Source organism: Battus philenor, unplaced genomic scaffold (genome assembly GCF_028537555.1).
Source record: "Battus philenor isolate CCGP_79_NKW_IND1 unplaced genomic scaffold, ilBatPhil1.0.hap1 SCAF_28, whole genome shotgun sequence".
NCBI lineage: Eukaryota > Metazoa > Arthropoda > Insecta > Lepidoptera > Papilionidae > Battus > Battus philenor.
Window position 1 is genome coordinate 7576998 of NW_027181691.1, and position 72089 is coordinate 7649086.

Here is a 72089-nt window from a genome sequence, read left to right on the forward strand (position 1 = left end):
GTCGTAAGCCCCTTGCCATGTTTTTCCGTGTTTTGTCCCACATTCATATTTATAGAATGACGAATTGAACAAGTCAGTGCAAGGTAGCGAAGCTCTGAGACTGCGACTCTCAGGTTTTTACAAGTTCAAAATGTATTGCGACCACAAAGCGAATACCAACATTCTACAACTTACACAATTTTATAAACATATATAATTTTTTTTTACTTCATAGGTACTTTTTAATAATGTAAATGTTTTGATATTATAAGATAGTATGATATAAGTAAATAGGTACTATCAGTGTATGTGTTGATTATCATTTCATGGACCCTCAAATTTTTTTTCGCTGACTTAGACCCCTTGCAGGTTGTCATAGACCCCTAGGGGTCGATATAGACCACTTTGGGAATTTCTGACCTAAGTTATTGTAACTAATAATATAAAAAGTTTTCATGATTGATGGAAGGATTGACACTCAAGTTCACGTCTTTGAATAATAAAATAAACATATCGATTCAAATTCTTTTATTCTGATAAGTGCAAAATAAATAACCTTAGTACATTAATGCTTAGGTATAAAATAAATTAATATTACTATCGTTAAATAAAGTCGACGGGTTCGCGCTACAATTTCAGAATTTAGACTAAGTAGAACTATTAATATTAAATTAACTATATTTAAATAAGCAGTCTTATGCGATGCTTTAAATGATTCGACCTTTTAGTATGAGTAGAAAACCAAGGAACTTTAAATTCAAGAAACTGGTCTAGCTATTTAAAACACCGCGACTACATAACGTCAATAGCTAAATGTCAGATTACCACGTCATACTCATAAGTCATAAAGCAGACAGGACCAAGCTGACGTGGTAATCTGACATTTAGCTGTCTCTAACTAAAGCCACTTGGTCCAATGTTTCGTCCAGATTACATCCAAATGTCCAATTTTGTTACTGATTAGTCGGCGCGGCCATTGTGGGGGCGTACATTTGTGGCATACTGTATACAGGCATCGACATCGACCCGGAATTGGCTAGCGGCGGGATTTCTGGTAGGCCAAATAGGAATCTGAAGTAGCGCGCGAGGTTCCATAAAACATTGGACGTCCCCGGTACCCTGTGCAACATAATAACAGTTATACAACGAAGACTAGTTCACAGATCATAACCAGAGATCGGATTTTAAATTTAGCTCATTATTGAAATTATTTTATTGACTTTTTACAGATCATTGTGATTATTTGTATAGGCCAAGAAAAAATATCAGAGAAACTAAATTTGATACCAAATTGAGTTAGCCTATGATCACATCTATCTACTTAAAAGAAAACTAAATGGGTTTAAAACGCATTTTCAGTTGAAAGCAATGTTCAACAAGTTAGAGCTTGATTTGTGTCTGTTGTACGCATATGAAAACAAACAAACAGCCTCACTTTAGCAGGTAGAGATTCCAAAAACAATTTATTTTATTAATTTCAACATCATATAATAACTCATTGAAGTTAATAAATAAAAAAAATATTTGAAATAAATGCAATTGAATGATCACTATTATCCGATCTCTGACCAATCTTATACACCATACAAATTATTAAATTAAACAATGAAAGTCCTTTTGACAATTATCTTCATTCACTTGATAATATGTATTGTAATTTTAATATTATGACACTGGTAGAACAAGTGACTTTTCAGTGCTAATGTACTAAATAATTGAAATAAGACAATTGTCAATTATTACAATAGTTAATTATATAGAATATTTACAAAGCACCCACTTAATTGAAGTAACATATTGTATTTACGATTTCGAATTAAAAACCGTCACCGTTTCTGTGATTTTGTGATGACTAAACTAAATGCTTATATAAATGCATACACCTTTATTCTTGGAACATAATTTACTAGTCTTGAAACTAAAATTTACTAGTTACTTTTATTTTAGGTTTCTTTCTTTTATCTTTTGATTTAGATTTAGTTTTTTTCTTTTTTCCTGTGAGATTTCCAATATATTGTTTATGTAATACCTCCGCTAGGTCTAACATACCTCCTATTGCATCGATACTGTACATTACCATATTATGCGCTAAACTGTAATATGTTGGAGGTTTTTCCTTTTTCTTTGAATTTTGAATGTAATCTTTGGCGAATTCCTCAGCGTGTTTAAAAATGACGGATACTGGATCAAACAGAAGTTCTAGAAATGATAGAAATTCTCTTCCAGAGACAATAAGATTTTGGTCACCGTGCGATTTTAATTTTTCTGATTCACTTATGGTTTCCGATTTCATACTTATATTTCTTTTAGTTCGCTTATATTTTCTTTTAATTTTTCTCTTATTCGGTTGTGTATTGCTTTTAGCATTTGTGTTATTCTTTATAATTGGTGTAACGATTGGTTTCCAATCACTGGATCCACTCAATATATCATTTTCGTTTTCTATTTCTGTTTCATTCTTTTTAATAGTTTCCTTTTTATATTGTGTCAGACGACTATTGTTAGGCTTTGTTGTAAAAATGTTAGGATTAACAAAATATTTAACTCTAGGATAATAATATGTGAATGGATAATTAAATGAATACTTTTTAGTTTTAATATAGTCGTGTAAATCTTTGTTATGCCGTAGCCTATCTAAGTTGATTTTAAGTTCAGTGTACTTCTTAGTTCGTGGCGTCATCCGATAGTTCATTTTTCGTTGGGCTATGAATCTCGGTTGAGGTATTAGAAACTCTTTTCTATTGTTTTCATCAGTGTTCGTTTCGCTGCTACTTGTCGTCGTGACATCGGTATCGAGGCCGCGGAACGTCGCCGGCATCGCGTAGAATACATTCGCTATGGGCTCCACGATATTTCTTAGCGGGCGAAAAATCGGTTCGAGAAATTTTAGGAATTTTGACTTACCATCCCATCTTTCGGAAGCGGATCTTGTGGAGTTTAGTAGTAAAGTTGGCGATTGCTGGGACTGCTGAGCAGTGACTTCATTCTGTTGGATAACCCCTTGCGAGTGGGTTTGCGAGCCCAGAGCTGTTGGGTTATACATCTCTGGGGATGCAAATTGCGTATTTACTCCTTGAACGGAGTAAGCTTGCGATGATCCGCTCGGAAAGTCAATCGGATATTGCGAGTACACATACGGGTTATTTGACAAACCGACGCTGTAATTTAAAGAAATTTTATAGTCAGTTACTTCATAGCTTCAACTCTCTTCGTTGCGATATCTGTCGAGTCAAGTTCTGTTCATTTTAAAGTCGATCTAGTCTCTTTCTCTTCTGTCAGCACATTCATCTCTATATGCCTTATTCTTTTCTTAAACGTTTCTGTTAATTTAGCCGAGTTAAGTCTTTTAGAAGTCAGTGCCACTCGTGAAATTTACAAATGTCAAGTTATCTACATAAATTCTGAAGGGTGAGGCGTCTAATCAAGAGTCGTGAGTCAGATGTCAGTCACAGTAGAGTATATTGTCCTATTACATACGGTCAGAAAGGTTAATCAATGTAAGAAGTACTGTGTCAAACTAGATCTAAGTTTAAATTAATTTTTCCCAAATTAAAGATAGTTTGAACTAATACACTTGGCAGTACAATACTGTAATAACTATTAATGTGTGTAAGAATAAAAACATTATGATAATATTTACTGTGTATGTTTTAAAACTAATTTGCCGATGTTAAGAAATTGTCTGATTTGGTGAGAAATAAAATATTAAAATAGTTGATGGTCTCAGGTTTAAAAAAATTGAAAATTTATTAACAGACACATTTACAATAAAAACTGTAAGCTAGTGTAGCAATTGCTATAATATGTTTATAGTCTACAGTATATACACATTTAAATAGTGAAGCCTTTTTTTTAAAATCGTGTTAAACACTCACCCATTACTATAGCTCTCGTAGAACTTCTTCATGGCCATGCCTATTGTGACAATGAGCGCCAGTTTGCTCGTGAAAAATGCCTTCAAAGTAATCGCCGTGACCATAGCCATAGCAAACATCACGGCGCCCGTTGACTTCATGCCAAATAAAAGGGGAACAACTGCTTGAAGCATCTTACGTTTATGTACCTTCTTCCTTTCTGAAAATATAGAAAGTATGTTTAATTAATAAAATGTTCGTGTTAATTAATTTAATCATCATCATCGTCATGAGTCTGTCCACAGCTGGACAAGTCCACCTCATAGATTTCTAGTAGGACCGATCGGAGATGGCATGTATCCAGCAACTTTCGATAAGACGTCGTTGGTCTGTCCATTTTGTGAGTAACTCATTAAAGCATGGTTGCACGGACTTATTAAGATTAGAGGCCACTCGGGCAAATCATGAACTGATGGTGAGCCGGCCGCCAGAAGTATAGGTAATTAAAGACAATAAAGAATTGATAATAATTAGAGTTCAATATTTTTCCATTGTACGAGAGTATTATTTTTGCTGTCGGCGGGCCACCAGTATTCGACCGGCGGGCTGCGGTCTGTGCATTCATGCATTAAAGATTAATACGCAATTTGATAAAACCGGCAAATAATATCTTTAAAATAAGTAAGAATCTGGTTGAATCAAAATTGATATAAACACAAATAAATATTATAATACGTCTTAAATCTGCATAGAAAAAAAAATTTGTAGCTATTAAAAGAAAATCACTTAAAATTTACTGATACAATAAAAAAACATCAGAAGAATATCAAGAGCATATTTAATATACACAATCTCGAAAGAAATTGAGAGTGTAATGTGATTTGGAATTCGAAACGCGTACCCTCGTTACAACGTAGTATGAACTTAAGGGTGAGCCTTTAAAGATCGTATGTGGGCGTACAAACGTAGAATGATAACGTATGGAATTATCATAACAGACGTGAATATGACAAGTAAAATCTTAAACCATTTATGTCACTTATGTTGATTTTTTATTTTAAATACATTTTTTTTTTGGTATTGGAAGGTAACTGCAGCTCGCTGAACATCATCAGCCTTTGATCAACAGGACCCATCGGAAGTGGCCTATTTCTATCATCATCGGACGACCTAGTTCAGGTTATCCGTCTGCCTGGAGGGTGTACATCCCACACCACGCTTGCCGATCCGAGGCAGCTGCGCGGCTTGGGCCTCTCCAATCCACTGTTATGGCGTACTTAACATTATTTCTTACTTAACATAATATAAGCTGTTATAAAAATACTGATAGATTATATAATATTATATCGTTGTCTCCGATATCCAGCATGTATTTAATATAAGAAAGTTCCTATCTGTGACATGGTGTATCGTATATATCCAATACATACATATATATCACACTGACTGTATTCTCCGCCAAGTAATCTATCATTATATCCCTTTTAAATATTTAGATTTAATCACATTCTTCATCATTTTTATCGATCTTTCTTAATACTCTGTAAAATTAAAAACTCAAGGCAATTCCGTGTAATGTTTTTGAATTTCAAATGCCTTCTAAATTCAAAAATGAGTAATAGTATTCAATTTTTCCTAAAAAAATTCTTCTTTTTATTTAGTTTAGATATCTGTTTTTTTTTTTTAATTCGTTGAGTTGTTGTTGCTTGTCACTAACGTTGCAATTATCTAATAATATCTAATTTAATAAATATTATTATAAATAAACCAAAATATAGGAAATCCAAAAATACGAGGAATTTAAAAAATTAGCATTTCATAAATTTAAAGAGATTAAAAACATAAACTTGTAAATAAATCCCATTAAAGTGTCATGGATTTTAGATAATAATTACAATGTGGAATTATTTTCTCTACTACACAATTGAAGTCATTGTAAAAGTAACAACAAAAGAAACAGTCCGAGTTGTGAGAGTTTTTCTCGGATCAGGAAGCATTGAAAGCTTAGTAGCTTTGAGTTGAAGGATGCAATTATATCTGATTCTTGTTTCTATTGAATTGGGCTTTTCTGGCATTCTGACTGACACTGATAAATTATTCCTGTAAACATTCTTAAGTAGATAATAATATAAATATTATTGAAACGTAGCCGCTTGTGTATTAGTTACTATAATTGGCCCAGTGTAATAAAACAGAGCTTACTTTAATAATATTCAAAATATTAATACTATGTTTAATAAACTATTCAAGTAGAATACACTCTATGTAAGATGAAAAGTTATATCTTATTCTTTAATCAAATACGTAGTGCTCGAGTCCAAAATTAATTTACTCCTCATTTCATTCTACTTGTAATATGTGTATATTACAAGTAGAACCACTAACTTAATTATTCTATAACTTATTCTAAGATTGTGGTGAGTTCATTGACACTACTAGATTTTCAGACGAACTTGCAATTACTGGTTAAGTGTTAACTTTTATTTATTTATCATCACCCACCAAATAGCGATGGAGAGGGTGATAAAAGATTCGCTGTTTGACTTAATCGTAAACGAGGAGATCCGCAGAACTAAAGTCATGGATGTAGTATGAAAAATTGCTCTATCTAAATAAAATATAATCTAAAATTTTGTCTCTTAACCATCTTAAGTACTTGGTAAGTATGCATTTAATGTACACACAGTAGAGAAGATTTCGTCTTTATGAGGATAAAATGAATGAAAGGCTAATGTTTCCATCACAACGAAATAGACGCATCTCTAGAGTAGTTGTAGTCTAATGGTAGAGGACTTTGACTTGCAATCGCAGGTCGCAGGCTCGATTCCTGGGATTTAATCTCATAATATATAATTCACACTGTGCTATCATTATATAGAATTGTAATTGCTCACAAACAAGTTTACAGAGAATGACCAGCAGTGTCTTCTGCGTTTCATAATATCACACTGCGATTGCCAACTCGCCGGCCAAATGTGGAGATTATGGTATATCCCCCCAATAGATATTTTTGGAAGAGGCCTTTATCTTGCAGTGGGCGTCTATGGGCTGAAACAACTACGTCGATCCTTGGACATTTTAGAAATGATAATTGTCTGATTAAAGAAATCAATAAAGGAGTTATTTACGTTAATAATACGCATTGAATTCTTTAATACATTACCAATTCTATTAGTCAATAGGTGTTGTCTTTAAGAACTAATAAAGTTTAAGTCGAATGTTCTATGTAAACTGGCTCGTAAAACAATTTTGTGATGACTTCTTGCGATAAATATTATCAAGTTGCCACTACAAATTCGGATGTAACATTTCGAATAGATTTATACATCGAATAGATTCAGTTTTTTATGCCTTTACAACACAAATCATAAAACAATAAAACCTTGAGCACTTTATTTACAATAAAGGCAATAATTTATGACAAGGCGAACCTATTTTGTCTTAATGGCGATGTTTTTAAGAGCAAATAACTTTTGGAGTTTCTTAGATTGTAATTTATTAGTTTAATAAATTATTTGTTTTTGATAGGAAATATAATATGCTGTAAGAAATTTGGTGTAAAAATGTTTTGGTTTTTTTTTTCAAGTTTCAAATAGAATTTCTATTAGTGAAGTTCTGATAATATTTTATTTTTACTCTCTGTTTTATTTTTAATCGTCATCATCATCATCTCTTCATCTACAGAAGTACTTTTTGTTGACCTGACTTACACTACTGCCTGATTAGGATTTGTAGTGTTCAGTAGTAGGATTCCTACAACCTATTCATCATGTGTCTTCTCCATAAATTACCAAAACGATCAGTTTGAAGCGGTCTACTTTCAGCTTTTTTCGATGACTTTAACAAGTTTGTCTGTCCAACATGCGACTAGATGCCGTACGTTACATTTGCCGACCTGTGGTTACTTTTGCTGCGGAACATCTAGTTCCTTATTCGATCTCACTGTGAAATCCCGAACATAGCCTTCACAGCTCGATAAGCAACTGAGAACTTTCAGGATTTAATTGTTAATAATTTATTATTTTCTTACTTATTGGACATAAAAATCTTCTTAAAGATAGGACATAGATAACAGCTGCCTTTGTACGATTAAATTCGTTATAGGGCAGTCACCGCATACAACGGCGTGAATAAGGTAGTCTGTCCTTCATCTTAAGGGTGAACAACACAGTAATTCCCGATCCATAGTATTCAATCCAGAACCAAAGTACCATAGCAGCCATTTAACCCGCGAGCTATATTACAATTAGGGTAAATTTTTTTTAACTAAAAATCAATTCGTTTGTGAAAACACTCACTGAACAAATGAACGTAACTTACTAAAGTGATTTAATCATCCCATATTCTCGAAAATACGTGACACAATACTCGTTCAGAAAATTAAATAGCAAAACCTAAATAGCATCGATGCTAAAAGCAGATGTGGCGGACTACAGTAGCATTGTTGGAAAAGTTAACAAAACTATCTTACGACTCGAAATAACTGATCATTTTTACGACTCCTCGGGTTATTTGCATTGAAGATGCCTCTGTGGTAATTCTATTAATATAATCGACATAATATGCTAGCATTTAAAGGATTCATACTGCGAGCTTTTAGCGTTCTAGGTAAAGGGGCTCGGTATGGTTCTAGGTACTGACTGCTTAGAGGCGACCCCTTGTATTACATTAGAATTCAGCTTTTCCGATCAGATTCTTCTCTATATCTAACTAAATTTTAAATGATCCTACCGATGCCGCTTTAGCCGCCCGTTCCAATAATAAGCTGATGTTTGCAGATGCCAGGTCAAAATCCTTCAGAACGTTTCGCTGTTATACCACTCACTTCTTCCTTCACTGTAAATTTCATGCTAGTTGTATCGTTGACTAGATTGTTTATTCGGTCATCGGTCAAGAAGACTTTACTGCTATATCCTCAGGAATTCTACTATCTGGAGCTGCTTCCAAAATAGAGTCGAGATTTTAATTTTTTTTTCTGCGCCCTTGCCAATGGCAAACACCAATACCTAACATAGAAAGTTATCTACTAAAATCTCACAAAGCCCACAAATTAATTTATTTAAAAAAAATGTCTATGAAATTAAAAGTGAATTCTTGTTACTTAAAACACAGTGTAGTTAAAGTATACTCTTCTGTAAACTTAAGCTTTTGAGATTAAATGTTTCTAAATGTATTCAAATAAGAATTCAAAATGTATTTTAAATATTTATATCGTTACTTAGAAAAACGAGTCACGCGACAATTCGTGAAAAAATGTAAATAGATTAAGATATTTACACGAAAGTGAACACAATACGTGTAAATACTCGTACAACACGCACGCGAATTTAGAGATCGTTTCTTAGAAAACCGCAAGAGAAAATTCATAAATTATTCGAACCGAGTCCAATGGAATCCAGTGGTAATTCGCTTTGAATGAAAAAAATGATTTATCAATACTTATGGGTTAATAAATGTTTACGAAAATTTTATAATGGCTGCATTTTAAATGAAAGTATTTTTTTTGCGGGGATTCCCAATTGGCCTGAAAAAAAAATTAAAAAGTTTTGTGTGCTGTGTGCATATGTTGATAAATGTTATTACAGAATAAAGCAAATTTCATTAAGATTGTATCCAGGAGGTGCAAACAGTTGTGTAAATATTACATTTTTACTTGAAGAACTACTTGCAGTGATGTATGTCCATTGGCATATACGGCTTCCCTTTCTGTAATAGCAAAAGGCTAAACGAGCTTAACCAAAACCTATTCTCGAAGGAGGACACGGAACATTAGGCAACTTTACATTGATTATCACATTGAGATGATGATTCGAACAGTGTGACTTCTGCTCACAAACTGTAAAAATATCTCGAAGAAACAGACCTGTTCTGAGAACGAAGACGAAAAATCTGAAGGAAATGACATTCGCTACTTAAACTACAACTTCTTCAAGCATATGAAATTTACCAAACTGACATGCCACAAATTTTTTAAAAATAATACTACTACGTTTCGGTTTTGTTTGATTCAGAATGATTTGTAATTAAAAAATAACTACATTATATTACACAAAAAATCCAAGTTTAAAAGCCACTTTAGCAAATATGGCTTGAAGTTTTTAAAATTCTTAATTTATTTTAGTGATTATTATTTTAAAAAAATTAACGTCATACTTTTGGTATTTATACTTGTATTTAAAATCTTTAAGGAGTTACACAAGATTATTTTTCGTTTTGTTAAGTCGATTTCAGGAGTAAGGTAGCTTATATGTATAATATAAGCTATAAAGTAAATAAAAAGGAAACATTGAGGAGACTAGTTCCATTTATAAATTATCTCGTAGACAACGACTGATATTTAGTGTAATAAAATCTGAGTCACTTCTTGGTAGATTTGTTCTTAATAGACCGTACAAGTGACTGATAGTAAATGCTTTAAACAGTACTTTAGGCTTTTACATGTTCTGTCTTAAGAACGATATTACTGGAGATAGGCAAATTTGATCCTTGTACTGCAAGGCATAAATCCCCTAAAGATATCCGTATAGTCGTACACCGCCCGCATTCAGCGATTTCCCGCGACCTTAACAATGTCGACAAACCACGTAGTTATGGGCCTATATCCGCCGCATCTATGCGCTTGTGAATGCCATTCGAGAATCTTACAGTCCCATTGGCCATTTTCACTACTACCAAATATCTGAAGTACACTATTACCAAATGACCATATCTTTTTAACCCAAAATCGCTGTTTATTATATTAAAGTTTATTTAAACTCCGCAGATCTTTTTTTATCATCATCATCATGCCAGTTGTAGACGCCCACTGCAAGGTATAATTGAAAGATCGCCTCAACGACCGGTCGTACGCTGCATCCAGGGACTTCCAGCGACGTTAACTATTATTTTTTACTAATACATAAATACCACCTTCATTATCAAGGACTATTTATTATAGCCTTACAAAAAATCGACAAAGAATTGTTATTACTGATGTTATATCATATTTTCTTACGGCATTCAATTCATTTAAACATACAAATTTGCACTTATCTCACGTCACGTACTAACTAAAATTCTTATATATACACGATCATAATTTTTTATTAGGTTATAAAAATATGAAACGAAATCACAGTATCGTATTCTAAGGCATTTCTATGACTATTGAACTTTCGGTAATGTTGTTATTTTTTTAATTACATTTTCGTTTTTTCTTTTAGATGGAAGGAATAGTTTTTATATAGCAACAATTATACATTTCACATATAAATTTGATAACTTAGATATTGTTTTGCAGTATAAATTTACTACTAAATTCTGAAAATAATTCTATGGGAAATTTCGTAATACTGTGTATTTAAACAGACAAAAAGGAATTCTTTTAATATTCTACTTCTATATATCCATCGTATATATTCTATATATCCATCATCCAAACAAAGATAATACAAACATCGATTAAGTCAAAAAATAAGCGGTGTAGGGAAACGAACAAATTCGATGTAAAAATGAGGTTGCCTATATTACTTAAAAAAAATTGCGAGCTGTAGTGAGCCTGCCATATCTGTCGTATTTACATCAGCAGATGGTGGCGAAGGATTTGAAATAAAAGGCGTGTAATGGACGATCGACATATATCTAATATGGAAACTTCATTTAAAGACTGACGACTTAAAACAGCTGCAGTAATTGGGTGGTGATAAAAGTAGGTGAAGACTTTATAGAAGGACTTTATGGAAGGAGCAAATAGTCTAGCATTTTCTTCTGGTAATATTCTTGTCGATTCAGTTGTCGGCTACTACAAAGCCTAGGATACATTTGGCTGGCCAATTGGCATCGCATTGTGCTGTAATGGTACAAAGAGTATTTTGCTACCCGCGCCTGTAAATTTGTTTGTGAGGAGTGGCAATTCTATGTAATTTAAGTATAAAGTGTAAATTATATAGACCTCTACTGCCAGATTACCACTACTTGATAAAGTACACTCAGATACAGTAAGTAAACTTCCAGTATATAGTATTGTATGTATTGAGTATAAATGTATTATGTTATGTATTCCTAACTTATGTCCAACACTGATTTCCTACTTAACCCCATATTGGCAATTTCTTGACTCACACCATGAAAAAAATCTACGGTAATTAACTAATCTTTTACTAATTTAACCTTCTCATCAATCTCACTTCAAATGTGTGAATTAGATAAGATTTTATCGTAGGGATCGAACCTGCGACCTACGATCGCACGTCTCAGTCCTCTACTGCAGGGCTACCACAGCTCAGCAGTTGGTGGTATTTTACTGAAGGCATATTATAACACATATAAACAGATAAATAACGGTAAACTATTATTTATAGAAAGAAGGAAAACGAGAATTGGACATAAAAGCTTATTGCAATAAGTCTTCATTAATGAAAACCAAATCATATAATATAATATATTTTGAATTAGTATTCATGTAGGTATAGATGAAGCGTGGTTAGGTATGGGAATGTTACTTAACAAAAACTGTATTGTCATCAGTATAAAGTCGAGATTTTTTTGGAATTTTTGCTACATTATATAGAAAAATTAACCCACATATAGCCCAGTGGATTGACAAGTTGATGTAGCAGTGAGCAAGCCATATAATACTCTAGAAATAAACTTGAAGGTTTGATTTACTTGTTGAAAATCTATAGGGCAAGCTTATGTCCAGCGGTGGACGTTCTACGATTAAAAATGTGGCAATGACAGTAAAATTAAAAAGTCAATTATTTCATAATCAAAATTATACAAGGAATACCTAACGTTATTATACAAAAATAAAACTTGTACGTAAATTTGTCGTAACATCTTTAAAAATATATGTATAAATATTTTGTACCCCAAACTTGTAATATATCAGGGATTGATTTATTAATGTATTTTTTGTTATTTGTACAAGATTATTGAAAATAATGTGTAAAGATATTCAGGTCCTCCGTTGACAATGTAAATATCAAAGAGAAGGCTTGCACACATTATCCATATAGATAATAGAATTAATAAATTATTTAGGATAAATATAATATAAGAATTGATTATTATATAATAAAGCAGCGAATACACAAAAAATTAATGGATTAAAATTTTTCAATCAGCAATCTAGGTAAATAATAAGGAAGTAAGAATCAGGTACCGTAACGAAAAAAAAATTAAGTAATGAATTAGCCGCAAGATAAAATGTAAAAAGTAGAAATAATATATATATCAAATATAAAAGATCAGACAGGCAGAGATTGCAAATGGCTTTCTGTCTGTCAGATTAAAGCAACACTCTATCGCACGCAAATATTAACCCGTGGGTCTCGACGGCAAGATTTGAGCGAAGCCCTTTTAACAATCATCTTGTTTCTTCTTGTCATACGACTTGCTTTTAAAAACGCCTTCGAAACGAAAACTACGCCTTGACAAACGTCACCACAGCTAACAGCCTATTTGCTATGCCGCGCGACTGTCGTAACCTTTTATAATATCATTATCCTGGGTATGTAAATATACATAAAATTTTGTATGAAAGTTGTATGGAAAATATGCGGTTTTCTTGTCAAAAACAGTGTTTCATTTCAGTTATATATGAATCTACGACCACGTATATATACATCGATGTTTCTATTGATGAATTTTTTATTCGAAGTTGACAAAACTTCTCCGAATTAACATAATTTGGTAATAAGTCCAATAAATAATAAATTAGTAATTAAAAAATTAAAATTAATATTTGTAATATGAGAACTTATTGCATTTAAAATTCATTGCTTATTATTATTAAATATTTATCTACTTACTAATACGCATCTTTGGTAGTTTGTCATCCGATAAGTCTTCCATTTTACTAGGCGATTTCTTGACGACCGGCTCTGGTTCATCTGAAATAATAAATGAACGTATTAATTTGTTACCAATATTATATATATAGTTGCTGACACTGTTATTAAACAGCGGTAAAGGGTAGAGGAGTGAGACTTGCGATCGCAGGTCTCGGGTTCAATTCTCGTCATATAATCTTATATAAATCACACTTTGTACATTAATTATATATGACTGACAGTGCTCACAAATTAATTCAGTTCAAACTCAAGAGGAAACGCAGTATCATCTTCTGCATACTATATACCACACTGCGATCAGTCCACCTGGCAAGCATGTCGATTTTGGTATATCATCACAAGATTATTTTTAGAGGACGTCTGCCTTATGCCTTTTAGCGATATCTATAGCCAGAAATATCTCCACATGAGTCGTCGAGAGAACTTCATTATAAAATAGTAATAAATGTTTTGTGTGTAATTATAACAACCATTTTATATATTTGTAACAACATTTTTTTTTTGGTTTAGATCTACACCTATCTGCGTTACTGGTACGTATGGATTCCGCTAGCTTCAAGGAGATCTAGGAGATGTACCACTGGATTTATAATTATTTCCGGAAATCAAATAAATTCAAATAATATTCTTACATTGTTATAGAAAGTAACGAAAAATAATTTAACAGAAATATATACCAGAGTATTATTAACTTTCTGAACTATAACGTTTACAACAAATTACTCGTAGTATTAAATTTATTATAACATTTACATATAAGACATTTTAAAAGTATATTATAAATTTTAACAGGTTAAGTGATTCTCTTGTATTTCCAGTAAAATTGTGAATATACAGCAAACCCGTAAACTGTTACAATTTTTAACGATTAAAAAGCCAAAATAAAGAATAGTTTTAAAAAGTAAGCGAATAACTCTAAGTATATACAAGATATGGGAATAATAGTACAAAATAAATTGTACGCGTTTTAAGTGATACGTGTTTAGAATCAAAATGTACATTGACTGAACTAATAATTTCACTTGAAATGAAAAACAAAAAGACGTTATGGAAATTTTCGTTATTTTATACATTTATATTTTGTAAAGAATATTTACAGTAAAGTCGCAGACATGAATATATCGTCAAAGTAAATATATTTATAAATGTTTTCATAAAGAACTTTAATAACTTATTTTATTTGAAATTTTACTGTTCTAGGACCCAGTTTAATAAATAGTTATTATAATAAATAGAAACGAAATTGAAAGGCTAAAATAACAAAAATTAAATAAATATCACGCGAATATATTCCCTTTGATATTTACCATATTCTTTGTATATGGGATAGGATTATGTCCAGTAGCAGAGGTCTTGCGGCCAATATGATAATGATTTAGTTCTTGTTAAATCTATTGAATCTTCGATATGGAAAGCATAGTACTAATATCTATGAATCTTAGAAGCAATATAATTCTGAAATATCTGGCCCCGTGACATTAATATAGCTACATATGTGGAAATTTAAAATAGACTGTAAAAGCCCTATTTAACTATAATTTCTTCTAATTTAATTAACTCTCTGTATAGTAATAATTTAACATATTGTACATTTATTTCAAATATAAATTGTTAGTTTATTATATGTTTATTTAAATAAAACATTTGATCATCATTCTTATTATTATACTTATAACAGTTTATCTAATATATAAAATTCTCGTGTCACGGTGTTCGAACTTGAACTCCTCCGAAACGGCTTGACTGATTGTTACCAAATTTTACATGCGTATTCAGTATGTCTGAGAATCGGCTACTATCTATTTTCCATACCCCTAAGTGATAAGGGTGGTCCACCCCTAAATTTTATTTTTAATTTTTTAGACAAATTTTTTGGTTTTTATTTTATTATGATACAGCATACAAAAATACATACAAACCTAAATTTTCACTCCTCTACGATCAACCCTTATCTTACATTTGTTAATTAAAAACTTTAATTTTTTTTGCAAAACAACGTTTGCGGGATCAGCTAGTAACTTATAAGGATTTTTATAATTAATTATCATTATCATATCAGATAACCGTGCCCTGCAAGGATAAGCCTCCCCAAAGATACCTAAGATGACCGGTTTTGCGCTGCTCGCATCCAGCAACTTCCTGAGACCTTGACAATGTCGTCGGTTCACCTGGTGAGGAATCTACCACTCCGCGTCTACCAGCTCATGGAACATTTAATTTTAGTTCCAACTCTGAAGTTGTGACAGCCCGTTAAGGCTAAAATAGACAATAATAAGCAGAAAACGGCTACTGACTAGTGTTCCTCACGAAAATTTTGTGCTCCTGTTACCACCTAACATAAACACTTTGTCACTTGGCTGAGGTTGACTATTAGAAAATAATTCTAGAAGCCTTAACAAATAAGCGACTTAAATAAAAAATAAGCAACTTTTTGTTTAAACACAAAAAATTGGCTTTCAGCTGCCATTATAATTACGAGTATTAAATATGAATTTTCTTTGTTTTCAGTCATGTCACAGAAAGAGAAAAACTTAAAACATGTCTCTTTATGTCTATTTGAGTTAGTAAAATTTTAAATTTACTACGTCGTATACTATAAATGAAAAAAAAATATCTTAGACCTTGTAATATACTTTAGCGAACTATCTACATACCTGTCAGAGAAAGTCGTTCATAGCCGTAAATTTTATGACATCATAAATTTTTACAGTCGATGTTTTACATTACACGTGGGTGGCCGTATGCCGGTATCGTGCTTTTATCAGAGGCGGAAGGGTTGGAGGGAAACGTAATCCTTTTATCGCGAAACTTTACGAGACAAGGGGTGTGAAATGAGGTCGCATAAAAACTTTGGCAGAGACAACAGTGTGAAGACTTATTAGAATTATAAAGTTCTCATTGCTCCAGAGAATTCTAAAATGTGTTTCATCTTTATAACCAAACCAAAATTGTAGATGGCTTGTTATAGCAGTGTCTACATTTACCACCACCGCCATCCTTTCAGGCGTACGGTGTCCACTAAGATAAAGTTCTGTTCCAAAGATTTCCAATAGCACCACCAGTATAAACCAGTATTAACAATATCGTTTGGAGACGACCATAAAAGTGTGTTTACTAATTTAATTGATTAATGAATGATAAATAAATAATGAACATTAAATCTTGTTTATGTTTGTAGAATAACAAGTGAAGTAAGGTTTCTGATTATATTTGTTAGTCGTTTTAATAAATGTTATGTAATGTGACTTTTTAAATATTTTACTTTACATCTTGAGCTATATCAACCAGGTTGACACAAACCCATACAAAAAATATTTATTCTTAATATATGCGCATTTTTATTTCAATCAAGTAAAACAAAAAATGTTATTCCTATTTGAATGAAAATGTAATATTTTGTATGTATAGAGAGCAATGATACCCAGCGGTAGAGGACTAAGATCGTAGTGATCTGCAGGTACGGTTCCCGGGCTAGTATAATTCACATTTTGTGCATTAATTATATAGGATTGACACTGCTCAAAAACAAACATAAGTATAGTATATTCTCTTAAATTTCTAATACGAATTTTTGTTTTACCGAAACAAGAAAAGTGACATCTCCACTACGTATTCATTTTTTTTATATCCATGTTGTGTTTATATTAAAGTTATTTTTTTATTAATATTAATAATTATTTGTATAGGTATTTATTAAGTATTATTATTATACTTAAGTGTATTTAGGTTTGTCTTTATTTTTCATTTTTAACTTATTACTAAAGTAATTATTTTATCTTTACACTGCCCTAATTGTCATATGACAGAAAGAGCCTTCGGCACTAAGTTTGCCGTTGTGCTTCATATATTATAAGAAGTGTGTAAATAAATACGTAAAATAAAAAGGCGTCTACGCAATATGTTTTGATTTTATTATAAATTTTAAAGTTTTATTAAGAATCCCTAAATATCTGAACCAAGTAATGAAACATTCTTCTATTCTTTCTTTGATGGTTTCTAATTAAATAATTAAATAAATAAATTGGTAGGTATTTAATTTCACTAACAAAACTTTTGCCCAATACCTATGCTATTCCAACTATCTTAAACTACAATATAAAAAAAAACCCTACTTTACAGAGTGACTCTTTGAAGTTATTTTTTGCTTTACGTAGCATTATTTTAAGATTATCATTACCAATTAATATTTCTCAGATAATAGAGATAAGGCAGCGCCAGACGTCCACCCATAACATGGACAGACGGCCTTATTCACGGTTTCAGCCCATAGATAGATGGCTCTAACATAATCGCCACGCCTGGCGAGTTACGATCACGGTGGGGTATTATGGTACGCAGAGAACGTTGATACACACACTTTGGACACGTATTAGTAAGCAATGTCAATCCTTTATAATTAACGCACAAAATGAATTACTGTATAAGGCTGTATCCCGGAAATCGAACCTGCGACCTACGATCTCAAGTCTCAGTCTACCACTGGGACGCTACTGCTCCACGAACTTATCAAAATCATTTAAAGATACTGGATGCAGGCCAGTTTACAACCGGTGATATTACAAATCTATGCGGTAGGCGTATGTCGACCAGTGCAGATAGATTTAGAGGACGGCATATAACATTACAGATATAAATATATTAAATTTATTAGTCATACGATATTTTATTGCAACATTATATACGAATAACATATATTTGTAATATGTCTATTTGCAACGTAGCTCATTTAAATTTCTCAGAACAACGTTTTTATTTAATACTAGCTGTGCCTACACTTACTACTACAATTGTAGACAAAAAATTTCGTTGAAGATTTTTTATAAAATAAAAGTTACCTTAGCTATTCCTTGTTATATCAGCTACCTGCCAGGATAAGTCATATCAAAATCGATCCAGCCATTTCAGAGATTAGCCGGAACAAACAGGCAGACAAAATTTTAAGAAAATGTAAAATTGGTACATGGACCGTATTGTATAATACTTCATACGCATGTAGTAAAAGACAGTTATTTTGATATTAAAAACAGAAACTCTAATTTTATTGATTTGTATAGATCTCGTAGTAATGCTTCCTATACCACATCGCAAATTGTATTTAAATTCATACGCTCCTACATTGATATGGAAACAAAATGCTTGTGTTAAAAATCTTTTAGGTTTTTTTTACAATATACATTTAGCACAAAGTCCCTAAGCCAACAGATGTATACGTGACTTTGAGAGTATTCACGATATATAAAAATAAACCTATTTTCCTACCCTTCGTAGGCTACAAAATTTTAGCGACACTTCAAGTGATCTTTTAGAAAGACTTTTATGACAGATATCAGGTAACATAGCTTGGTTAGTTGGATTGTAAAGTATATTGTATGGTCTTTTTACAACCATATAAATAATTCTACCATCCAAACTTCTATACGTAAATTCGCTTGTAGCATTATAGGCTACGAAACTTCAATGTAGATTTAATTTACATATATGAAAATGTATGCATACACTCGGTAAGATTTATATGACCCGGAACTAGGGAATATATCGCAGAAATTATCGGAGCTCCTCAAAAGGCAGCCCTCTTTCAACTCCTATAACATATCTTTGGCACGAATTCAGGTTCATCGCCTACTCGTATGTTAAGATGTGGATAACTCCATCTCTACACAAAGCCATCTAGCCAAGCGTCGTTGAAAGCACCGTTATTTCGGTTTAAACTCTTTCGTTACCCTCTTAGTGTAAAGGTAAGCCAAATAGGAATTGCCTGCTAATAAAGTAAAATAACTTTTGTCATCGTCGTCGCTATAGCTCTTAGACATCTACTGTAAGGCCTCCCATAATAATCTCTTTGTAGGGATATACCATAATCGCCACACTTGGGAGGCAGGTTTGCGGTGACATATAATGGTACGCAGATGACAATGCTGGCGCCGGAAATTTGTTTATAATCTGTGACAATCTTATTACTATTTACTTACACTTTATGCATAGTGTAAATTCTATAAGGTTGTATCATGGTAATTATACCCGTGACCTAAGATTCGACCTCGTTTGTTTACCACTGAGATAACAGGACTCGAAAATTATGCATCATAAGTAAGAAAAGGACCAATATTTAGCAATAATTATGCATCCCAAAAATAGACTTATCTTTTGTATTATGATCTAAGTTTTTGACTTGATTTTTGTGTTTTTTATTTACACAAACATGTATACATATAATTTTAATACAAGAAACAATCACGTCACGGTCGGTTGAGTAATAAAACGTGAAATGGAGCAATTAAATCCGGATGCAAACGCAGAATAGCATCGCGGGAATCTGAACGCGTGGTCCGTCACAATGTCTAATTTTTATGGACTACTTGTTCCACATCGCGTGGTTGAGTGATAAAACCGTAGAAAATTGTGTACATAATTCATAAGTTATTTATACGGACCGTACTATAAATTTTCTTCAATTAAATAGTTATCGACACATTACATAAATAACTTTTAGATTCGTGTATTATACTTGATTTGGTTTTTCATTCGGAAAATCTTTGCTACGAAAGAATTTATTCCTGCTCTAAAATGTCTTTGCTAAACGAAAAATATAGGACATGATTAACAAGAAACAATTTTTAATATTATTAGTAAATATTTTAAATATGACATATATAAAAAACTGCAGTTTTATACTGATTTATTTTTATCATAGAAGATAGCACACACTGGAAATAACGTATTCGCTTCTTGGCTATTCCAATGTTAATTAAATATGTAACTGTATATTCTTTTAAAGAAAATATACACAAAATTCCGCTGAATTTGTTTTACTTGTGTTTATGTCAGGCAGGCAATTGTAATCCGTACAGGTGATTAACTCATTTGACGCCAATAATAAATGAAAGATTTTTTGATAGCAAAACTTTTTTCTCTACATTTTTTTAGAAAATGTTATTTGAGTTTGATATATAGTTATTAAATATATAAATTATATAGTACAAAATAGTTACGTATGTCTTTTATTTTAAAATATGCAGTAGATATATGATACTCAATTATAAATTGTAATAAAAGTCAATTATATACAATAATTATGATTATTTATCGAAATTTATATGAATACGAGGGATATTTTTTTTAATTTTCATCTAAAACTTGATTAATTAAATCCATCATTTAATGAATTTATTGTAGTTCAAATAGGATTTATATTTTAAACAAACACAATACTCAGTAGTAACGTAAAAAAATAAGCTCTTTACGATTTAACAGCATGTTTTTAAAAAATAACATAAAATAGATAAAAGAAAATCTGAAGTTATGTATTGCAAGTCATTGACATTTTGTTCTCTAGAACTAAGACTTCCAAGTATAGAAAATCACACACCTTTCGAGTCTAACATTGAAAAGTATAGATGACAAACTCACCTTTACTGGACCTATTTTCAAAGACTTCTAAATCCATTGAATCGTCCTTATCTTCGGGATTCGAAAACCTGAAGGTAAAGTCGTTCCAGTCGAAACTAATGGCGTGGCTTGTTAACAGACGCGTCAGTGGTCCCTTGTTCGATCGCGCCTGCCTCGTTTTCAGGGGCTCTATCGTTAGCACATCGAAAAGTCTTACAGTTTTATGTTGCTTTATACTCGTATACAAATTCTTTGCCATGTTGTTTATACACGTTGCGTTATCCCCGCATTTCAAATCGACCACCTCGGCCCCGGCTTGGGCGAATATAGCGAAAACGACGATGCAAATTACAGCAGTCATTTTGTTCACTTTATCGTCTTAATCACCAACACAATGTCACAAGTCGTCACCAATCCATTTGTGGGTCACGCCTCCTTGGTCCGCACCACCTGCATCGGTGGTCTGTTCGTCAATGAGGCCTGGATTGGTCTGTTGATGATTTTTATCCGCCGTCACGGTGCACCGGCCTCCACGGACCGTGTGTGCAATGTTTTTTTTTTCAATGATCCGCCATGTGCATGTGTTCCTATTTATTCATCAGTGCACCACTTTTCTTTCCACCTACATCGATTATGTTCGATAATCAACCCTTCCGTGTAACGCGCAAGGCATATTATTGCAGCTTAAGAATATAGAACTTCGCTGAAAAAAACTTGTACGTTACGCACAATACAAAACCGAATAATAAGTTTGGTGAAATGATATTTTACTTTCAAAGGTACAGTCAGCATAAAGTTTAGTATATTTGCTGGCAAAACTTATAAAATGCGATCGGTCTCATTTCAGATTATTTCCGAGCAAGCTTTCTCTGCTTCAGCTTCTTGATTGTTTTTTCATTACTAAAAGTCGAGTCCGCTTTAAAACGTCTCGACGGGATCAATGTTGATCTCATTCCATGCCATATTACGTTTAGCTTTTCTTAGGGCAGTAGTAATAAGAAGTTCAGTTATTAATTAAATTAGACCAGGGAGTAGATAATATAGTGGTGATATGCTAGCGTAAACAGCAAATATTACAGTACATAAAGAACGCAGTGAGCAATTAAACCTAATAATTCCAAAGAACGTATTAGTCGTAGTCCGTATTTAAAATCAAGATTTTTGATCATAGACAAATACTGTTTGCCTATTGCGTTTACATTTTTACGTCTAAATTTTCCAGTAGATCTTTTACATCTCATTCAATTAAAATTTAAATTCGAGCAGGCCACATAGCGCAGAACAGGTTGCCAGTAAGGTTTTCAGATTCTGGCACAGAGACCATGGACCAGCAAGCTTACTTACCTAGGTAGGGAAGTCTCTGCAAAAAGTGGACAGACTCCTTTGTTTGGGTCATCGGAAGATGCTTGATACAAGCCTCTACCAACCAGTCCTACAGTGTATCTTTGGGGGTGACCTATATTCAGCAGTAATGATTTACATCTTCACCTGGTTCATAGGTTTGAAGTAGAGATTAACCTAGACTTCTTTTTAGTAACTAAAGTCGCGAACACTTATTAGGACCCTCGGCAAAGATTACAATACTTTTTTCTCTGGTTTGGTAATAAATCAGTTTTTCTTTTTCACCGAAACCAAACATTAATAAATGTTAAAATGACTTTAAAAAAATGCTCAATTGCAATCAATTATTAAAAATACGTAGGTTGTGATTGTCATATAGTTATTCTTTTATTCTATAATTATTTTAGACAAGTATCACTGTATAAACACGATCTTAATCAATATATCACGTTGGTTCCTAAAGATAACAAAGTTTTTCTTAGCAGCGTTAGCGTAGCTCTAACTATACGTCACTGTACTAGGGGAAATTCTTTGTAGCAAGAAATTTCTTTAAGAAGAAAACTCCTGCTCGATATCTCTCTCAGACCTTGTAACTAAACTGTAATTATCGAAGTATCGTCGACGTTTCAGCCCATAGACGCCCACTGCAAGACATAGGTCTACCCCAAAGATAATATATAAGAATGTATCCTGGTAATCGAACTTGCGACCTAGGATCGCAAGTCTCCGTCCTCTATCGCTGCGCTTCAATAAATTCTTCAACTAAATATGGGACTTTAAGCAAATCCTACCTAATTTCGCTGTCATTAACACAGACACACACACACACACACACACACACACACACATACAAACACATATATATATATATATATATATATATATATATATATATATTATATAAAAATTTCTTTTCAACGTTTAAGCTGACTGGACGATGTCATAATTCTATAACAATAAAAGAAATAATAGTACTGTCGAGTGGAAAATTCTTTTCGTATTTTAATTTCTAACGCTTCCAGAGAATAAGCTACCATAACTTTATCTTCTTTTTACATAATTTTGTAAATGTTTCTTTGCTTAATAATACTTTAAGCATAAATGATTATGAAAATGAAAATTAAACTAGGCATATAAAACGGAAAAATCTCTTTATGGTAATAAAAACCGACAGTTATTATTTTTTCAAATATCCAACTTACTTCAAATTGTCTTATCTATGCAGCCTAAAGGCGTCTAGTGCAAAGCATAGGCCACCCCTAAAGATATTCGGGGGCATATATCAAAATTGTAACACTTGACAAGCCATCCTTTGACGCTTCTGCCCATCCTATTAAAACACGTATGTGAGCAGTGACAATATCATGTAACTTATTCACTCAGTATAAATTATTCATAATATTCCTTATACGTATCCCGAGAGTCGAACCCATGATCTACGATGGAAAGTGTCATTCCTCTACCGCTGGGTTACCACTTCAAATGTCAAATGTACATAGGTATTTAAAAAATACGTATCACACGTACTTTTAAAAAAATTGTTTAAGGCATATGTTCTAATATTCTTAAACTTATGTTCCAAATTAAACATTGTGTACATTCTTCTCTGTGTGTTATCTATTAATATCTATTTGGTAGTAAAGAATATCCAATAAATGAAAAAAGCCTTAATACGCGTTTATAAACTTAATTACATTTTCTAGCACATTAATTTTTATCGATATCCAAAGTATAATTAGGTGTAAGGCTACATTATTTTTAATTGGGAATTTGGTCATAACCTTATAAAAATCATTAAACTCTCCCATTACTATACATTTTATATTTCTTTACTCAATAAATTTTTTTCGACAATTCTTAACTTCTAATGCTTAAGTAACCAAGACGGTATTTCTATAATCCTGTAACTACTACAAATTATTTATGACTATAATATAATATAAAAATTTTTGTTTATACAACCTTAACTTTTTTAATTTTTCAAACAAAATAAGTAAGAAAAGGACCAATATTTAGCCACTTCCGCACATGCAGTCGTAGTCGTGCAACAAAGTGCACCGCCCGCCTGCCCGCTGATAAATGCACATGCGGCAAACAATGCGAATTACACAACCACCACTGTTAAATCACCCAATACATGTGTCACCCCTCCACGGGGCATCTTCAGGAGTTATGTTACACCGATTAGTGCCAAATACAGTGTCACTCTGTGTTTGGCACTAAACGGTGTGGCGGTGCACTTTGTTGCACGACTACGACTGCATGTGCGAAAGTGACTAAATATTGGTCCTTTTCTTACTTAGGATGAACTTCTGCAAAATAACGACTGATTCCATTAAATATCAAAGAAAATATAATAATTTAAATATGGACTTCATTTACTAGAACCTTTAATTTAAATCTTCTAATTTACGTCACTAAAGATACTATTAAAGAATTTGCTTTAGTATTACTATATATACTTTTTGTCAAATTAAGTATGTAGCGGTTTGAAAAATGAAACCATTTTTACAATGTCATTATAAGCGAATAAAGTAATTTAAAATATAAAGTAGTTGTGGCCTCTCGAACGCAGACCCCTTCTTAACCTTTCCATTTATTACTTTCCCGTACCTCAAACATCCATGCAGGTCCCTATTTCTAGTTACAGACTTCTTTGCACCTTTTACTTGGTTGTAAACTTTTTCTCTACATATCTCTCAGGCCATTCTCTTAGGCGTTTCGATCATATGGTATTATTTACCCCACTCGCATTTTTTCTATAACTATGTTATTTATTCAATGTAATATTATTTTTGTTTTCACTAAATATGCTCACCATAACCAGATCAGCCAATAAACGCCCACTTCGAGGCAAGACCAACCCCACAGAGTGCCACAATCGTTGGTCTAGTCCTACCCGCATCTAGTGATTTGCTGCGACTTAGACTATGTAAATAAATGCTCTCCCTAATGTAAAATAAGTTTTCAACCTAATATAGCTCTAAAAACATGTTTGACTTCAAAAGTTTTGGAAGCCAATGAATAACCTTTAGATTTTTATTTTCGACGGAAAGTTACTGTTACTATTTTACTAGCATTTTTAGTCTCCAGAAGATCGAGAAGGCAGAGCGCATAGAGAGTTAGCCTGCACCGCGTTTACGTAGCAAGACTCGGCTTTCTTGAGAGCTGCAACACGAGCTGCTACATATTGTTTTCATTACGTTTTGAAAACAAATAAGTACATTAAAAATAAATGAAGTAACTATTATATAACAAGATTTCATAAAGACATTTATAACTTGTATTATTTACTATCTATCTAATGCATATAAATAGTTCTCGTAGAAGCTGAATTAAGCTAAATCTAAAAACTTAAAGTTAACTAGAGCTAGAATCAAACCAGTCTCTTTTAAGTATATAAATTTATTTTAAAGACACTTGTGTTTAATAATATTTTCTATTACCTAAACTTTTATTAATCAAATAAATGGTCTTAGTAACGTGGCGGACGTTTCCGCCATTTTTGTTTTAATCATCGACTTCCAAACAAAGAGTCACACTTCATTACATCTACATATATTTGTCCATTTTCCAAGTACATTTAAGTTAAACTTTTTTAAGTTAAAAGTCAATACAGCTTTAATCTAGTAAAAGAGTAATTTTAAATATATAAAATTGGAATAAGAATTTTTATGCCGACGCTACTAGTGTAATAAAATAGAACTATAAACCGAACTGATCGGGATTAAGTGTTTTTCAAACACGCAACATTTGCTCGCCGCTGGTATTCTTGTAACTGTCACCAATAACTTTAAGGTTAGTGCTAAATAGATATAAAAGATAAGGCATTTGTACATGGCAGATCACTTTTTTTATTCAACGAGAAAGGAATCATGTCGATATCTATAATGTTAACTTATTTATTACTTAAATGATTTGACTAATTTTTACTTAACTGCCACTTTCTGACTTGTCGCTTCAGTCAGCGCTTTTAGTCTTCTGGTTACGGTAATACTTAGAGTTAATGCGTGGCCTTACTTATTCTCGCATGAATTTACTTTATCATAACTATACCTTCATTGTCGCCCCGAGAGGTCAACGAATTGTCGGTTCTTCGATACCCGACCTCAAGTACCGCAGGCAGATAATTTCTTGAAAATACGACGCTGGGTTGGAAGGTGATGTAAATAAACTATAAAGCCACCTAAAGAACGAGCCTGTCTGTTATCCGTACTTTATTTCATCTCACACCTGCCAGTTCCAGTGAAAGACGCAAAAGAGCGCGCATAACTTTTTTTGCCTATTTTATTCATGTCTCGCCATCAGCCCCGACTGACTCGTTAGCGGATTTTGTTCTTTGTTCCCGGCGGTCGCCTTTGTGTAAGATATTTCAACGATCACCACAATATATAGTTTGCACAAACACAAATTTAAGTGGTTTTCTCATGTTATCAACCACCGAAAAATTGTGACTATTTCTTCATCATTTAAGCCGTAAGGCGTCCACTGTATAATATAGGCCTTCCTCTGCACTTCCAATAGGACTAGTAGAATGCGGCCCTCATACAGTGCCTTCTGTTCTCTTTAAATCATATTAAATAAACGAATTAGAATATAGATCTATACAAACTATCAATATTTTTATTACTTATAATCAGATGTTAAAACTATCTTGTTTTACATTAATGTTCAGTACATCAAAAATTATTACTATTTTAGCTGTCAAACACAATATAGTATTTCTGTTTGTATATATCGGTTTTACCGCCTCGTTATAACATTCCCGTTTTGTGACGATGGTCATTATTGCCCCTTTGGCATTAATAGAGTACACGGGTATTTTAACGCTTTTCTGTCTGCTTTTACTACCAACTCGCCTCGAAGATGAATCACTCAGAGGCGTTAGCTTATATACTCTGGCCCTGAAGAGACCTCATTTTTGAGATCTTGCAAGCTCCCTCTGGAGCGACAGCTGTGGTCGATACATTCTAATTAATTTTATTTTTTTTCACTTTACTGCATACCACAGATAATAATTAAAAAAAGGAACAATTTATATAGAGATACAACAGGCGGTCTCATCGCTCGAGACGATCTCTTCCAGACAACCTTCGGATGGAGATGAGAGACATGAATAAGAGGGTAGTTTGGGCAGTACCTACATACAAATACAAGCATTACTATACACACATTAAAATATATACAAATACATACATTTGTTATTAAGAAGTAATCGAGTTCTTCCTTCGGTCGGATACTCGATGGCCTGGCACAATGACTCGTGAGAGGAGATCTCGGCTTTGGCTGTCATTTAGAATTTGTTTAGCATTCCAACTACATGGGGTCGGAGAGAGTCAAACCTCAATTTAGTCGATTGTTTTTGCTTGCCTAGTTACTACTACTACACTACATTCATTTATTATATTGTATATTTGCGTTAAAACAATAAACCTTAATAATGAAGAAAAAATTATTTTATTTTAAATTTACAAGAGCTTTTAAAAATCGGTGTATAAATATAATTTCTATAACAATGTAAGCACGACTAGTTTTCTCCGTAAATTTAATATAGGTGTTCAAAGGTCTTCAAACAAAGAAATATATCCATTATTGAACTAATACCAAAATAACTAAAATCACTTTCAGCGTGTAACACCAGAGAATACTCTTTAAATTTACGTATAGCTAAAAAAAAAACAAACAAAATACAGTTTTTTATATGAAGAAGAATCTTACAAAGGATTTATTGAACGACATAAAACGGTCATATTCATGTAACATGGCTTTTACTGTATGTTAAAAGTTTGCGATGAGACTGGCATTGTATTTCAGGCCTGAAGCTATGTTGGTTATCGGAAAACATCGATCAACTGTCAGATCCTGACAAGCTATAGATAGGTGATGGCGGCCCACCTATATAAGAAAATAAAAATGTATGGAAGTAAGTTTTTAAAGGATTTAATTCAATATATTCTATTCGGAGATTCTCATTGTTCGTAAATTTAATACAGTTTGTATTAATTGACATTTATTTTAATGTTAAATGAGGTAGAATCAAGAATATGGAGATCAGTAGACTAATGATATCTTTAGTCATCGTCGTAGCCCAGCTGATGGGCAGCTAGAAGTAGCAGTGGGCAGCCTAGAACAGATAGCCGCCGAAACCTTAAGGTTCTTCAGTGGACACAGACTGGCTGCGGTAGTACAGGATTTTAAGGTTGCCGGAATACGCTAGATGCAGGCTGCTTTGAACCGGTCTTATTGAGAATCTATGGAGAGGCCTATGTCAAAAATGTACGTCCAGATGTAGACTAAACTAACAGAAATAGGACTAGAAGAATAGGTTTTTCTAAATTTAAATTTCTATATTTTTAAATTGTGTTTTTTTATGATTTTCTGTTAGATATACGATTTAATAATAACTATTTGATTCGAAATGACAGTATTTTTTTATTTAAATTAATTGACTTACCACAATAAAATTAACTAGTTAAGATTTTTTTTGTGCATGCTAAAAAGATATCTATAAGTGCATAGTCAACAAGTAAGTGCTATGGGCGGTCTTATCATAAGAGGCAATTCCTTCCAGTCAACCATAATATGGAAACAGTAGAAGTATAAATAACGAGTAGTTATCGTGTACAGACAAGTAAAATATACATACATAAATACTTATAATAAATACGGTATATTACATAATTATAAATATAATAATAAATAAAAACATGAAACTGATTTGGATCGCATATGCCTCACAAAGAATAAAGAAACAGAGGAAGAAAAAAATGAATTATAATAAATGTGTAAACAGGATTATATGAAATAAAGGTTTTATTCTTCTATGATACGGTTCTTCATTATATTTTTATACCCTAATATTGTAAAAAAACCTTGTTAACTGTAATGCTACATATATTTACTTTATCTATAGAATCTAATCAGTAATTGCAATATATATTTCCACTAAAATAATACTTTAAGTTTTATTACTTTTTTAGATGTAGCAAGCGCTACGAAAACATAATTTAACAGCTACGAAAAAGTTTAAAGCTAAATCGTTTTGACTATCATAATAAAAAATAGCGTCATATATGAATGTAATAGTTTTTTTTTTTATATTTAAAGTGATGATTATATGCCATTTATTTATTGTCTTCCTTGAATATTACATTTAGAATAATGGTGTTATAAATTTATTCTTGTTTTAACGAATATTTTTCTTTGCTATGGTTTTTTGATAACTCCCTGACTATTTTTTTTTAATCGACAAGAAAACGTCTTATTTTTACACATAATCTCCTGTTAAATCAATACATTTTATTAGGTTTAAGCAAAGCCTTCCGAATAGGCGTATGTTTCTATTATGATATTTTAAATCGACAATTTTTATACGAACTCGTGTTATATATAATTAATAAACAAGTTAATGTTAAACATTATTAAATAAAAAATATTCGTTGTTCAATAAAGGTAATAATTATCACAAAAAATAATAAAACCTGTTTCTTTTTATTTTATAAAAACAGAGTTCAGAGGGTACCTCCAATTGCAATTGACGGCATCTTATATTACAATGATTCATCTACACAATATTGGACTCAAACGTGGAATCATATCACAAAACTTTCTACGAAGTAGATTATAATTATAATTGTAAATTTCGCTTTTAATACATCACCCATATTCAGTATAAGAGCATCTCAAGTATAAGTAATAGATTTAATAAAATATACAAAATTGGAACTAAGCTGTAACTTTTTTCCTTAGTCGTAATAACTGCCGGATGTCTTCTTTACCTTATACCGCCGCTTCCGCTCTGTTGTCGGACATAGTATTGATGGGTACATTCAACTGAACAGTTAATCGTGATCCATTTACCTTGTTTATGTATAATAAAACATTAATAGTTAGGTGAAAAAAATGCATTGTAAATAAAGTTCCAGAATTAAAAAAAAACTTGTCATTACCAATTTCTCTATACTTTATAAAATTGGCAGCTGTGTAAGCTAACTCTGTGAAGGCAGCTATGTATCATAGGCCTCTTTCAGAGATATCTATAAGGGATATATTATAACCGCCATGCTTAGCAGGCAGTTTAGTGATCGCAGTTTAGTATTATGTTACCCAGAGGACGCTGCTGTCTATCCTCTGGAAATTTCTTTATGAACAGTGGTAATCATTTAAAGTTATAAATTTATTTACACTTTTTTACACCGTAGACAATAAATAGAGGAAAAAATGAACAATTCATATGGTACAAGAGGTGGTTTGATCGCTCAAGGCGATCTCTACCAAACAACCTTTATAATTAGTGCACAAAGTGTTAGTTATATAAGACTGTATCCCGGTAATCAAACCCGCTACCTACGATGGCAAGTCTCAGTCCTCTATCGCTCGGCTACCGCTGCTCACTACACTGCTGTATATCTTATAAAAATATCTATTGAATTATCAGGCAGAATTAAAAAGTTCATCAAACAAACAAGATATTTATTATGTAAAAGATAAGGTAGCTGGTTAATGTATTTCTCTTATTACTGTATGAGAGATGCTAGTGAAAGTGTTTACAAAAAGAAAAGTTGTTGAAATTTCGGCATAGGATAAGATTTATTTATAAATTCGCGACCTTCAGCGTCATGTATTAAAACGATCTTATTGAAATGAGTACGGAAAGATATCATAGAAAATAAGTGCAAATAAATAATAGAAACAAATTGTAAAATTTCTCGATCACTGTACCAAAAACGCTTGTCGTGAGCAAGCGTATTAGGAAGTAAGCAATCGTAGAAAACGCAGGAACAAACAGCGCGGCACGCGGGCTACGCAAATACTCGCATAATTGATTTCCCTGCACTTATATCATGTAATGCGGTAGACTGGCCAATAAAACAGATTTTTTTTACTATCAGTAGCCAATATAACTGTTAATGTTGATAACATGTTATATCAATGTTTATATATATCAAGAAAGGCCCACCTACGGCACGCGAGCGACATGCGGCTCTTTGAACGATTTTTTGAAGATCTGGTTTCCTTTTTCATTTTAAAAATATTACATATAAAAATACATTATCATGAAATTCAATTACCTATCACCAAATTCATATTTTAGGTTTTAAATAATATCATTTGTGTATTTTTAAATACTTTATTAATTGCGGTTAGCGAAAAATCTGAAGCTTAAAAAAAAGAATCGTATTGTCAATATTGAACACTGATATGTATAGAGGAGATTTTCTCTTATATGCATTTATTTGTCACGACATTTCTGAAACCTTGAGGCTTAAAAACATAAAATTTCGTAGGAATATATCGAGTTGAGATCAGTTAAAAACGGATTTCATTAAGTTCCATCTACAAAGAAGTTGGCGGGACGTTCATTAAAAAAAAAAAACCTTTCAAAAATTATATATCTTATCTCTTTCTTCTTTTCAGGCGGAAGACTTCCACTGCAAGGCATAGAACTCCGTCATAAATCGCCGCGATGACCGCTCTTGCGTTGCCCACATCTAGCGACTTTCCACGACATTAACTATATCGTCGGTCCACTTAGTGGGCGACCTACCCACGTCACATCTACCGGCTTATGGTCGTTACTCGAGGATTTTTCGGCTGCAACGGCTACCATTTGCCCGAGCGATGTTATCCATCCACCGCCCAACGAGCAATATCGGTAACCTTGGTTCCTCAGCAGATTTCCTCATTTATAAGTCGATCTGGCAACGAAATTCCTGGTCTTCTTATAAGTCGCTTCGGAAGAGGCCGTCTCTGGTTAAATACCTTCGTCTAAAACATTGCGTTAAAATCGCATACATAGATATATATTATACTAGTAGGTGATACAAATGATCAAGAATGGATTCATGAAATGTCCAGATCAGGGTGAAATGTCAAGTGTACCTTTTCTGGGCATTGAACATGCTCCCAAAAGTAGGGTAGGCCGCACAAAGGAAGCGAGGGACTGCGAGTGTTGTATATAATGATATCATCACCATAATCATCATTTCAGCTATTGTACGCCCACAAGTTTGGGCCTACCTAGTAGATTTTCAACAGGAACACTAGGCTGTCTTTCTAACTTGTGGGTACAATTACGTTAATCCTTATATATTTTTTGAAGAACCTAAATGTTTCTCGGTCACTTCACTAACATGTTTAAGGTAACATACATTATATACATTCGAACCTTTTTAAAATTTATATCGCAATAATTTTAAAAGTGCAAAGATTAATTTCTTCAATAATTCGTAGAAATAGTTTAATAAAGATGCAAACTTGATAAAGATTTTCCTTGAATTATTATATCTTATCCGCGTAATGAACCTTAAACAGTAACGTGGGCGCCGATGAGTTCAGAAAACTTTCTGTTAAGAGAACTAATACCTTTTACTCAAAGGTTATAAATATAGTCAAACAGCAGTACTAAAATTAAATGAGCGAATAGTCGAAAGAAGTTCTCGTGGAAACATAGTTTTTTTTTATCTGAATATTTATACATTAATAGTAACTATGTAATCTACATATGTAAATAAATATAAAAAATAATCTTCATTTCGCTTGATCACGAACGAGAGCGTACGACTTTAGCAATTGCGTTTAACCTTTTTTAATACTTTGTAAAATGTTATTATGAAACGGACATTTAAAATATTTCTTGAAAAAGTATAGAGAATATTTACGACGTGAAATTAAGCATTGATAAATATTTATTGATTACAAAGTGAATTTATTTCTTGGCATTTTATAAATAAATGAAATATCTAATCAAAATATATTCAATTGATTTTTAATTCATAAAAATAATTTCCATATGAATATGTACGAATAATTTTTAAAAAATCGTTATAAATAATAAATTTGATGGATTTTAACATACATAGTAAATAAGGGTTAAGGATGATTATTCATTCAGGGAAACGAGGACAAATACATTATTATATACCATTATGTATTTTAAATATTATCGGTAAACTGTAACATTAATGTACACATACGAGTCCCTAAGCGTTATAAAAAGTACCTCCGTAAAATAAGCGGAAAGTTAGCAAATATAAGAGTTTAAATATTAATGTAAATTCTTAGCAGATTTTAATTGCACCATTTTGAAATTTGTTGTTTGATTTTGTGTACCAACTGAATGAGTGTTTCTAAAGTCGAATTATGTGCGCCCTTTGGGTATATACATAATAAAGTTAAGTAAATGATTTTCTACATTTTCTTTATCATCATTCTAACTCTAAGGGTCGACAAAGGCCTTCCACATATATTTCCACCAAGACCAGCTGGAAGAAAACTGCTTCCAACCCTAAACAACTTCGTCTGACTTATTTGTAGATGAACATCTTACGCTACATTTGCCAGTCCGTGATATCTCCTCTAGAACCCTAAGCCACTCACCATCAGTTTTGTGTCATATATGACTTGTCTACCATCACTTCAACTTGCCGTTGGATTATGTCTTGTACTTTCACTCATCTACAGATCGTATGATTCTTGATTCGATCTCTCAAGGAAATTCCGAGCATAGGAATAATGGTTAGTTAAGCTACCATGAGGTCCGAACAGACCTCGTTTCTGTTTCGTCATCGTGTACATATTATTTAAATATAAGAAAACATCAAAATTAAATAAATAAAAAAAAAACTTAAATAAATGTTATTTTATATCTGGTATTATATTAGTACAAGCTCATTTGTACCATCTAGTAAATGATGTATGCACGGGCGTTCCGGTCGACCACAAGCGCATCACGTTCGTGCAGACACATAATTGTAGCACCGTCTTTAGTCGGACATTTCCCGTTACCGCACGGAATAAGTTGAAAGTGGGATTTACATATATCGTGATGTTAAAACGATGCGAAAATTATTGGCGATAAATTAAGCTAATTTGTATTTCATATTTTCGTTGAGGCACGAAGAAGATTCATATGAAGGGAAAAATTTAAAATGTTGCCTGGAAAACACTAGAAGCAACACTACTCTTGTACAATACAAACCACAGAGTAAATAAAAAGATTTGTCCCGACTTGTCAAACACGACGACAATCGAAATAAGTGTTGCAGTATTTTCTACTTCTTTTTCAGCCCATGGACGCCCACTGTAAGGTATAGGCCTGTCCCGTAGATAGCCACTACGCCCGGACCTGCATCATCGGTCCCACTAGTGGTAGGACAACCCACGCCGCGTCTACCAGCTCGTGGTCGCCACTCAAGAATCTTACGGCCTCAAGGGCTATCGGTTCCACAGTCACTTCAGACGAACAGTTCTTCCAGCTACGTCATAAATTTTGGTACTTCTATGAATGTCCTCTTTTTGATTCGATCTTGCAGCAAAACTTCGAGCACAGCCCTCTCCATTGCTCTCTAAGTGGCATCTCGCCTTCTTACGAGGCCCGTCATAAGTGACCACGCCTCGTATCCATATGGCTTATATGGTATACCTACACACAATATCAACAGTGTAAACTGTGATTATTCGCTACCAGTTTACAGGGACGTTTGAATTATTAGTTTATCTATGTATAGTTCATAAAATGTGTTTGTTTAATTTTAATTGTATGTATTACCTTAAGATACGGGATAATTTGTTTCTTAATTTCAAAATAACGCTTCGGTGGTATCTACCTTCAACAATACGATCGATCCTGGGCTTGACAAGTTTATAAAAAAGATTTAATTTTTTGTAATAGCTATTAAAAATCGTCGACTAATTCTTAATTTAAATTTCATATTTAAGCTACCGCCCTAATGTTTTTATACCAGCGGTATATAGTTTTAGAATATATCTCAATCATAAAAGCTTATTGAAATCAGTTAAATGATTTATTAAGTTTCAAGTTCGACCGAAAGTCGTAAATATCATTGCACGTAATTATTTTCAACTTTTTTTGGACTCGACTTTTACTGCTATAACACCTTTCAACATTCCGGATCTCCGGTCTTCGGTGAAAATTATGCTATAATTACAACAAATATATAAAAGGCTTTTTAATTCACTATCTATTACAGTCAACAGTAGCGTCCCAAAAATATGTACAGAAGACTGTATATAGTTGTGTCCTCATTATGAAACGATCTCTTAAGCGTCTATGCGAAACGTAAGCTAAACAACTCCAGTTCTATATCCCGTTAGTCATCATTAGTCATCATTTATCACTCAACGCTGTTATATAATGTTTCGCAGATTCGCTGAATCTAGCTCTAATACTACGACACAGACTAATAAGGACGGGCGCACGAAAATGGAGTGACGTAACAGTGAAAGTATAACGCAACAGATTGTCTGCGATAGAAAGCCCGCGTCGAATTTTGTTTACTTTTTTTTAAATTCACAATGGCAATGGACGTCGATCGATTATTTCTTTTACGCTTTTTTTTCTTAAAAATCGAAAGTAACATTGACAGACCGCTTGTACAGGAATGTATAACACAGAATGTTTATTGTAGCGAAACGTAAATATTATCATTTTTATGCTTTATAACGGGAAGACGACGTGATAATTCTGAGTAATCTTTTTAAATTCAAGCCTAACAGTTCTTACACAAGACACTATATTATATCATCATCATTAACACTGCATTCATATAATGTCCACAGCTGATCATAGATTGATCGTAAATTATCGATAAGACCAGTTGGAAGCGTTCTGCAACTAGAGTCTTCTAAAGGACTTTAAGACGACCTAACGGTTATTTCTCTACTTACTAGACCAACTATCACTTCTACGATTTTCTTCCATTATTACTATGCGGAAGTCTATACTAAATAAGAAAAGGACCAACATTTAGCCACTTCCGCACGTGCACTCGTAGTCATTCAACAAAGTGCACCGCCCGCCAGCCCGCTGATAAATGCGCATGCGGCTAACAATGCGAATTACACAACTACCACCGTTAAATCACTCAACACGTGTTTCACCCCTCCACGGGGCGTCTTCAGGAGTTATATTACACCGATTAGTGCCAAACAGAGTCTGTGTCTGCGCCGCATGCGCATTTATCAGCGGGCTGGCAGACAGTGCACTTTGTTGCACGACTACGACTGCATGTGCGGAAGTGGCTAAATATTGGTCCTTTTCTTTTTTACTTTATCACAGGTCTAAAGTTTCACTTTCACACATCCACAACTCCGAGTAGATACAAGATACCATGTTCTCTGGGAAAATTACAATGTTATGTGGGATTCTTACCTACTGAAACCCCCTTGGTGGTAGTCCTTCGTACTTTTAGAGAAATTGTTAGATCTTCTACGAAACTCAGAAGATGTCTCGCTGAATTGGTAAGACAAATTTTAAGAAGCTGAACTTTCCCTTTTTATCATCGCTGTGCCGCATCAACGCGAGACCACCTTGTTTTGCTGTCTTCCTCAGTAGAAACGCCACTGTCGTTTTTTTTAAATAAAATTTAACCATTTTCGATGTGTACATTATAATTCCAACCCTATAAATAAGTCAATAAACCAAGTTCCACACATTTCGTTCAACTTAAAACTGTTTAACGTTACAATAAGATTTATTTAACAACATACTTTTTATTTTTAACTTAAAACTAAGAAGAGTAAAGTCTAAGATATGTTGTGAACCTTTATTATATATGTTTAAAAGGATAAATAAGGATATAACAAATTATACCGATTAACTTAACACCGAAGGCATATTAGTAGAGACAAATTAAAGAAGGTAAGTAAAAGATATACAAAACACTTTATTTAAATCTATTAATGGCTACTACTCACCATATGTATGTGTTTAGGTATCTACATACACTGTTTATATAAATATAATTAATAATATAATTCAATTATCGTGATGATTCCGTCAGCTTTTAGAGCCACGATACCAATTTATTTAAAAAAATTCTCTTAGAGAATATTTAGCGTTAGGGTTGTAAATATCTCGGCCAGCTCTTTTTCGTTACAACCTGCTCTGGACTTTGGATCATACAATGCACATAAAATATTTTCTAAACCGTACAATAGAGGCATAACGAAGTACGACTAGACGTTCGTCATTTTCATTTGTCGTTAACTATAATGGCAACTCTTAATTAGTAACACAACACTGTTGTAGGGTTTCTTTGACGGCGAAAACAAATTAATAGACAGGTAACTTGAGCCACCGCAAAACGTGAGAGCCTGTTGATGTAACTTCTAATGAAAATAACATTAAATATTTTGAGTAATATTAAACATAATAATTATATTTATATACATTTGTTTTAAACTAGAATCCAGGTAAATATTAAAAACACCTCTTTCTAAGAGTAGATCTAAACGTATTTCCAAGAGGACCGGTTACCTTATAGCTAGACGTCCTACACCGCGCTTTCCGAACCGCGATCTCCATTCCAGAACCTTAAAAACCCTGTGGCTTTTTGTTCTGCGCGATATGGGGCCTTCTTACTGCTATGACTAGTTCGATCCCCGATAAAATCTTATTATAATTCCCACTGTGTACATTAATTATATAGGATTGACACTGCTCACAAACAAGTTTCCAACAATGGTAATAGGCAATGGTCAGCAGTCGTTTTAGCCCATAGACGCCCACTGCAAAGCCTATACCTTTACAGTGGAAGTGGGAGATAGGTTCATGTTGGAGGATATACCCTAATAGCCGCGTTTGGCAAGCGGGTTGGCGATTGCTGTATAATATCACGGTACGCAGAGGATGCTGCTGCCCAACCCCTGAAAATTTGTTATGTGAATAAAGGCAAAACCATATAATCAATGTGCAAAGTGTGAATTATATACGAATGTATCCCTGGAATCGAACCCGCAATCTACGATCGTAAATCTTATTCCACTACCGCTGGGCTATTAATATACAAAAATAGAGAATAAGAAATAACGTTGCGTCAGTGTTAATTTAATATTTAAAAAAGCGTATGCCTTAAATTGCGTAATAGTTTTATATTTTTCGTACGAGTTTCCTCTTGCGTCGTTTTCTAATAAGACAGTTTTTTTTTAACGTTCCAATGACTTTCTTCTACACCTTTTTTCCTCAACTTTGTATGATACAGTTTTTATTTTCTTCTTAACAAAATTAGCTCGATAGCTCGTGCGGCCCTTTCGTCTCAGTATAACTTTCAGTCCTACACTCTCACTTGCAGACAACGGATGCAAAAAAGAGAAAAACCGATGCGTTTATTTCTCGCCCGTGGCTAAAAACACTCGATTGAAGCATTATTTCTCTACCTATGTTCCATAGAGTAAATCAAAACTAGAAGCGCCATTATTTCAAAACAAAAATTTAAAATAGAAATGGCCAGTAACAAAATAAATTAAAAATCATAAATGAAAAATAAGAAAAAGACAAAAAATAAATACTTTAATATTGTACAATATATATATAGTACTTTTAATGGCATTAAAATCAAATAAGAGTAATTTAGACTGACATATTCTGCAGTAGGAACTTGACAGGGAGTTGCAAAATGAATATATTATATTTTCATTTACACGGAATGAATAACCTCACGGTATGGAGCCATAATTGTACATTTACATTGTAATTAATTTAATTCATTCTATAATCTTATGCCTTCTTCTTCTTTTCAGCTGAAAAACCGCCTCTGCAAAATATAGGCTACGCTCAAAGATCTCCACGATGGCCAGTCTTGCGTGCCCGCATACAATGAGTTCCTGCAACTGTAACTATGTAGTCTGTCCACCTAAATGTGAACTTACCTATGCCATCTATCCTTAGAATTTTAAAATTCTTCTGTTTTGATACAAATTTATGTATTTAATTACATATGGAAGCTTTTTATCAGTAAATTTGTATTTTTTTTGGATTTTTCTGTAAGCTTTCTTTAATTTTTTAAATTAAAAAACAAAAAACATTATTCGCAATTGTGTCTAATTTTATTTATGTTGTCTGTGAAAATCATGCTTAAACAAACCATGTTAAAATACCAATTAAATGTCAATACAAAAACACATTCTAACCGAAAGAAATTGTGTAAAGAAAAATTGTCCCATCTAGTATATCAAAGAGCTAGTGCAAACTTTTGTTTTAGTTTTATTTTTAAACAGTCTCAATGTCGTTCACTCCGGCGATATTCTGCAACTTTTAAAAACCGGATACAAATGCTTTGTAGGAAAACTTTTAATATAGTTATTTACAAACAAATTTTTGTCAATGAGAAAATAAAGGTATGTGAAAAATGTAAAAATTTAGTTGGTCTCGTTACATATACACGCAGTAAAAACGTTTGTAGTATAATTGTGTAATAAAATGTTGCTTAATAAATATGGACTTGATTTAAACATGAGTAATAATATAATCGTATAATGTTTTATGTAATTATTACATCGAACAACTATTTTAATAATAATACTAATTATGAATATAGCTTTAAAACCGTAGATTTCTTTATGTAAATGAAAATATACTTCATAATCTGTTCTGTTTCCACTATTTTTTATATATTAATGTATTCATTTAAATCAAATTGTTTTATTAAGTTGATTTTTATTTATCTATTTATTTCATATTTCTTATACAATGTTTAAATACGAATTTAAAAGCGAAGGCATTTTTCTGGCAGTTAACCTTTTAGGCTGACACAGATTAACGAATATAGGTGAAATAAATAACATAACGAAAAGATAAACAGAATCAAAATGAGATATGCTTAAAATTACGATTGTTGTATCTATCTTTTTCTTCTTTTCAGCCGATGGGCGCCTACTCCTCGAAAGATCACCACGCTGACTGGTTTTGCGCTGCTTACATCAAGTGACATTCCGCGACCTCAACTACGATGTCGGTCCCCCTAGCAAGCCTTACTTACCATGCCGCGTCTACCGCCTCTTGATCACCACTCGAGAACCTTTTGGCTCTGTATTATGTAATTATACAAAAATATAATACAAGGATGTGAAGAAATATATAAACATTTAAACATACCTGTATTAATACATACTTGTAAATATTTTCATAATTCCGTCAGCTTGGAACTGTTAACCAACACTATATGTTTTTCATCTGGTTTTCTTTCCTAAAATATGAACGTCAACATTTCGTCGGTAAGATGTTTACTGCTTAACATAGGCCTCATCATAGATGTCCAATAAGACTGGCTGAAAGCGATCTCAATTCATTTTCTTTCGGAGACCTTCACTGCCGTCCCGTGGCCTCTACTGCAGAATCAATAAATTAATATTTAATTAAGATGTACGAGCAAAAGTTGCAGAATGACCCGCACAATTTTTTACACCCGCCGCTCCGTCAGGCCAATTGCTCCGCGATTTAGGTTTTCATTTTTTCGAAAGCTATCACTATAAAAGAGTTTATGCCTCCCTTTCTAGCTTATTGATCAAACGACTCTTAGAGAAAATGTATCGGGAGATCGCCGCGGTACTGGCCATCGCGACTGTTGGCCTCGCTTCCTTGCTGGACGGGGACCTAGACATAGCGGACGGTGTTAAGTTAGTCGGTATACCTGTGTCTAACAGCTTGGAAGATGAGAGCAGATCGTTTGGGAACTCCCCGATATTCCGGATGGCGAAGTTCCTCCAAGGCCACGAGCTGCACGTTAAGCTGCCGAACATAATCGAGAAGGAGAAAATAAGTCAACTACTAGCGGAGTCGCTAAAAGTAGTCGACGATAATTACAAGAGTAATAACGGTAAGTAGATTACAGTGATAAAAAATACATACACACATGCACACACCCACAAACATAAATACTTTGCAACTAATTGCAGGCCTTTTGTGGCGGGTTCGTAAGAACACATTGCAATATAAATTTCGAACACATTGAATTTTTCGATAAAAATAGAATTAACGAATTTAAAAAATTAGTTTCAGTTTTTAATTTTTGCACATTTATGTTGTTACTTCATTTCCGCATTTTTCCTCAAAGGTGACAAAAGGTAGAGAACAGTTTCAAAACATCGACTTATTTTGACACATAGTATGCCCTCCAAAAAGAAGAGACATAAAAGGTCTGTTTAATAACATATACCGATATGATCCAAATCTAAAAAAAAAAAACAGTGAATTGTCATACGATTAAGTTTGTGTATTGTCATACGATTAAGTCATACGATTAACTTGTAATTTTGTTGCTTTTTGCTAACACTCGCCTTTGTTAGTTAATTATGCGCCTATAAATATTAATGAAGTATTTCTGCTAATAAACCAGTGCTACTGTATAAATTGGACTTTGCTTTGTGAAACGGCATTCAATAGGAAGTGACATCGCTCGGAAACAAATAGCTTCTCTAATAATTCCTACACCATTTAGAGGCTTTTGCGCCAAGTAATATATATATATAAGGAACGCCCTTTTAAACATCCTAAGAAAAGCAATCTTATTTCGATTAAATAAATAAAATAGTTTTCTTTCACCCCAAATTTGATATTTCTGTTAATAACTAGGCCATAATTGTAAAAAAAAAACTTTTAAAAATACTACCAATGTTTTAGGGAGATGAATGTATTAACAATTTCACAGATATTTAAATTGAAATTTAAAATACCTCTATTCATTTATTCCCGATAAGTTCAACTCTGGAGCCTTTAAGAGTAGAGTGAACATGTTTCACCTTCGTCTTCATTTTCGTTTTCTTTCCATCCGGTGAGATGGAAGACAAACGCCTATTCCATTACAACTATACAGAAATTTAAGTAGACATTTAAATCGTCAATTATTTTAAAATACCACTCACTCGGAATGCTAAATCTCCCGATAACTACCTGCCTGAAACTTGACAGTTACTCATTTTACATTTTAAATTAAGTTTTTCAGTATTTAATGTATACATTATGACATCTATCTTAATGCAAATGAGTCAACATACTCGTACCAACCGCGTTTCAATAAACTAAAAACTCCTGAATACTATAACGAGATCATTTATTAACAAAATTTTTATTTTATATTCTAAATTATGAAAATGTTGGTCTAATATTTATTGTGGAATAGTACACCTGATTTATTTCGTTTAAAATAAACTGTTAAATGCCCGAGGGTTTTTCATGCTTGTATATATCCAATCTCTAACTAGGTTATATTGAGGCGTTAATTTCCGATGCAATGCAATAATTGCGTTATTGTTTATAATACTTGTATCACATTCAAAATCGTAATGGCTATATTGATTAAACAATATAATAGTTTTCTAATCTTATTAAATTCAGAAGTGGCCTTTATTTGTAAAATTACTTTAGTAAACTCTGCTGCCAGTCATTTTGTAAAAAGTGGCTGTATAATTTTAAATAAAGAACAAGTAGAAACCTTTAATCTCAATATTAAAAACAAAAATAAACATACTGTATATAGACCTACTTAAGGATCCTACTACACTATGCGCGAATATTCACGCGCTCCTGTTTATAAACAACTTTACCTTTTTTTACGTAATTTATGGAAGGCAGGATTTTAAAAATAGAAAAGTTTTTAATTTTATCCTATGTACAATATTAAAAAACAGATAACATATAACTGCAAATGTATATAAAAACTTTATTTAGTTTATGACATAACTCAGGTTAAACAGCTTCGTGAATTGTATTTTGATAATTGCAATTCAAAAGTGACTATATCTTAGTGAACGACATATTGAAGAAAAATATATTGAGATTAACATATTAATCTTACATCAAATTGTATAGTAATACGGGAATGCGCTGTCTTGTTGTCTTACCTATCATATATTTAAAAAAATAGATTTAAAAAGGGTATACAGAAGACTTGATATATGTTTTCATTTCTTTTACAACATTTTAGATAGAAGTCTCTAGCACAATAATAGGTAATCGTTTTAACAAAATAATTATTGTTCATCACCATAACTTCAGAACGACTTGATTGATTTCATAGTATTTTTATAAGTTTTCCAATACATAGTAAAATATTCTTAAAAAAATATTTGATATGTTGTAGAAAATTAAAATTTACAATAAATAACAATTATTTATTATATGGACGATTCGAAATTTACGCTTTAGACAATAAATTTCCTGCAAGTCAATATTATTTTAATAGATGTATCGATCAGTATTTATCAAACACATCGGTTTATAATTAATTTATTTTTCACTTAATAAATAAATAAAGTGATTACTCCTATAGGTATACACGTACCATCCTAGACATTGTCATCGTTTAATATTAGGCAAGTCAAAGGTCAAAAAATTTACCTAAAAGCTATAAAAAAAAATCATTCTCAAAGTATTTTTGTATCGGAATACATCAGGCAATAACTTCTGACGGTAAAAAGCCGGAACGGCTAGTGTATATTATAAATTTATATCCATTCCTCTCATGCCGCGCATCGGACTTTTTTATTTTATTTTCTAGACCCTGTTCGTGTCTTATCGAAAATATAAATAAAAATGGCCGAATTGCTGGAGCTGATCACATTCATTCTGCGTTTCATTTTTATTTATAGATTACAAACCGTGTTACAAATTATTTAAAATCGTCAGTGATATTTTCAGTAATTTTAGTGATTACGATTGTAATAAATACTGTAATTCTTATACATTATTGTTATAAATATGCGTAAGCACCCTAAAACCTGTAAAATTAATATAACTCATATATAATCTGAGGCAAATTGAGTGACAGAGAGGACTTATGGTTCTGGAGTAGAGACCACTGATCGCAAAGGTTGTTTTAGTATCTTAATGCTTCAAAAATATACTTAAAATAAGTATACCGCATATTTAAAAATACTGCAATGTTTGAAGACAAAGGCCTTTGACCAACGTGTTTTGATGGTGATGACATATGGATCCGAGACGTTGTCATTTACAACAGGCCTCATAACAAGGCTCAAGATCACCCAGAAAACAATGGTGAGGGCTATGCTTGGAGTTTCGCTGCGAGAATCAATCAAAAATAACGAAATCTGTAGAAGAACCAAGACCACCGACGTAGATCGAAAAATTGCGTGATTGAAGTGGCAGTGGTCGGGGCACATCGCTCGTGCAATCGATGGCTGTTGGAGGCAAAAGGTTCTCGAGTGGCGACCACAAGCCGGTAAACGCGGCGACGATAGGCCCCCCACTAAATGGACCGGTGACATTATTAAGGTCTATGAGGCCTATGCCTTGCAGTGCGCGTCTGTGGGCTGGAACAACGACTGTCTTTACGCATTTTGTTTACCTAATGGTCTTAAATACGGGCACGTTTTGTCGAATGAAGATGTTGTTCACATCAATTAATAAAATATGCGCCGCCATTAAGATTTATGTAGGAAAAAATCGTTGTCAAAATCAGAGCGAATTTTAAATTTGGAATAGATATTTTTACGGTTAAATTATCGAATTTTGAAAATAGCTTATAGTTCGACGGTGTTCCATGGACAGTTTTTTTTTACTGAGTAGCCTGATGTGGTATAGGTTTTCATTAAAATGTATTCTTAATACCTTAAGCTAATATTACGGTAAGAAATTCACACAAGGTTGTTTTTTTTCAGCAACTGGCCGAGGCAAAGGCGACGGCGGGGGCGGTGGTCTAGCGCTGCTCGGGCTGATGTTTGCAAAAACAGTCGGCGCTGCCGGTATTGGAGGCTTGGGTCTTTTAACGATGAAGGTATAATTCTTTATTTAAATTTTCCTCTCATCAAAATAAAAAGATTCTCTGTTCTCCAAATTCTAAATTCAAAACTATTTATTAACTCTCTCAAAAGCTCAAATTAAATATTTTAAACTCTGTATTATTATATAATACATAGTTTATGAAACTTAACTAGTAAAAATATACATATTTTCAGGATACAATACCAGAAAGCGTGTAAATAAACATGAAATAAAATATTCGCATCTTAATTCTATTAATTGAATAATCCATTACAAATAAATAGGTATTAATTTAATTTTTTTTGCTAAACCACAATATTTGAGCGCTCAAAGTTTTACAATACCCTCAAGGATAATGAATTTATATATTAACATAGAAAGAACATTTTTTTTAAAGTTAAGAATTTTGTAAGTTTTGATAAAGCTTCCAAATGAATTGCTCTACTTCTGTACTAGATATATTGCCAAAGCGATCACAAAAAATACGCTCAAGTAGATTCTAGTTTTTATGAAAATAGACTCTTCTAGCGTTCTTTTGATTATGTACACAGACGATTACTCTGTGTCTCTAAGTAGGCATATTACAAAACAATGCATAACCCGTTTTGTTTTGTTTTATGAAAGACTAAACGATGTCTCCTCGATTACTAGAGCGCGGCAAAAACCTCTTTACCTTGTCTATAACTTTGATTTACACCATAAATGCAAAACAGAATATTTTCCTTAAATTCACTCTCGGTTTATTTATTTATCATTGTATCACTTTGGGCTTCATTGAAAATCGTGAAGCCCCTCAATGAGCTGGGAAGAGGTCTTTGCTCGGGATTTCTCTATTAAATCGTATCAGTAAGATGCGTAATAAGCGCAGAAATGTGTAGATGAACAAATGTAACTGATATATTCCTAGCGAATTGGCAAGTTGAAATAGCAGTGGATAAGCTACATAGCGCATAGAACAGATGGTCGCGGGAGCTTTAAAATTCAGAAGTGGAGACCACGGGCCGGAAAATGTAGCATAAGACTTCCTCTACCAAAGTATACGACGTCCTTGATAAAGTTGACGGAAAAAGCTTTCAAGCAATTTTCAACCTGTCGTCTGGATGTCTTACAACTTGAATAATGGTTACGATGAAAATGTTTTTCAATACTGATGTTATAAACTTAAATAACTATTCTATAATGTATAACAATATACTACTAAATACCATAGTATTTAAACATTTAATACCATTTTTTATTATATAGTACAGTACATACAATTTCACTCAAAGTACCAGAGTAAATTTCAATCCTGTCACGACTCATCATCAATATCATTATTTCAGTTTAGATCGTCTACTGCTGGACAAATGCTAAACCATAGATTTACAATAGGACTGATTGAAAGCGAAAAACGTCATTTTCGACGACTTTAAAATGGTTGTCTGTCTTCCATACGAGTTCCTACATAAATTAAATGTATTAATTTATAATGTCTTTTTTGAAAGAACAGGAAAAAAATATTCCATACGGCCTCTAAAATTAAAAAACCTGTGCTAATGACATTAACCGTTATAACGGATGTGGAACAAGTCAAATAAAAACAAACAAAAGTTACCTCCGATAGTATAATCTTCCAAATACCTAACCAATTACTTCTATGAATCGAATTTTTTGCTTGTCACTCTAGTGATGAAAATATCGTTATTTTGGTGGTTACTGGAAAGAAGAGTTATAGGAAAAACTAATATATTCTTTTTGCAGCTATTAATTATATTTTAAGACAGCTAAATAACACGGATACGGTTAGGGAAATTTTAATCTTCGTGGTTGATATCTTTTGTGAATTTACAATTTCTTTGAACACACTGCTTGATATCCGCAAGCTTACTCGTAATTAGGGAAACAATCGTACGATACAAATACAATCAGCAAGTTATAACAACTTCGTCAACAACAGGTCGAGCTAGAATTATTGTAAGAAAAGGACCAATATTTAACCACTTCCGCACATGCAGTAGTAGTTGTGCAACAAAGTGCACCGCCCGCCCGCCCGCTGATAAATGCGTATGCGGCAATCAATGCGAATCACAAAACTGCCACCGCCAAATCACTCAACGCGTGTTTCACCTCTCCACGGGGCATCTTCAGGAGTTATGTTACACCGATTAGTGCCAAACATAGAGTGCTAAAATTATTGTTTCTCCTACTGCTACTATTTCTGCCCACTCTTTTGCGTCATTTGGATATTGTGTGTCGTTTTAGCCATAAAACTTCTACTGCAAGACATAGGTCTCCCCTATTGATTTCGCTAAGTCCTGTTAAAAGCTGCCTGCAACCAACGTCTTCCTTACAGTAACAAGACTCATACGCTATGTTTTCGTCCAAAGCCTTTACTCCAAAATCTTAAGCCCCAGCATATAGTACATTTTTCACTAAATATTTCGTATGATATTTATTTACTACTAGTTTTAGAAAATATAAGACTTAACAAACGGAACAAAGTCCACATCCATTCTCTGAATCCGAGTCACGAGACAATTAAACTTAGAGATTCATCTATTTTTCAACGCTAGAGTTTCTAAACGACAACAGTTATAGCAATGCAAGAGATAATCACGAAAGTAAATGCAGGCGTGGCGAAGTGAAACGCTACTCGTTGGACGGCGCTCATCTTTTTTTAATTTCTTTTGCCTTCTCTAGTTACTCATAATGTTTATTGTAAATTTGCATTTCTTTTATTTCTATTAATAAATATCTAAATAATTTCAAATTTAAACCTAAAAAAACTTGGTGTGAAAATACGATTACATAAGAATAAAGTGGGAGTTGATTACAGATTATAAAAACAAAAAAAAATTAATAATTAGCGTATTCGTTGTCTTCCTCGTCATCAGTCGATAAATACCCTCCGCTTGTTATAGGATCCAAAAGATCTAAACATTGCCACTATGATCAATCTTGCGCTACCCGTATTCAGCGACTTCTCGACTTTGATGTATTTTATTAATATATAAATAAATTTGATATAACATCCCCACACTGCTACAAGTATAGTTCCTCTATGAAATTGTATAATAATTATTTTGTATTTAATAAAAATAAAAGAAGTACTGCCTTAATGAGATTAAGCTATGTAAACCAAACGGCAAGTTAAATATTAAAAATTAAAATACAAAGAATGTCATAGTGGAATAAAAAAAGAAATAGTCTAAATATCTTATGTGGTTTTTGTACTAAATATATGCGGTGTGAGTATAATGCTTTTATCGTTTTTCGGTAGCAGCTTCAAAACTTTTAGATCACTATGAAATATGTCACTTTATATATTTCCAATTGGAATACGAAGTAACCAACATTGAAAATTATAGCAAACAACTTAATTTCGTTGAATTAGTTATTTATATTTCTAATAGGTGGCGCTTTCACAAATTTGTGTGAAATGTTTTTCGTAATTTATTTAACATAAGTGCTTATTTGTCAATAAAAAGATTTTGTACCGTGTAACGATAAAGTAACCATTCGGAAATAATTCACATTAATAAATTGTTTCTATTGGGATAGAAATAATCAAAATTAAAAACTATTGCGAACAACTTCATTTATTGTATTAGTTATATATATTATTAATAGACGGCGCTTTCGTAAATTTTGTGAAATTTGACCTATTTTCTTGTTTGTCATTAAAAACGCTTTTGTATCATGAAAAGATAAAGTAATCACTCTAAAATAATTTACATTAATTTATTGTTTCTATTAGAAATTGACCGGATAATAACTTTTAACATTACAAAGTCTACAGGAACAAATAATTAATTTTAATATGCAATAATCCAAATTTCAAAAATTGATAATCGTTGTTATTTATAATTTCTGAAATTTTGTTCTTGAATAGGGTGTTCCTTATAATTATTAACAACAGATGAGTTATTTATTTACTTCTTTGAAGCTTTTACACCTATACCAATAATGCGGATAAACATGAATGTACGTATATTTCAAGAGAATGTATATCGTTGCAGGCGCTGGCACTATCAGCTCTAGCTTTGATGCTCTCAGCTATTGTGGGCGTCAAGAAGATGGCGTCCCACGACGACCACGACGATCACCAGGTGATATACGCTGGCCATCATGGACACCATCGAAGAAGGCGGGACTTGGACGACACGCCTTTGCCTTACAGAGGCTGGGCGGAATATAAGAAGCTCTAAAGCAACACTTGATACGTAGGGCTTAAAGCGAAATATTTATTCAATTAGTTAAATAAGATTATGTATAACGAGGACTAAAACAAATATTCATCTGACATTTTAAGTCAAGGAAATTATTCAGTTGTGATATCTCAAATAATAAACCACCCTCCTTCTTGCGTCGTATCCCTAATCGCTGAGAATCATGACTCTTTTTGGGATGTTTGTTCAGCAACATGTTACGATACATGTGTCGTGTCGTGTCTTTGGCGGGGTGTGTTGCCTGGATGGACGATAAACTCCAGACCGAAGCTATGCGGTCCAATCAGGTCCAAACCAAGCTTAATACCACAGGAGCCGAAACAATAGACCATAGACCATTGATTACTAAACTGGAAAGAACACAAGCGTGTGTTGTACATAATTTGTAATGGGTGTAGCTTCTTGAGTAAATAAGACTTTCGATAGATGTCCAAACTAGCGTTTTGCAATAATACACTGTCAATGTTTAGAAGTCCTGGAGTCAGGAAATTCTCAAAAGTGTAATTAGCTTCAGTGCAAAAATTACATAAATAACTAACAAAATATATGCACTACAAAAAATAAGTACAATTTCATTAAAGCAAATAAATGTATTTGTCTTATTAAAGATATCGAATGATTTTATTGAGTATCGACATAAAACAAATGCTTGTGAAAATAAATTCTCTGAATTGTCATATCGTTAAGTAGTAAATTATTTAATTTATTTATTTGAAACAGTATTATTCCGCAATAAAGTTTTTTATATGAAGTTATATGATTTTTATTTTACTTTGTAAAACATAGTTGATTTCACGTACATCAATTAATTCCTCCATCTTTCTTTCATCGGATAAAAAGACATACGAATTCACCACATCAATACACAGTTGGAAACCCTTGAAATCGCACTAAGCGTTTTGATACTTCTTTTATAGTACGAACAGCCAAGACACGGCTCAACCTACCGAGTTTTCAGTGCAAACAGTGAAAATATTTCTTTTAGGTACGTATGTATCATTACAGACCTCGTCATCACTTAACATCAGGCTATACAGAGGTCAAATGCTCTTATGAATAGTAGAATGAAGATTTTGGTATGAATTTTATAATAAACGTGATATACTAAACTTAAAAAAACTGGATTAAAAATTGATTTAAAAATATTATCATTATGAACAGTCACAAATATGCCATTTTCTTCAGTTTCTTAAATTGCATTAAAAGTTAAGACATTGCTAATAATAATCAGAACCATAAAACTGCGCAAAAAAAGTAGATATAAACTTTTAAAGTGCAATAAGTATGTTGTATAAAGTAAAACTTTGAAAGAAGATGCCACCAAAAACTCCAAGATGATCGTGAGGCATGTTTCACCCAAGATGCAGCCATGTTTTTAATTATGCTATCCCATAACTAATAAAACAGACTACATATAATCGGTATTAAGGCACCTGTAAATGTTATCCGATCTCAACGGAAACTATGCCGGATCGTATGTCACAGGGGACGCCAACCCTCGATAATGACCCTCGAAGAACGTTGTTGGAAATTCTTCCGCTACAAACGTCACCACAAAGAGACATAAGCCGCGCAACTGTGGGATCCTTTCATAATATTATTCGCAGCAGTCTTTTTTTTCAGTTAGGATAGGATAGAGAACTGTGGGATTGTATTTATATAGTCGTAAAACAATTTTATTTCTGTGGGATTACCCTTTTCGATGCGCCGGTGACGATAACGTAATGTTGCCCGTACGGAACCATTCACCACCTTAAGTTCTCATCACCTTGCTGTAATGTAAATTACATTACATAAGGATTATTAAAAAATAAGATACGGTAATATTTAAATTTGTGTAATGGTATATAAAACTCGTGAAAATGTATATCATATTTTTCTGTTCCGTCGTTAAATTTTATTTTTATTTGAAAACTTTGATTAGGCAATTAAAGTATTCAAATAAAAATAAAATGTAATTTTAAATTACAAGCATCAAAAACGTTAAAAATGGTCCTCGGTTAAGGTTTTGATTTGAGAATTATTCGTAACAACTATAAATATCAAATTTGTATCACTGTGAATTTTATCACAAGCATCAAAGTGCCTTTCATTTTACTATTCTCTTTGAGACGAAAAAGAAAAAACGGTAACTCTGAACAAAGTTAACAGAAGCATTGCAAGCGGTTTAAATTATTCTCTCAGTCACGTAAAGGTTGAATGGAGCTGCAGTAACACCTGTATCTTACAATAAGAGTAACCAAATTGGTTTAAAATACAAACAGAATTTATTCAACCCGAAAGAGGTCACGCTAAATGATGCCATTTCGATAACGGTTCTGTAATAATGTAAAAATAAATTACGAATGCGGCTTTATTAAATATGTATCCAAATTAGTAATGTTATTAATTCACTGAATTATTGCTAAGAGCAATCCTGTCGTGAGCTTGCGATGGCAAATACATATGTGATATGAGAAACGAAGACTCAAAAGTCCCTAGAAGAGTATTTACATGAAATTTATAACATCAAATGTCAATATTTTATGGATAACATAAACCTTTTAATTGAAACAATTCCTTAATACATGCAAGTTAATAGAAATTGTTAAATAATGCAACTTCTTGAAGTTTCAAAAAAATGCTGATTTCGTTAAATAAAGTTAAGTACAGCGCCATCTTAGTAATAACTTAAAAACTAATGCAAACAACTTAATTTGGATAAATATAATAGTTGTACATATTAATCATAGATGGCGCTTACAAAAATTAAATTATTTTTGGAAGCAAAAAACGTTTCTTACTCTCTTCAATCACTATTAAAAATTTACAAAAATTAAATGTTTAAGGTACCTTTGCAATAAAGTGTTTTCCAACACCGTTTTACGCGGTTGATTCATATTTTAGGTAGGACAAAGGGAAGATTCTTATTGTGGGGTTTCTATTTATCATTAAAAAAGCTTTTACAATAATTTCAAATCAGTATGAAGTTTCTATCAAGTGATCACTTCCTAAATAAGTTACATTATTTTATTCTCACCAGATAAACTAAACACCTGCAAAACTCCTGATTTCTTCTATACACATACAAGAATACATAATGCTGTGAGTTATGATGTTACACGTTAGAGAGCATGGTCTATATAAAGAGCGCAACGCACCCGTTGGTGAGGTTTCTACGGCAATAAGGCCTTCGCGGGCAAAACATGGTACCGCTGGCATATAAACATGAAAAACTTTTAACTAATTTAATTTAATTTGAAACTCTATTGTACACGTATCCAAAGAAATATATTGATTTATGATAACTTTAAAAATACAACTAGGCGGCGTATCACTCAAGGCATGTGTATTATGGAAACTGAAGCGCAAAGAGATACATACATATATTTACTTATATACAAATACAGGCATACATTTATGTAAGCAGGTTAATTGTAAATAGGTTTAAACGCATTAAAGGAGTCTATAAAGAACCCATTTGACGGCAAAAAGCTTTAAAGCTAGTATTTTCAATCACTGTATTGAGTAATCATTAAAAAATATGTCAAAATATGTTGTTCATTGCTCGATTAAAATGAAAATTTGTTTTTCAGTTTTGGATACGTCTTCATATTTCTCACTAGAATATTTTTGAGACCATAAGAAAAATATAAATCTCTTATGTCCTCTTATGAGTGTTCGCTCTATATATATCTTAATACACATTTTCCATAATTTATTTAGATGTGGTAGTCAAAGAAGGGATTCTTAACTGGTGTAAAAGAATCGAACAATTACATTATATTCTTGAGATTCATCATTGTCATCATTTTAGCTGTAAAACATATACTGCTAGGCATAGGCCTCCTTGATACATTCCCAATAGGATCGGGTGGAAGTGACCAGCAACTGTCAGTCTTCCGTTCGTCTGTCCATCTTGTCGGTGTGAATATGCCAATAGGACTAAAAATGAGAGACCACGATACAACGACATATGACATAGTCACGTTGGTTATAGACTTTCCATTTTAGGTACTGAGAATTACGATACGAGAAGAAGTCTCTAAGTTACTCGGACTCTGTCTACAAGGGTTTGATTTGATGATTAATCTAAGTTGGATTTAGTTTGACTGTTTGCCCCAGACATACGTACGACTCAAAAACTTTAAACATCGTGGCTGCAACTTATTTTGGCATGGGCATCGTGTGAGCATCGTGCTGTGTTCCTTCATTGATTATGTAATAAACATTTATTACATAATCAATGGAGTAAAATAATTGCGTAATAAATATCCGCGATTCATTCGAATTTGGAATATCAAAATAATACGTTACCAATTTAAAAACTTCATTTCATTAATTTAAACCAAAATTTACCACTGTTATTACAATAATGACAATGTGTATTGAATTGATTGATTGAAAGAGCATTTGTGAATTTATTAATACATCACAATTAAACTAAAGAGTATTCGTTATTTAATAATGTATTATCTATTAATAAGTTAGTTAATAGAGATCCTTATATGAAGTCTCAAGGTCACCCAAAGAGCAACGGATAGGGCAAAACTAGTAGCTAATAATAATGATCAACGAAAGAACTGAGGTCACCGTTGTAACTCGAAGATATGCTCGAAAGAAATCGCAGTAGCCGGAGCACATTGCTCGTCCAACGGACACTGGAGGTAAAAGGTTCGTGAATGGCAAACACGAGCCAGCAAGTGACAATTTTTGAGGAAGGCCTATGCCTAACAGTGCGCGTCTATCAGCAGACATGATGATAATAGTTTTTACTAGGCGGTGTACAAAGATAGAAATTCTAATGTAATAACTAAATCTATAAATTTTGAACTTTATATATCCTGAAAAAAAGTTGCTGACTGTACATGTATGTAACGTACTTAAGTTATTCACTTTTTTTTCTAACCATACTCGATACGAAGTCCGGTTAAATGTGTATGTTAGAAAAGCGTAGTGGCTTCTCTCCTATAATGGCCGTGTCCGTCGAGTCACTGCTCGAGTCGGGACATCCTAATCGTGCGTGAAAACGTTTCAACACTTACATGTGTGTATAGCATACAAACACTTCTATTTATTTATTATTATATAATATTCTTTATTGTACAAGCTAGAATATATTGAAATGATTTGATAATAACAAACAAAAGAGTACAATAGGCAGTCTTATCCCACAAGACTATGTTATTTACTTTGATTTTTATAATTTCATTTACGCGCTTACTACACACACGTGTTCACTGAAAAGATTTTTGTTATAATTAGTTGAATAAATGAACGAATGAAGAAAATTTTAATTCCAAATCTTTTAAAATATACATCTGCAGTTTTGTTATAAATATTAAGCCTTTCCTTAGTGTCAGTTCTTAGTAGTTTTTTCTTGGATTTGGACTCCTTTCTGCTGTGAAGATAAAAGGTGACACTTCTTTCAATGATATAGAAAGCTTCAAGTGGCAAAAGAAAAGCTCGTCGGCCATATAAAAGATGAAAGATGATATTTTGAAAATCGCCGAAAGCAATTGGGTGAACAAGGCAAAAGACAAGGATGCGTGGAATACGCTGAAGGAGGCCTCATAATTAGTTAACATTTTTTACTACTAATTTGCTAAAGAGAGGATTCAAAACAAAAATTTAAAAAAATATTTTTTTTTTGTTAAACGAAATGAGATATTTAGAAATGAATGTTCAGGTGAAACTATTGATTAATCCATAGGAAAAACTAATTTCCTTCGTCACGTCGAAACTTGCGAATGACTTTACTCATTTCATTTATGTAAACTTCCTTTGTATAAAGTTCTTGTGGGAAAAATACAAAGTTCAATGCTGCTCACATTTGCAATGTTAATAAATAATTCGCAAAGCAGTTGTTGAATGTTTGTGGTCAATCCAATTGTACGTCTGCGGTTTCCGTGTAGAAAAAGTATCAACAAAACAACGAAAGGGTTAAGAATAATTGTTTTAATAACTTTTTTTTTATTTAACTTCAAAAATATTATTTATAGCAAGTGCAGAAAAATGTATACATTTTTCTGATTCATCTACTTCGACATATCGTATAGCTAGGAATTTACTATTCTCGCGTTAAATTATTTCTTTCCTTATTCTTCTCTTGAATCCTTCTTCACAAATGACTGATTTTTGTGATATAAACCTAGTCAATCATTAATGTGCAAATAATGTACTTAAAAATTTTAACATTACGTTTTTCCGGAATTCTTTAAGGCAGTATATATTTTAGGTGGTATTTACTGTTTCTAATTTATGTCAAATTGGCATTCATCTCACAATGTAAATATTATTAAAATTATTTATTTACCGTTAATATTAATATTTCACATATTAAACAGAAATAAATCTACGGAGGTTTATTAAAGTTGCTATGATTTTAATTACTTTAATGTAGAGGTATATGAATAATAGTATTGTAGTGCTGAAGTACCAGTGGGCGGTGAACATCGCTTCTGCAGCCGATGGTCGTTGGGGCCAGAAAGTTTTCACGTGGCGACCACGGGCCATTAGACATATACCTCCCCCATTAGGTGGATTGACATAGTTAAGGTTACGGGAAGTCGCTGGATTTGGGGAGATCTATGCCTTGCAATGAGCGTCTATCAGCTAAAACGCAGAAGAAGAAAAAACAAGAGCTAGGAAAGTGTAATATAATATGTACAAAAAATTAATGGTATTAAATTTGATAGAAATATAGTCACTATTAATGATCCAAAGTGACTTATACTATAAATGAATAAACAAAAATAAGTAAATAGTTTTACGAGAAACATGAGTCTTAATGTAGTAGAAAAAATAATGTACAGATAAGATAATCTGTTTAGATCGGTAGGTTGGCGCACGCTCACGGTATTTGTGTTTCGAGGTAAATCGTCCCGCGATGTTGCTTTCTACACAAATTGAGACTGTGAACCGGATTAACTATTGCATTGCATCAAACAAATGCTCTTATGTTTATGTACATGATGTTCAGAATCTCCTAATTGCTTACTCTCTTAGATAACACTGTTTTGGGCTACATTTATGTAGGATTGTCAAATATCAAAGGCAGAGGTCATGAACACGTGTCTTTATACAATTCTTAGCAACGTAAATCTTTTCACTCTATATAACTCGTGATATTACATCGACTTGACGGTTGAAGATGACCAATAAGGTACGTTTATGAAGTTATAAGCAATAAGTTCATTTAAAAATTAAAAATCATTTTATCCTTAATCCACATATATGTACTAAGGTAATAGCATCTAATACCGTGGCATTAAATGTAAAAAGAGCTCATAACAAACTTGGCTGAGTTTTATTTGTTGTGGCCAAATTTACACGATTTTCTTTAGCCCTACTTCTTTCACTTAAAATATCCTTCGCTAGAAAATATGCTTTTAACAATTTTTTAATGAACTACTTGCATTTATTACTTAATAATTCAAAGGTGGGGATTACATGGCAGTGTATTGTTATACCGTATCAGCTGCCCACCGAAAAAGTTACGAATATTTTTAATTGAAACCTGTAAGAAGTTTATATTTTTATCCAGAGGCCACTACCAATATATGATATCCCTCCAAAGATTTAATATATGGTAGGATATCATAATAGACTTGTTTTGTAGGCGAGTTGGCGATCGTAGTCTAGAAAGTTGTTTGTGAGCATTGGCAATCCAAATTAACGCATAATGTTCGAATCATACAAAATTGTATTCCGGGAATCGAACCCGCGAGCTATGATTGCAAGTATTAGTCCGCTACCGCTGGGTTCCTACTAATACTAACTACTAATACTATAATAGTATAATTAAAGATATTATGTCAATTTTCGTATAACTTTTGGATTATTTGCTTTTTATCTACTTCTATGTAATGTATCTAATTCTTTTTGTATTGTTTAATTTATTGAATATTACTCATAGGGAATTATAATAGGAGACTCCGTATAAAATACACAGTCTCTAATGTACGAGTAGACCTTTTTTTATTAAATCTGTGCTTCTGTTACGTAAAAAACTTCATGTAATATTATGACATGATTGTTAATACACATTATTACAGAGTATGAAAACTTACAATGGGCCTGATTAACAGGCCCACGGTTACTCAACGAGGCACGAAGATGGCGAAGCTCGGGATTTCTTTACGAGATCGAATCAAGAATGAGAGGACATTAACACGAATAAAATGACTGACAAAGTCCGGCGGATTTGCAATTTGACACTCCAATGGGTAGGCCAAATAGCCGGCAGAACAAGTGGCTGCTGTGGCCTTAATATTTCAGAGCGGAGACCTCGCATCGGCAAGCGCAATGTTGGACATTCCTCCACCATGCGGATAGAAGACTTGCTAGGATCGTCAGATGATGGTTCTAGCTCGTCTTATTGGAATCTATGAGGATCTTCTATGTACAATAGTGGACGACCTATGGCTAAAATGATGATGATAATGAAGAATATAATAATATTATTATTAACCCAAGTCTTGGGAAGAGGTCAAATGTCATTTCCCTTCTAATCTTTCTTGAGTTTTGTAAGTACTTTGCACGTGCCTGGTTGGTAGGAACATTTTTAATTGTTTTGCCAAACTATGCACTAAGAACTACTGACATCGCATCTATTTTAATTTAACTACTCGACGGGTTTTTTTTTTGATGATTGTGGCAAAAAATTGACAATTTTAATAAAGAAGGCTTTTATAGTTCAGCTTTGTCATATTTAATCTTTTATCTAACATACTCAGAACCGAACCACACTCCATACATCCATGCACAGTATTCGAGACAATAAACACCGCCGAAGACCAGCAAAGATGGCGTAACATAGTGCTCAAAGCACTTTCAAATGGAGACAGGATCCTTAGTGACCGATACACTGCAAGAAGGTGGTTGGATCTTAAATACTAGAATGACTGCGTATTGCTTTGTCATAAATTTGCTTTGTATACAATAATACACAATTTCCAGCAAATTTTCGATTCAATTATGGATATACACCGAGCCCATTCCCATGGTAATGGACTAGAGCAGCTTTGAGAAAAAAACGGGTCGTGGCAAAACCTTTTGTTCGCATACATTGCGGGTTACATACTCGTATAACGGCTGTATGGCGTTCGATTTTATCAGGTTACGGTGTTTATGGGTCGCTTATTGTTTTACGGTAGAGCAACAACATGATCGTTTGAACTGCGCTCAGCTGAACCGTGTAAGGGCACTCACCAAGAAGTTATTCACCAGACAGTGCTTTATATAATTCGTACACAAATATTTTTTTTCCGTACTTCTCTAATTCATTTACTTAATTGCATGCACGATGGGAAGACCTTACAGAGAGCCTATAATAACTGCTGTACTAACTATAATATCTACTTTTGTTCATCTTCATCATCATTTCATCAGTAAAAGGTCCGCTGCTGGACATAGGTCTCCCCCACAGATTTCAAACAAGTCCGGTTGAGAGCGCATTGTATCTAGCGTGGCCCACCAAACGTTTAAATTCACTTATATCATTTTTTATAATTTATGTAGATATTCAAGACAGTAAAGGTGCAATACAAGAATTTTAAGTAAGACCTTTTTTACGTTGATTAACTTGTGTTATATTTATTGTTTTTATATGGTTTCACCCACCGCTTTTTTTATTTTAGTCGCAGCGAATCTGTAAGACATAGTTCTCCGCAAAAATATTCGATCGAAGCGATTGGAATACCGCTTCCACATCTACCGTCCAGCCTAGTAAGCGGTAAGTGGAAGTGGTAGGTCACATATGGCGTAGTGGCGATGATCGCTGAGCCTCAAGGTGGGGAGTAGCAAACACATACCGGTAATCACAGCATAGGATGTCCAGCCACAAGGGGGACAAATGACTTGGAAAAGATCATCGAAAGACACTGGATGCAGATCGAATTAAGCCGATCCTTATATCCATAGCAGTAATGACAATGATGATGTAATTGCAATTGTTAAATAAAATGCACTAACTCACGACAAGTGCGAATGTGAAACGAAACACATTAGAACGGGACATATTCAATCATTTTAATGTCTTGTTATTCTTCAATTTTGGTATAAAGATTATAACTAATATACTAACATACGTATTGTTCCATAACCATTTCATTATTTTCTTGTAATTGGCGCCAATTCCTCATTACCCAATCAAGCAGCGTTATCCCAATCAAAATACAGAAATTCTAGCCAATAACTGAAGGTTATTTTTGACGTTCGTACGTTCGTCCAATCAAGGATTGTCAAAATCAATACGATGGCGCCCACCAGTGCAGCGAGCAAGTGCAATTTAAGAAAATCCCTAGATGGTTGCAAAACTTTAGCTCTACATCGAAAAACCCTAAAATACATTAACTTACATATTTATCGATGCGTGTATACCGCGTGAACCGTCTAGACCGTAAGAAAAGGACCAATATTTAGTTATTTAAGTTTTATTTATTTATTTAATTATTTGTCTGGACCGTGTCCAAATGGTGTAGTTGCTATTATCAAGGACTATTTTATAAACTAGATATGAATAGCCAGCTTAGATTACGTTAATAGAATTGTAAAGGTTACTTCTACAACTATTCATCAATAAATGATTATTGTCATCAGCTCGTGATATTTGTTCATATAGCTCTTATATACCTTGTTAGCATGCATAGTGGAGGATACTGGGAGGAGTTCCACGCCTCAACAATAGCATTTAACGCAAAGCTAATGACCCAATTGTTCTTATTAGTTATACATTGTCGTGACCGTATTAAAATCTAACCTTAATTTCTATGGGAAATATTAAAAGCGTTTTCTATTCGTCACCATGATTAAAATGAGCCATGACATTGACACATGTCTCGACTCATTTACACGGGAATTATGAAGAATAATGGACTGCATTTAGGCCGTGAGAAATTGTTTTATGGAAAAACGAAAGAAGGCAAGTGTCACATTTTGGGGTTATGCTATTAATCTCCTTAGAGATCTTTTTCATTATTTATCGAAGCTCGCTTTCGAAATACTAAGAAATACTAAATAATAGGTTTTTATTCACACATGCAATACGATAACCGTTGACAATATTCAATAGGGCCTGCTTGCAGGTTGTCATTTTATAACGCATCTTCGGTTTCCGTGGATGATTTTATGTGAAATCAACTTGTGGAGATTCCGGCATGCGAATACTCGCATAGTTTATACTCGCGTAGTTATACAACTTAACGAACATTTAACTTTTTGAGGAATTAGAAATTAAAAATAATGCTTTTCTTTCAAATTCTTATATCTTCCACGAATGCTTCTTCATTCCAGAACAGGGGTCAGCAATCTTTTCAAATAATGGTCCAAGTTACATTTTAAAATGGTTCAGCGAGCCGCATATAAAGTAATACATATTAATACATAATTAAACTTTATTTATAATAAACATAAGAATTAAAAAATAGGAATCAATTCAAAAATAAAAAAAAATCGTGCAGATGTCGCTTGTATTACGTCTGAAAAAGTTACCGACAAGTCAATATCTACCAAATTGTTTCGGTTTAGTATGATCTACTTAAATAAATTCAAATGTAGAAATGCTTGACGGGCTGAATAAACATGTAAAATGAGCCGCACGCGGACCACGAGCTACGTGTTGTTCACCCCGGTTCTAAAATTTTGATTTTGGCATAAATGAAATAGTTTACACGTCCTATTTGAATTTTTTATTTGAGTTAATAACCTAAGTTACGTAAACGAGGTTAAGGCTAAGCACTTCCTGAGCTCCGCTCCTTCAAGCCCACACAATTTTTAAACGCCAAAAAGGTGACAGTTTAGATAAAGATCGAAAGAAAAAATCGTAATAATTATGTATAAGTTATCTTTGAGTAAATAAATAAATATAGAATGTATCGAATCAGTAATATAGAGGTCTGTAGAAGAACCAAAGTCACCGACGTTAATCTAAGGTTTACTCGTCTTAGTGGCAATGAACGGGACACAGCGTTCGTGCAGCCAACGGTCGAAAGGTTTATTATCAAAATCCTGTTATTTCGTTGATTTTAGGAGAAGGTCTTTTTCTTGCAATAGGCATCCATTGACTGACCTGAAATAATTAGTGTATCGTTCTCGTTAGTCGTATACGGAAATTGTTTTTTAATCTTCTATATAAAATAATTGCAGTGAATGATTCGAGAAAATTCTCATATCACTATGGTTTCATCTTCCACAAATTAGTTATATCAACATAATCTTAGTAGCCCTCCGCTTTCACTTACTTTCACTCGAAGATCCGCGTGCATTTGTCCCGGATCGCCGGGTTCAGTATATGCATTACTTACAGTCCAGGATTTTCTTACTTTCTCTGTAATTATATTTCGTAATTTAAGCTGGTGACCGCTTGAGTAACACCTAATTTAAATTATTTAATTATCATGTTGTTTAGAGCATCAGAAGCGCAAAAATTGATAGAAACTAGAATCAGATTGAGCTCTTCCAATTGGAGGTTTCCTTTTTTCTATTTAAGGCTACGAGGGTTTTAAACCTGCGCTAATCGGAAACGAGCCTATAAAAAACTTATATGGGTTTTTAGGCCTTTACATCATCCTTAATACAGTAATAGAGCAATTCATCACCAAGTTTTACTATCTGTTAAAAATCCTCTTAACTATAATAGGAATTTCTTTATGTCAGAGAATTGAAGCGGAGTAATATAAAATAAAAAGAATGTTTTATGAACTTCTTACGTTTATAGCTTGATAATTTAGAGGCATTGCGCGGAAGATTATTGTAAAACTGTATACGTTTGGCTAAAAAATAATACTAATTTTATGAAGCCTAAACAAAGGTACTACCCCTCATTTTTCTGTTTGCTGCTGGTCGTGAACTTTCACTTAAGGAAAATTTTCTTGAGCTAGAATACTTGGTGGTATCTAATTCCTTCCATAGCCAAACTTCGGAGGAAAATTTTTAGTTCCTGGTGGAGAAGAGTAGCTTCTTGTATTGCATGTAGGTGTCCGGATATGTAACTGCCGCTTAGTGTTATGTGTGTATTTTATAGCTGAGTCGTTTGTCACCACGTAAACCTTATTACTTTTTAAAGCATTTATAGCTGCCAAATAATAATGTGTAAGAATTATTATCTTCTTGTACTGACAAGCTGTAGATAGTGTAATTATTTATTAAATATATTTTAAGATGATTACAATAGTTATAATGATAGATTTTGTATTACAAAATTCTGTATGGAAAGGACATATCACCTAATGTAGAAGGCCTTTTCGGAAAGTATTTATATATTAAAATGTAAAAAAAAATATGTTTTGTTGATACACGTATGATAATTTTTTTATTTTAATGAATGATTTAATGTTTACAATCCTGTATTCAGTAATCAGTTTAAAGTGTTTTTTTTTTTTAAGTAATCGTTATTTATTCAAATTACTTTAAGTCAATATATAAAACAATAACCCTGATACAAGTTTAATCTGTTAATTTTCGAATTAGGAAAAGCCAGTAAATTTGACAGTACAAAAATATAATTAAATACCATAAATGTGATCGCTATCTTGATTAGAATCAAAAATAATTCTTCATAATTTCATATACCGACACGAGAGAGGAATATTTAAACATATAATTATTATGTTTACTTTACATTGCGTAGCTAATGCGTGCGTATCTAATTCACACACAACAAAGTGGAGTTAAAAAGCGCCATGAATTTGTTATAACGATGATCGTTTTTTAATCGCCCATCTAACGTTGAGCGTGTGACCGTGGTATAAGTGCGGTATAAACAAAGTATGGTATAAGTATTCAATTAAAAATGTAAATTTGTTTTATTTATGGCAATTGTATAGAAGAGATCAACGTGCTCGTATTATGACAATTATAACATCATCATTCTTCACAGACAATTAAGGAAAACAATGTGAGGAGGTCGCTTAACCGTTTACTAATCAAATAAAGGCAATATAATAAAATTAAACAAAAAAACCTGTTCTGATCAGAGGTGTTTGACCGATTATATTGGTGTTTAAGGGTGAAGTACACTGAGATCTTAATAAAATCGAATGTAAATTAAAAGCTAAAAATTGAATCTTATGTTTATGTCATTTAATAAATATATATTTAACTAAATATTATTATATATAATAACTATATATAATAATATATAGTTTATATAATATAGTTTATGTCATTTAAGCATTATTTAAGAATCAAAAGTCGTCGACGTAGGTCGAGGAATTGCTCATTTGGAGTAACAGCGTACTGGGCAAATCGCTCGTGCAATCGATGGTCGTTAGAGCCAAAAAATTCTCGAGTGATCACGAACCGGTAGACGCGAGTAGGCATTTTACTGGTTGACCCGACGGCATAAGTTCGCAAGAAGTTGCCGGATGCCGGCAGTATAAAAAAATTAATAGTGTCAATCTTAGGTAAAGTCTTGGGGATGGCTGTGGGTGTATTGGCTGATAATATGTACATTTAAATACATATTTTACTTAGGTTCGGAATGTCGGTTCTATAGGAATATTGTAACTGAGAATTAAATATGAAATACATGAGATATTATGATATGATATGATATATTTAATGAACCTATAGTAAAGTAAATTAAATAATATTATGCCTATACACATACTTTCTATTCCCTGTACATCTAGTAGATTCTAAGTAAATTAAGTACGTGGTACCGTTTATATTTAAATATATTTATTTTCAACGTATCTCATAATAAACTTTTCAAGTTTCGGGACTGAAATATTTATGAGGAAAACGAAAAAAATATATTTTGTTGACTTAGTGATATTTGTTTATATTAATTTGACATTATAAAGAAGTGTTACAATTTTATATAGAAAGGAGCTCATAAAACCTCCAGGGATTATATAAGTGATAGCAGAGCTGATATTTAGTATAAAAACGTAAAAAAAATCCGAAATGCAGTATAACCATGACAATTAATTAAAGTCACCAGACAAGTCCCTGCATGGAGTTGCATTAGGTGTATGAGAATATGCCTTCATATTCCTCGTTTTTAAGATTATTTAAGTAATAATAATTAAGTTAGTTTTACATGTCCTATTGATACCACCGGTAAGTAAAAATAAAATTACAAAAAAATATTATATTTAAGTAATTTTCGATCTCAAATTGTAACGTTTAATTTTACTCTCGGTGTACCACTGTCTTAACTTTATCGTTTCAATGTCACAATAACATAATTTTAGAATATTAACATTTTATTACATAAATTACGCTAACATTCATCTTTATTAAAACGAAAGGTTCGTTCTGTATTCTTTGCTTAAATTTGCATTGATTAATACATTTAACAAGATAAAAAAATTTCTTTATTGGTTTTAGCAAATTTCTCCTGATGTTAGGCAAAGATGAGGTCTACGATGGTACGTGTCTGCCCAGAGATACCTATTCACTCTTGACTTGAAGTCTCCCAAGCTATAACTAGCTGGAAACAACGACGCAGATTGATCTATCACTTGGCTGTTCGCACCATAAAAGTAGTGGCAAAACACATAATTCGGGTTGACGGGATTTTGATCTTTGTATGGTTGTCGTGAATCTGTGCTTCCGATGTTCGATGGAGAAAGGAGATAAAGAAATTAAATTCATAAAACTCCGTCGCACAGTTTTTCCACGCTCTGAACTTTAACGCACGTCAAAGCATCATTACTAATAAATCTCTTGGCTCATCTCAAGCTGGTATTTCGGTACATGACCGGACTTGTGCTTATTATTACAACATAAGATATATTTACCTAATTTTACAATAATTGAACCAATGTTAATAATATAATAAACAACGAAGACTGAATTAAAAGTATAAGAGAAGAAAATTGTACTTATAAAAACTTGAGTTTATTTATGAACTATATGATTTATAAGTATTTGGGAATGTTGGATACATGCATATTATTTAGTACTAAAGAAAATTTATAAACAATTTAATACGAGTAAGAGAGGTCATATTCATAAGTAAATTAAGCTACAATGCTTAATCACTTAGAAAAACATAATGTATATAGAACATATACTTAAATTAAATATTCTGTATGGTTTTCTTTAATTAATAAATGTGTGTCAGGTGTATAAAATTTTGTTGTGAAATTGCATATGAAGCTGAATATTAATTAATTTCTAAAATAATTCAGATTTACATTCTCTGCATTGCTTAATTGCAAGAAGTCAGTAAATGTACAAAGATCTCATTGTATCTCTATTTACGTACACTTTCACATTTTTTATTGCCCCATACGTTCTCTTATGCAGATTGTTAATCGTTATGACTTTTCCGCGAGATCATTTCTTCGAGAATTTGTTGGGACGTTTACATTCATTGCCATCTTCCGACAATAACTGCAATAACCATCTTTCCCTCACACTGCTTACTACATAATATTTAATTTTTGACACCATACTATAATATAATGTAATATGATATAATATAATATAATATAATATAATATAATATAATATAATATAATATAATATAATATAATATAATATAATATAATATAATATAATATAATATAATATAATATAATATAATGTAATATAATATAATATAATATAATATAATATAATATAATATAATATAATATAATATAATATAATATAATATAATATAATATAATATAATATAATATAATATAATATAATATAATATAATATAATATAATATAATATAATATAATATAATATAATATAATATAATACAATATAATATATACAATGTAATTTGAAATTTATTTTGAAACAAAATAATGTTGAATAAAATAAAAATAAAATTATCGAAGCTTATTTGGTTTAAAGTTAAATAGGCTATCATTAAATAAATATAGTGTGACGAGTAGAATATTTACTTGATAAGTGAATCATCCTGGCTATTTAACCCTTTCACGACCACGGGGACGCCGGTGTCCCAAGCAAAAATCATGGATTTATTAAATATTTACGTAACCATTGTAAATTATTTTTTGTTTTAACATTTCGGAAAGTACCTTTTTATTATTTTTTACTGGAAATACATGATAACTTACACCGTTTATTGTCTATCGTCACCGGAACGTTAGAGTTCTTTTGGCGCGAATGATCTGCTGTTTGGAATAAATAATTGATATTGTAAAAGTGCTTTTCAAGTTTTTACATTGTCAAATTATCATTACCTGGTAAGTAAATTGTTATTTTAAATATTCAGTAGTAATGTATTTATGTTGTATTCTGTGATAAATCGTTATAAAGATTATGGGACACGGATGTCCCTGTCGGCGTAAAGGGATACTTTTTATACGGAATTTCTTAACTTTTGGCCTGGTGATATACCAAAATGCTATCATTTTCTTATTCATATTTTCGCAGAATATGTTTCGTATGGGACGTGAAGTTTTTGAACTTCGAAAAATTAAAATTCTTCAAATTTTTGTGGGTGACAATAGCGATGAGGAAGATGACTTAGTGCTTGATGACGAAGACCAAAGACTTCTAGTACAAGATGATGACCAAGGGGTATTTGATGTCGAGGTTGAAGAAACGACGACTCTTCAACGGCAAGAATCACCTGAACCTTCAACATCTCAAAAAAACAATCCATCTAATCATTAACCAATCATCTAACAACAGGAATTGTTTCGCCGAGTACCACAAACAACTTGCCCTATTATATTTATATTATTCATAAACAAGTAAAAAAAGTACACTAAGTAACAAATGTACATTATTTACAACAAAACAGACTTACCAATAACTTTTTTGAACTTTTAGTATAAATTATGTTTTTAGGATGCCTATTAATTCATTACATCTAGCTAAATTGATTAAATAAGGTACCGTAACCTTATGGTCCTGAAAGGGTTAAATACATTAGAGTCTCTTTTACGTACCAATTAAGATTGGTCATATGATTTTTCATGTTAATACTTGACGTTAACTGAATAGAATTTTTGATTTATACAGCGTCAGGTTCGAAATATAATTAAAAACATTCAAAACTACGAATATATTAAAAACATGTCATTGCAACCGGTCTGCCATTGCTGTGTTTGATAATGAAGAATAGGTCATATTTCACAACATAGCTTTAAAGAAGCAGGAATAAATAACTTTCGAACGATTGTTCGTCATTGTAACGACAGTCTGTAGTCTCCTCAGTTTAACTTTCACTTTAAATCTGAAGATGAACAGGTGAAAGGTTAACCATTCTTCCTTACATAAGATATTGTAATGTGGCTACCAATTATAACGGCTCCGTCGGTGTGAATCTGGTCTAGTCTTTTTAATGCAATATTTCCTGACATACGTAGATAGTTTAGATTATTTTAACCTTTTCATAAAATATTTTACGACAACGATCTTTCTTTTTCTGTGTAAATGTGTAATGCTTCAATCATCTCAGTCGATTGACGCCATTGCAATGAAAGACCTCTCCCAAAGATCGCTACGATGAATGGATCTTGCACTGTCAGCATCTAATGAATACCCTCGACATAGACTATGTCTTCAGTCTACTTCAATGTCCCACTGGCTTGTGGTCGCCACTCGAGTACTTTACCGTTCCAACAGTGACTGGAAAGATGTACCTCGTTCACTGTCAATTCAGACAATCAATTCTTTGAGGTTCGTGAAGAAGAATGAGATCAGAAGAAGAACCAAGGTTCTTCTTCTTCTGATCTCATCTTTTCTGATTCAACCTTGTAGAGTAACTCCGAGCAGAGCCTTTTCTACGGTCCTCTGGATGATTTTGAATCTTCATAAAAGGCCTTTCGTTAATAACTACGTCTCCGATTCATAAGCCATAATCAAAAACTTAAATTTGTCCAAGACATGACTTATATATCTTTAAGGCATACATATGTAAGTATAGAGGTATTTTTAACTATGACAATCCGACATAGCGTAGTGTTCCTGTTTTAGTATTACTTATGGTTAAGGCTATGGCTCATTTATCTAACATAAACTGTTTTATGTTATAAATTATTATAATATGTTAACTTTTTTATTATTTGAAAAATGAACAAGTACACGTCTAGGTTATAAATACAATTAACTTTAATTTAAATATGGCACACTCAACAATGTTTTACGGATTACTAAAAAAATATTAGTATAATTCATCGGGACAGTAAAACCTACTTTAAGAAAAAAGTTTACGATGTATGTTTTGATGTATCATTAAAATATTTATAATTTGTTCTTCGTCGTATTGTATCTTCGTCATTAAAATTATAAATTAAAAATTCTATTCAGGTGCACACATTCAACTGAATATGTAAGACCTGTGGTTGTGGCAATTAGCATTTAGACTAGTGCCTCAGATAATTAATGAAGCTCCAACTCGTGACGGTATAACCAATGGTTAAATTTTTATCGTCGATCTCTCTCGCGATCACCTTCAATTAATTCGGCACCTATAGAAATAAAAAATGATATCAACATCTCACATGACGCCAGGCGTAAAACTCAAGTAAGGCTGTTTTATATATATTTTTATTCTTTATCCTGATAATATCCTTAAAGTACGAGATAATAATGAAATAATGGAAATATTGCTAAGAAAGTAAAAGAGTAAAAAGACACGTTTCTTTTGCCATACATTTCACAGAATCACTAACTATAAAACATTTGACGCCAACGAAAACCTAAACAAAAACTCATTAGTAAGTAATAAATAAATAATATCGTCAACTTAAAGTATTAGCAGTGAAAATATAATTAGATTATTACTAAAATCTTATATTAGACAGAGCAGGTAACTTATCTTTAATGTAATATTTGTTTAATAATAAATTAAGACATAAATTTATAATTATTTTCATCTCTCTTATCACCGTTGCAAGGTTGTCTGGATGATATCACTAAAAGTGAAAGGACTGCTTGTTGTTCCCCCCTGTATAAATTATTTAACTTTTGTTTATTATCTACATTTTTTATTACATATCCATCTAGTTGTATTTTAATTATTATATTTATGTACAAAGAGTGAAAATCAATGAATAATTTAATAAATAATGTGATCACTCTGGAAACCGTTTTGTTCTTTTATATATTCTTTTGAAGCTTAAAACTTTTGACAGCACTTTACCGTCTTTTGGCAAATATAAGTTATTACTTCTTTGAGTTTTACCTTATAGTAATATGAACATAACGATGACAAAATATAACGATACAAAAATGCGATTGTGTTAACCGCTGAATTCAAAATAAAGTTATTGAACTATCATTTTATTTTAGTTTTTTTTTAGGTTGTTCCTATTTACACTGTTGCCTTGTGTATATTTAAAGATTCCGGAGCCTTAAGTGACAGAGAAGGCGTTTAACCTAAACTTTGTTCACGTAAATTTACTTAAGGGCTGCCACAGGAATTTTTAATTAGGTACATATATATTTACCAGATTGGGATACTGCCGAGACATTAGATTTCTCGGGCGAGCGCTTCATCCCGTGACCAAGGAGAGGGAACCTTGGCTTAAGCTGTCATTCAATACGCGAATAACTTTCAGACTCAAGGGCGCCTAAAAAGCCAAACCTCGATTTCATCGGTTGCTACTGCCTGGCTAACATTACTACTATATCTTTATTTATTTATCTTTTTACTCTTTACGCACACAAAAAATGTACAATGGCGGACTTAACTCTATAGGCGTTCTCTACCAGTCTACCTTAGGGCTGAGTGGAAATAATCGAGGCAGGTGCATAAACTGTAATAAAATAGAACATACCTACTAATGATACAATAACAATACTTACATATATACCTCGTATAAATATTTATATATAATATATACGTATAATATAAAACATATACTTCGTGTAGATAAATATAAATAATAGTATCTATATCCGAACGCGTTGGAAGAAGAAACTGGAAGAGACTACAACGCTTTTATATAAAATGATCGGAAGATTTTTCGATGAAGTTTTTCAATGTTTTGAATTAGTAACAATGTAATAATAAATAAAATGTAAATTAGATTAACAAAAAATATTTGATGGTTATCTCAATTACCTAGTATATTGCTCACAAAGAAGACTTTTCTATTAAATGTAATTCTTAGTAATAATTTTATACTATGTTACTACATTTTAAATGACTTAAAATTATAGGTGACTACCGATGTCATTTATCTTACTTTTTATTAGTATTACAATACTTTGCGGGAGAATGCTACGAAAATAGAATTAATAGTTTTAAAAACATGTAATGACTATAGATACAGCACAATTCCCTATAAATTTCGTGGATTTGCGAGTAAATACGCTTCGAGGTTTTGAATTGATTAATTATAACTAAGAGTCGAATCGTAGTCTTGATAAGATATCTTTCGGGCCAGTTAGTTTTCTAGAAATTTCGTTGGACCATAATTTTGTACAATTCTATGTTTATAAGAATTTGTTTTCGTTAACCATTTCGTCATACAAAGTTTTTAGAGTTTATCAATATTTACTATTGTAGCGCATGAATATTCTTTGTTTGTATGTTGGTTATACATAACTACTGAGTTTAATAAACTGTAACAATTGCAAAACCTACCTAACCTACGTCATACGTACATATATATATAAATAAAAACATTGTTCAATATATATTTTTTTTAATACATCATCCACCGCAGCTGCAGCCGTTGGGGCCAATAAGTCTCGAATGTCAACAGCGAACTGGTAGATGCGGCGTGGATAGGCGCCCCACTAGATTAATCTACAGCGTTATTAAGGTCCCGGGAAGTCGAAGGATGAAGGCAGCATAAGGTAGGTCATCGAGGCGATCTCATGAACGTTATATTAGACTAGTAATGATTTTCAGTGTCACTCACAGCCCTTTCCTTCGAAAGAGAAGGTTCAGTGATTAACTGCGCATTGCTAAATGTTATATAATATAAATCTTAATACATTCATCTAGAATCGAACCTGCTACGGAACATACATATACTTTTAAAATAGAAGTTACAAGTATACGTACGAGTAGGTTATATATGCGTATAATTTCATTATAATTTTATAGCTTAAGCTACATCAAACGCTATGGCGTGTCATTGAACTCTAAGTACACTTGAAAAGTGAAAGGATTATCTCCGTGAATAGGAGAGCGGTCAACTTGTTGCCACTTGTATCTCGCGCGGTTCTGTATATTATACTATTTTGATTTAGGAAGTGTATACCTCACTACGTACGTTACATTGATGAACTGTATATATATATATATATATATCTGTATATATATATATATACAGATAGATAATAGATATATATATATATATATATATATATATACATTCCCATTGTCACGCCATCTATAAAATACAATATCTTAAGTACCATTTTCATTTACAATATCTGTAAATAAGTCAAAAAGGTAATCGTATTTTATCTTCATAATCCATGTTTTATACATCAGCCAATGATACATCACCTGTCCCAATGTTGGATAAACATCAAATATATTTATCAACGCACGACAAAATAGACATTGTTTTAAATAAGGTTGAATAAGGAAAAAAAGGTTAAAATTAATTGTTAATAGCTAAGATAGGAGAACAAAGAACACGAGACGAGTTTGTTGGATGAGAAAGTCTTCAAATTATATTCAAAGACCAAAATTGGTTATATCTGTTACGAAGTACCTTACATCACCAGATTGGCAGTGATAGTGGGAAGGCTACGTAACAAAAAAGGTTGTCGCTGGGATCTAAAGGTTCTGGAGTGGAGACCACGGGTCGGCCAGCGAGAGGATAGTAGGATGTCTACATATAAGTTGAACAGACAATCGCAGGATGAAAGGCTTTTTCAACCGGACCAACTAGGAATTTATGGACAGGCCTATGTCCAGTAATGGACATCCTACGACTGAAATCATGAAGATGATGATGAATCGCTTTATATGTTATAATCACTTTTCAATAGAATATGTCAATGGTTTACAGTATTTGATATGTGTGCTGCTTAAAATATACATTACAGTTACCGTAGGCAACGTTTTAATATAAGATAGTATTTATTTTTG

General features: G+C 32.5%; 2 protein-coding genes across 2 annotated transcripts; one reads left to right on the plus strand and one right to left on the minus strand.

Annotated features, from left to right (window-relative positions):
- Nucleotides 1-882: 882 nt before the first annotated feature.
- On the minus strand, nt 883-21413 carry Osi4 (Osiris 4). Its single transcript, XM_068769293.1, has 5 exons — nt 21074-21413; nt 13625-13705; nt 3855-4053; nt 2884-3137; nt 883-1098 (listed from the first exon to the last, which is right to left on the minus strand). The coding sequence occupies exons 1-5, from the start codon at nt 21411-21413 to the stop codon at nt 1016-1018; spliced, it is 957 nt and encodes a 318-aa protein (XP_068625394.1). The 3' UTR covers nt 883-1015.
- A 19305-nt stretch (nt 21414-40718) lies between these two features.
- Osi5 (Osiris 5) lies at nt 40719-49105 on the plus strand. Its single transcript, XM_068769294.1, has 3 exons — nt 40719-41010; nt 44813-44928; nt 48917-49105. The coding sequence occupies exons 1-3, from the start codon at nt 40719-40721 to the stop codon at nt 49103-49105; spliced, it is 597 nt and encodes a 198-aa protein (XP_068625395.1).
- The last annotated feature ends 22984 nt before the right edge of the window (nt 49106-72089 follow it).

Bases quoted from the DNA above. Each gene is read 5' to 3' on its own strand.
- Osi5 (XM_068769294.1), top strand. From the start codon at position 40,719: ATGTATCGGGAGATCGCCGCGGTACTGGCCATCGCGACTGTTGGCCTC. The intron at 41,011-44,812 runs GTAAGTAGATTA...GTTTTTTTTCAG, and splicing joins TAATTACAAGAGTAATAACG to CAACTGGCCGAGGCAAAGGC. The intron at 44,929-48,916 runs GTATAATTCTTT...ATATCGTTGCAG, and splicing joins TGGGTCTTTTAACGATGAAG to GCGCTGGCACTATCAGCTCT.
- Osi4 (XM_068769293.1), bottom strand. From the start codon at position 21,413: ATGACTGCTGTAATTTGCATCGTCGTTTTCGCTATATTCGCCCAAGCC. The intron at 3,138-3,854 runs GTGAGTGTTTAA...TTTAAATTACAG, and splicing joins TACGAGAGCTATAGTAATGG to CGTCGGTTTGTCAAATAACC. The intron at 1,099-2,883 runs GTAAGTCAAAAT...TATGTTGCACAG, and splicing joins CGCTTCCGAAAGATGGGATG to GGTACCGGGGACGTCCAATG.